General features: G+C 41.8%; 1 protein-coding gene across 1 annotated transcript; it reads left to right on the plus strand.

Annotated features, from left to right (window-relative positions):
* Window positions 1-9,635: 9,635 nt before the first annotated feature.
* Window positions 9,636-39,624, plus strand: LOC103011787 (aromatase-like). Its single transcript, XM_007170395.3, has 9 exons — window positions 9,636-9,780; window positions 11,786-11,936; window positions 19,697-19,851; window positions 22,095-22,271; window positions 25,049-25,163; window positions 28,817-28,931; window positions 29,373-29,535; window positions 37,912-38,153; window positions 39,376-39,624. Exons 1-9 carry the CDS (start codon window positions 9,636-9,638, stop codon window positions 39,622-39,624), a joined length of 1,512 nt encoding a protein of 503 aa, XP_007170457.2.
* Window positions 39,625-72,089: the final 32,465 nt, after the last annotated feature.

Consider the following 72,089-nt stretch of genomic DNA (forward strand, 5'->3'; position numbering starts at 1 on the left):
GACCAAGGCCCTCCTGTTAGCAGATATGGTTGGTATATTACATCAAGATTTCTGTAAGTAATCCCTTGAAATAAAGGAGATGATTTTGCTGGTAACTGCTTTCTGAGTTCACTTTAAACCTCAACAGTAAATTGATTGATGTTGGTGAAATAAAAATTCACCTTTTAAGGCAAGACTAGAAAAATTTAAACATAAAGCTTTTTCTCTGCCCTTTGGCCCCTTTCCTCCTCTCTCATGTTCACTGTGCATCTGCATTATGCATTAACCAGACCTCCCCAATGGCAAAAATACCTGCTTAACCATAAAGATCACTTTTTCTTCTTCTGACGTCAACCAGGTGAGTCCTTAGAAGATAACATTCCTTTCTCAACGCTGTAAGGTGTCACAATGACCCACTACTCACTTTTTACCTGTGGATATCTTGGTTATTTTTATGTACAATGACATTATATCATTTCCCTTAAAGACAGCAGTTGCTGATCACACTGGTCAGATGACCTGGGGCGACACTGAGCCATACCTAGCAGAAGTTCTTAGCTTAAATACTTATTGGGACCCTATTAATATTATTAGCTATATTACTTGTATTCTGCCTCTTTTAGAAGATGATTATTTCTCGCATTACCAAATGTGTGACTGAGCCTCAGATACAATCATTGATGATTAGATGACTTGAATCTATTGACCAAATATACAGTCCTATAAGATCAATGATTTTAATAGTGTAACTCTAGATATGAGAAGAAGCAACAAGAGGGAACCATTTCCTGGACCATAATGGACTAGTAAGACAGGCAGTCCAGAGGCTTTTGGCTACTGTTAAGAGGGCCTAGTCCAGTAATAAGTGGCCTATCAATGAAATCCTCACCTGACATGGGCATAAACATTCCTAGCCCCTTGGGAAAAATTGGTCATGAAATGCCTCCAAACCTTGGTTGAAATTAAAACCTAAACAAAGGGAAGGGACTGTAAAATAAAGAATGTTACCCACCATCCAGTTCTACAAGAATCAAATTATTAGCCACTGCCATCACAGACATGCAATGTACCCTGAAAGGAATTCAGGGTGAGGATCAGGGTGAGGCACTCTATGCTAAGGGAAAACTGGCAGAACAAGACTTTAGATAGTTGGATATTTTCAACAGAAATTTTTTATGAACTCAGTTTCTTTTATCTTCCCATAGTTAGAAAAGCACTGAAGCCATTAACTGTTTCTCATGAATACTAGCAATCCTGTACTGAAATGAGTGCTTCATTGCACGTACCCCTTCACCAAAATCACATATACGCTGACCTCCCCACCGTGACTCTTTGAAACAGTTCTCAGAACTTTTGCAGAGACTGTCTCCTTGGTTATAAACCTCAGTTGGCTCAAATAAAAGTTTCCATTTACTGCTTAGATTGATTATTGATTAATTTTTTCATTGGCCACATTGTAAGTAAATAGCGAGTCAAAATCGTGTCAGCCCAGCTGCTTGATGCCATGAAGAACATCCACTCAGCTTCCAGTCCCCGAGACCAGGAGGCCAGGCGATTTGATTACCTTCCAGATCCTGTCTTTGAAAAATGGAATTCTGGATGGACATTTCCTGTCTCTCACAATCTGGCGTTTCTTTGTGGGGAGAGGGGTATTCTCCAAGTCTCTGATTTTGAAAACTGACTTCAAAATGGAATTTAGGAAATCACTCTCATCTCTACACCACCTCTATCTCCTCCCTAATCTCTCTCCTCAACACCGCATTACATCCTGCTCCTATATGACATGTGGGTCCCCAGAGGTCTACTGGAGGAGAACATGTATGACCTCTGGTCATTTAGTCAGTTGAGGTGACTTTCTCCAGGACAGGTGTCTGTGTCAGGTGGACCTGGTGACATGACGGCAGAGGTGCCGGCAAGGCCTGTCTCAGAGTGGCAGTGCTGGTGGAGAGCTCCAACTATCTCCCCAAGCCCCTCTCTTGCTCCTTAGGCAAAGGAGGCTCAGGGAGTGTCGTGAGCAGAGCCCAGAACTGATTCTTAGACCAGGGCACCTTCCACCAGGACATCTGCTGAGCTGTTTCACTAACACACTAACCAATCACACATTTACACAACTACTTAGTCCACAAATGTTCACTAAGCCCCTACCATGGGAAAGCACAGAGCTTGGGTCACTAAACGGAGCGGGAAGAAGTGCGGGTGCTGGTGGGGGAAGCCATAGATGGGCACATGCAGAAGGACACGATATAGACCCTGGAGTAGTAGCCCGTGTCTGCAGGAGGCCTTAGCTCCAGGGGACAGAAGAGGATTCGAAAGGTCATATGAAGGGCCAGGGGAAACATCCCCACCTCACAACTTGGTAGAGGGCTCCAGGCCCTTGGAACAGAGGACAGCCACTGCCAGCCAGGACCGGCTTCACAATCTGTGGGACCCAGAGCAAAATTAAAATCTGAGGCCCTTTGCTCAAAAAAAAAAAAAAAAAGTATTAAAATCAAGACAGTAAGAGCAGAATATTAATCCAAGCATGGGGCTCTTCTAAGTACAGGACCCCATGTGACTGCACACTTCACATGCCCATGGAGCTGGCCCTGATGCTACTTATATTTACCATTTCATTCACAAAGCCAAGGAATGTCAGACCACCCAGTACCTAATCCAGGCAACTCCTGACCAAAAAAGGAAGCAGAGGCCCAGAGAAATGAAGTGACTTGTCCACAGTCTCACAGCTGGTTACTGGCAGCCAAGTCTCCTTAGAAAACAGCTACACCCTGCTTTTGCCAATCAGAATTATATCTTATAGATTTGTCTACTTGCTTGTTTACTTCCTACTGTAAAGCTGGCTAGGTGTAGGATAAAAAGAAGAAAATATGCTCCTTTGAACATAAAATAAGGCCCCCCAAACCTGAAGGCAGAACCCTTTATCTGCCCCAGATTCTCCAGTCACCACTGCTGGCTCCTCTTTCTGGGGAAGCAGCCCAGGTCCACCCAGGAAGTCTTTCCACTGTCCAAATGCTCAGGCATGGCTCATGGCACTCAACCATGTGACTGGCATCTTTTGAGGGTCTCCTGACCATCCTTGATGAGGGTGAGGGGGGGGGGCAGAGCACAAATCACGACCTGTCACTGCTGAAAGGACCATGGAGATGAGCAGAATAACACTTCCATTCTATAGATCAGAGACCTGAGGCCCAGAGAAGGGCTGTGGAGAGTTGGGAGAAGAACAAAGGTCTGCTGGTAGAGAGCTCCCCAAATGCCAGTCTTGGCTCAGAGACTGTGTGTGACCATATTGCCAGCTGTACTTCCTTCTCTACAACATTGGGAGGTAAGCGGAGAAGAATGACAAGAAGGTGTGATGGAAGGGGCTTCTGAGCCAGATAGACCTGGCCAGTTCTGCTGCTTTCCAGCTGTACAAGTTTTGCTATCATGGAAATACTGGTCTCAGTTTCCCCAGCTAGAAAATGAGGATAGAATGTACCCCACACATTGGATGCAATGAGATGAGATGCCTAAGAGGCCCTGATCCTGCCATTATAGCATGTGCTCAACCAAGGTTGTGTCATGCCCACCCTCCCTCTCTTCATCTGCATCAGGAGTTCCAGCTGGGGCTACAAGCAGATTTGGAAACCTTTCATGGGTGGTGTGAGGTGAAGCATCCCAGCATCTAGTTGCATCTCCTGAAAGACATGGACCCGAAGACCTTTTGAGAAAAGACTTTAACCATGTATACAACTGGGGTTCTGACTCACTGGCAAACTAGGGTTCAGTGGGAGGGGTAGGGAGAAGCAGGGGGAATCCTCATTATGGATCAGCAAAGGCCTGGCGTCACATCAGACACACCCAGAATGCCCAGAAATCTTTGAGGGAAGAGGGAACCTTGAAATAGCTGCTAAGACCCTGTGCGCCAGCAGGGGAAGTTAATAAGTAGTAAAATCCATGAGCTCCCATTAAGGGGGTCTCCTGGTTACTCAGGCTGCTGAGGCCTGCAATTGCCTCCACCCCACACAATGCCATGAAGAAGCCTACAGGGGCCCCTATGGGTGGGGGACTCCAAGGATTGCCCATTGGCCATTTCTGTCACCAAAGCTGCTCCTTTCCAGCTCACCACTCATGCGCCCTCCTCTATGTACCTTTCATCCCCTCCTGCTTTCACTCCTGCTGACTCTCAGCTTAAAAGCCCCTTTGTACCCAAAGAAGTCTTCTCCTGTCTCAGCGCCTCTCCTTGGGGAAGCTCTTCTCACCCCATCAGCAGGAATCTCGAACATATTTGTGGTCCTTCACACTGGCCTGGATCTCTCTCCCGTGGCAGCCTCTCCCTGGGGCTGGGACCCAGGCCTTTGTCCCCAGACACTGTGAACCTCCTGGGGCAAGAAACTTTAAACTGGTCACCTCTGTACACCCCTCAGTGCCTGACACAGTGTTGGTGAGTGTCTTTGGTTCAATAAAATGGGATAATTGGGTCACTAATTATTCCACACACATGCAAGTCTCTGCCCTCTACATTTCAGTCCCAGCGTTTGAGAAAAACAGAAAAGCGGGGCAAGAGGCCCAGATGCATCCCTTCCTGTGCTGACAGCAGCATTGGGGGAGTAAGCAGAAGCCCATGATACCCTTCCCCACCTCCTGCACCACACACACCAACCAGCACATGCACACTGCAGAGCCTTCACTGGTTTCTGGGCATTTCATTATCTTTGCCATTTTTCCGATGGCCTATGGGTCACAGAAAGGGGTCACACATGAGGTCACTGGGAGGGTTTACACCACAATCTCCCTGCAATTCACTGGGGAAATCCACCCCTGCAGACCCACCACTTACAGGTTTTCCACAGCCCTGGTCTCCCAAGTGCCAGCCCTCAAGACCCCTTGCTTCCGCATGTCCTCAGGCACTTGGAGCTCCCCAAGGCTTCCATGTCCTGAGCAACCCCTCCTACCCAGAAGCACCTGTCTCTGAACCTGTGTATCCAGCCTTGGCTCTCTCTGCAGTGCCATGGACTCTGATTACAGACACTCCCATCAGAGTTCCTGCAGGGGACGGGGGCACATTTAAAACCATGCACACAAGGATGGAGGGCTGAGTTCTGGAGCATAGGCACTTCTGCGGAGAGAAGAGGGGGTGAGGGCTTGGACTTAGTTGTACAGTTCTAGTTCTCTAAAGTGACGGGCAGGGGTTCTAAAGCCAATGTGGCAAATAGGAGGGGTGTCCATGGTTGGCAAAATACTCTGTGTGTTGTGTGCACGCATACTTCATAATTTAAATTTTATAAAAAGAACAAAAGCACTTGAGGATATAAGTACAACATACTTCAGAAACATATGACAGCAGTAGGACTCTCCTAGACTTTCTGTTCATTCTTAGGCATTGGAATAATTTTGGCCTCAGTCTGCTCCCCAAATCAGCTCTCCTGAGGGACCTTCCTCCCCTCCTCTTCCCTAGCCAACCCTGGGCCCCTGCTCCTTCTTCCCTCCTGCCTGTGGCTGGCCTGCACCCCTTTCTTCCTGGGGCCCAATCATCTCTGCTTCCGAGACCAAGCCTGGCCCAACCAGCCCCCAAATTCTCCCCCATCCTGCACATTCTTACCTTCTTCCCAGTGGCCCTCAGGCTGCTTAGGGCTGCCAGCCACAGAGCCCACATTGAAATTAACAAAAGGAATGCCTACAGAATCCTCACACATTCCTTCAATCTCATAGGAAGGAGGGTGTGGCCAAGAAGATCCTGAACTCCTTTCCCCCAGGGTCACACCAAAATTACGACTATTTACAGAGCAACTACTGATGAGAAAGGTCTGAAGGCTAGCAGAAAGGATCTTCTACAACTAAAGATATAAAAAAGGAACCACAACGAGACAGGTAGGAGGGACGGGAGACATGGTTAAGATCCCTACACCCCAGGTGGGCAACCCACTAATGGGCAGATAATTATGACTGCAGATGTCTTCCCCAATGAGTCAGGCGTCTGAACCCCACATTGGGCTCCCCAGTTGGACGTTCTACACCAAGAAGATGAGCACCCCCCCAGAACTTCTGTGTTTTTGTAATGGCTAAAATCAAACTTATTTATTTGTTTACTTAGTTTTTATTGAAATATAGTTGATTTATATGTATATACTTTTTTAGATTCTTTTCCATTAGCAGTTATTACATGATATTGAGTATAGTTCCCTGGGCTATACAGTAGGTCCTTGTTGGCTATCTATTTTATATATAGTAGTGTATATATTTTAATCCCAAACTCCCCTTTGGGATTGATCCCTCCCCCAACCTTGCCCCTTTGGTAACCACAGCTTGTTTTCTATGTCTGTCAGTCTGTTCCTGTTTTGTAAATAAGTTCACTTGTATCTTTTTCTTAGATTCCACATATAAAAGCAATATCATATGATATTTGTCTTTGATACTAACTTCACTTAGTATGTTAATCTCTAGGTCCATCCATGTTGCTGCAAATGACATTATTTCTTTCTTTTTTTTTTTTTTTTTTTACAGCTGAGTAAGATTCCATTGTATATATATACCACATCTTCTTTATCCATTCATCTGTCAACGGACACTTAGGATGCTTCCATGTCTTGGTTATTATAATAAATAGTGCTGCTATGAACATTGGGGTACATGTATCTTTCCAAATTACAGTTTTCTCTGGGCATATGCCCAGAAGTGGAATTGCTGAATCATATGTTAGCTCTATTTTTAGTTTTTTAAGGAAACTTCATACTGTTTTCTATAGTGGCTGCACCAATTTACACACCAACAGTGGTGTAGGAGGGTTCCTTTTTCCCCACAACCTCTTCAGCATTTATTATTTGTAGACTTTTTCATGATGGCTATTCTGAGCCATGTGAAGTGATACCTTACTATAGTTTTGATTTGCATTTCTCTAATAATTCGTGATACTGAGCATCTTTTCATGTGCCTGTTGGCCATCTGTATGTCTTCTCTGGAGAAATGTCTATTTAGATCTTCTGCCCATTTTTTTTATTGGGTTGTTTGTTTTTTTTTATATTGAGCTGCATGAGCTGTTTGTATATTATGGAAATTAATCCCTTGTGGGTCACATCGTTTGCAAATATTTTCTCCCATTCTCTAAGTGGGCTTTTTGCTTTGTTTATGGTTTCCTTTCCTGTGCAAAAGCTTTTAAGTTAAGTTAGATTCCATTTGTTTATTTTTGTTTGTATTTTCATTACTCTAGGAGACAGATCCAAAAAGATATTGCTGCGATTTATGTCAAAGAGTGTTCTGCCTATGTTTCCCTATAGGAGTTTTACAGTATCCGATCTTACATTAAGGTCTTTAATCTATTTTTAGTATATTTTTGTATATGGTGTTAGAGAATGTTCTAATTTCATTCTTTTACATGTAGCTGTCCAGTTTTACCACACTGTCCAGTTTTCCCAGCACCACTTTTGGAATAGACTGTCTTTTCTCCATCGTATTTTCTTGCTTCCTTTGTTGTAGATTAATTGGCCACAAGTGCATGGTCAATGCACTTTATTTCTGGGCTCTCTATCCTGCAGAACATTTGGCTTTAAGGCCACTAGGGCTACTTTTGGGAGAGCCAGAGGTCTGTGGAGAATAGAGAATCCAGTCCTAAAAGGTGCATATAAAATTTCACATGCTCCAAGTCCAAGGGCAGAAGAAGTAATTTGAAAGAAGCCTGGGTAAAACCCACTTGTTGATCTTAGAGAGCCTCCCAGAGAGGCAAGAGGCAACTGAAACTCAGCCTAGGAACTTAGATACTGGCAGCAGTCACTAATGAGAGCACATCCCACTAAGAGAACACTGGTGCTGGTAATCACCATTGTGGAATTCTCTGTCTAGATTATTAGTGCAGTGACCTGCCCTTGTCCACTTGCGAGTCTGCCTCAGTCCCGGGAAGCACCAGTCCAGGCAGTTAGCTGGGCAGGGATACTGCCCCACTCACCAGCAGGCCTGCTGCCGAAGGGCACCCTGCGTACCCAGTAGCTCCAGGACTGGCCCTACCCACCAATAGGCCAGCAAAGCCCCAGGGCCTCCAGGACCCTGACACTAGCCATCAGACCCAGGCCCACACACCAGAAGGCCTACATTAGCCCTAAATCCAGCCTCACCAACCATAGGTAGGCCCCAGCACTGGTCCCAGCCACCCTCAGGTTGACACCCACTCCTGAAACCCAGGGCACTGCAGCCAGAGACCCTGGGACCCAGCTCTGCCCACCAGAGGGTCAGCACTAGCCCTGAGGCCCCTCCTCAGCCCTGCCACTGCCCACCAGCCAGCTAACATCTACAACAGAAACTCAGGACCTTGAAGCCAGACACAGAGCCACCCACCAGTGAGTCACCCCTAGGCCTGGGACTGTCCTCACCCATGACTGGGGGGACAACAGCCCTGGGAAAACCATGGCACTGCAGCCAGTTGTGTCGGGGTCTGGTGCACTCACCAGTGGGCTATCACTAGCTCTGGGTCAGCTCAGAGCCCACGGCCACACAGGTCAGGAATTGGCCCTGCCCACCAGTGGGCGTACACCAGGCTCAGATACCCCTAAGCCATGGCTCCACCCATCAACAGGCTGATCCAACTCTGGGAGCCCTGAACCTACTGCTGGCCACCCCAAGACCAAGCTTTGCCCACCACTAGACCAGCATTAGCCCAAGGACCCCCTTTCCCAGGGCTCTGTAGCCAATCATTTCATGACACGGCCCTGCCCACCTACAGGTGGCAGCCTATGCACAAGGCAGGGCCTGGCAACCAACCTGACACAGGTGCAGCTACACCAACCACCACGCCTACAGTAGTCAGCCTGCCACAACAGACAGACCCACGCAGTTCACATAGAGGGCACCACTAAAGCTTACTGCTTGGGTGACCAGTGCGCTGCTGGGCCCCATAGGACATTTGCTCATAAGGCCACTTCTCCAAGATTGGAAACAAAACCAACCTACCAAACACATAGGAATAAAAATGGTGAATTAGGCAAAATCAGGGACCAGAGAAATATGTTCCAAATGAAGGAATAAGATAAAATCCCAAAAGAAGAACTAAGTGAAGTGGAGATAAGCAATCTACATGATAAAGAGTTTAAGGTTATGGTCATAAAGATGGTCAAAAGGTCAGAAGAAGAATGGATGAAGAGAGTGAGAAGTTAGAAGTTTTCCTTCTTACTGGAAAACCTTACTCTTTGGGGGAAGTAATTTTGAACAGGAAAGGGGTGAGGGATTGCTTTTTAAAAAAAAAAATTGATTTGGCCTCCAGGGGAAAAGATTGCCTAAACCAGATGCTGATGAAGTCACAGAATGACTCCACCTCTGTAATGAGCTTCATTTTCATGTATTTTGGTAAGAAATTTGGCTCTCAGTTGAGAATTCAGTCACTCTACCTGTTCAAGGGCAAGACGATAAGGTTCTATCAGACCAAGTGTCTAAACAAAACTGAGACTCTACCAAGGTCAGAAATGCTGCACTTCAAGCCAAAAGATACTGGCTTGGGCTTGCTTGTTTTGACTTGTAACTACAAATTTGTCTTGTCTAAATGTCCAATCATATTATAAAACAAAGCACCTATCTCTACAGTACAGCATCCTCTGAAGCAACAGGAGTCCTAGATGTACCTTTGGGGATTCTCTAATTTTTCTGCCACTCTGATTTCCACAGGACTTTAAATTGCTTCCCCTGAGATCAAGCAACACGAGATGGTTTTGGAAGTGCTGAACTCAGTGCATTATAACGTCACCAGCATGGTGTCCGAAGTTGCGCCTGTTGCCAGCATTGCAATCCTGCTGCTCACTGGCTTTCTTCTCTTGGTTTGGAATTATAAAAACACATCCTCAATACCAGGTAACACAGTCATTTAGTTCTGTATCTAAGGAGAGTGTTTCCTTGGGCTTTTGGTCCATGAGGGTAAAGATAATTTTGCAAGACAGCGAAGAGTAAACCTGAGGAGATGGCTGAAGCCCAAGGCATATTAGCAAATGAACTCAGGTGAACATTTTTCTACCAATTATCTGCATGTGTTAAATGAAAGCATTAAAAAATATCTTAGATAATCCCTTCCAGTCTGCATTTTGTTTCGGTAAAACAGACTTGGTAAAAGTATCCTTTAAAGTAAATTTAAGATGGGGTGGAACAAGGTAAAATTCCAGGTTTTGGATTTTTTTTAATTTAAATTCATTCCAATTTTGGTCTAAAGGTGAAAATGTCTCTGGAATGCCTTCTGTACGCCTTTCTGTCTCCCTCCCACTTTGCCTCATCCATGTCCTCTACCCTCTCCCTTCTTGAACTTATTCCTTCTCTTTATCCCACTCTTCATTTTCTTTTATTCTTGGGTGTGGAGGTGCTGTGAGTACCACCATAAGGGCTGGATGGGACCTGGACAGTGGAAGAAAAATGGGGAACACTATGGCTCCTTTGGAACCTCACACCCTGAAAGAATCTTCCACAAGCTCTGTGGATCAATCAAAAGTAGAGTATAATTATCCAGATAATTCCAGTAGAAACCACACCACTCTACACTATCAGATTAACTCAAAATTCCCAGAAATATCAGACGGTTTTGTAGTTTCTTGGAAAATTCCTCATGGCAGGCATGTGTCCCCAGTCCCATAAAAAATTCTGTAAGTCAATCATCTACATATAATGTTATTAGAACAATCCTAAGGTTAAGACCCTTTGACCCCAAGACTCCCAAACTTGTTTTGGTTATATAGACATTAACAAAGACTTTCCACTAAGGGCAAAAAGAATACCCTGATAATCTTTTCCACATTAACCCAGCTACTTCAAAGTTAAGGAATAAACCTTGTTTGCCAGATTTGGGCTTAGACATCCAATTTAAAATGATTCACTCAAAAACTTAGATTATCTAAATTATCAGCACTGTACTGTCTCAGACAGTTGTGTGAGTTTTGGCTGAACAACTATTTCACTGACAGAATGGAATTAAAGGACTAAGATACAGAAATGGTATAACTTTACAATAAAACTCCTAAAACCATTCCAACAAGCTTTTGACGAACTTTTCACCACCACCACCACTAAAATCAAGCTACCAAGTTCATTCTCTGACACAAGCAACAGCAACTCCCCTGGCTGCTCACCAGATTCACACTCTTCACAATTCTGTCATCGCCTGCGTCAGCAAGGTGTAAGGGCCACGGCTCTTCACTAAAACCACATCACTGGACTCAGACTCTGGTCTAGACACAGATCAGACCACTGCCTCATTCCTCAATGCTTAGCTTTATTTTGTCTAATGAGATTTAGCTTAATATTCTCTTCTTAAACCAAATCCTTTTTGAAGGAAATAAAAAAGGAATGCATGCTTTTTGGGACATTGTCTTTGCAGACCGTGTTTCTCAGTTAAAAAGATGACACCCAAACCACAGACTAATTCAAACCCCCCCATTCCATTGACTGGTGCTTTCAAACCCAAAGTTTTCAGACAAAACTAGGCAGCCAGACAGACCTGTCAGCTTGTCACTTGTCCTGGTTTTCGTGCCTGTTACCAGAGGGACTGATTGACTTGTATTTGAAACTCATTGACACCATTTAACACAGCAAGAATAGAGTAGACACCTATTTCAGTCCGTTCAGACGGAAATGCTTGAGACCAAATGGAACTGGAGTGGTGTAGACTCTGGACTACTTTTTACTCATGGAGCTGTGAAGAGCGTCATGTTAACTTGTGTTGTTGTTTTAATCATTTTATGTGTGTGATTCACCTACATACATCAGAAGATAAAAAAGAACATCCAGATCAAAAGAACAAGAATAGCAGTAATTTAAAGCAATTGCTCTTTTTGGTGTTGCGGAAATACTGATTGTGATCTGATGACTTTCCTAGGTCCTGGCTACTTTCTGGGAATTGGACCCCTCATTTCCTACTGCAGGTTCCTCTGGATGGGGATTGGCAGTGCCTGCAATTACTACAACAAGGAGTATGGTGAATTCGTGAGAGTCTGGATATATGGAGAGGAAACCCTCATTATTAGCAAGTGAGTCTGTTAATAATCGGGGACATATTTAAAAATCAAGGCTGGGATTTTCATATTAAAAACCAAACAAACTTATTTCGATATCTTGATGTCTGTTGCTAAAGATGTGTTTTTACTACTTTTTTTTTCTAATTTTATTTATTTATTTATTTATTTATTTATTCACGGCTGTGTTGGGTCTTCATTTCTGTGCGAGGGCTTTCTCCAGCTGCAGCAAGCGGGGGCCACTCTTTTACTACTTTTTAAATGAAGGATGATGCCTGCAGCTCAGGATCTAGGACAGTGCTTCTCACCCTGGCTGCATATTAAATAACCCAAGGAGTGTTCAAAACCCCACTGCCCTGGCCACAAACCCAACTTTTACAGTCTCCTGGGAAGGAGGGACCCGGGCATCAGTAGTGTTTAGAGCCCCCCAAATGATTGCAATGTGCTACAGAGCTTGAGGAGGAAAAAAGGTAAGAAGCTTCCAGAGCAGAGGGCCTTTCCCTGGGGTTGGGGAAACACCTAAGCAGGTTGGAGGGGTTCTAAGTTTCTTACCCTTAAGTGTAGTTCAGGTGGTAGGAGTGCAAGACTAGACCTGGAGGGAAGAATGAAGCACATGAGAAAGGACCAGAGGACCAGGACAGAAATTGCTCTTAGACACTAGATACTTAGATCACCAGATAAATTCCCAGGAACCCTGACCAGTTGCTGAAATAGGATCCTCGTTACAGTGCAGGTAGCATCTGGCAACACTGCTGTCTTAATTAGGAAAGTGACCTCAGCGACCCTGACAGGGTCAGGTGCTGATTCACGCTGAGAACATGACAAAAACTCACTCTGCCCTTCCCCCAGCTTTCCCAGTTCTTTCCCTTTCCTGTCCTCACTGGCTTTTCTCTGGTTGGAGTCTCTATGTTCTCCTTAATTGCCTCCCAGCTGCTCAATTTTCTTTTTTTTTTAAAATTAATTTATTTATTTTTGGCTGTGTTGGGTCTTCGTTTCTGTGCGAGGGCTTTCTCTAGTTGCGGCAAGCGGGGGCCACTCTTCATCGCGGTGCGCGGCCCTCTCACTATCGCGGCCTCTCTTGTTGCGGAGCACAGGCTCCAGACGCGCAGGCTCAGTAGTTGTGGCTCACAGGCCTAGTTGTGGCTCCGCGGCATGTGGGATCCTCCCAGACCAGGGCTCGAACCCGTGTCCCCTGCATTGGCAGGCGGACTCTCAACCACTGCGCCACCAGGGAAACCCCAGCTGTTCGGTTTTCTTAAGGGATGAGCTCCCCACAGGAATAGGACATGTTTGTCCCCATCTCCTTCCCTTGTCTGCTCTTCAGGTCCTTCCAGAACTTCCCATACCTCTTAAAAAGACCCCACTGGATGTCAGAAAGCTTTCTTTTTCTTTGAATAATATGCCAGGTTTTTTCTCTTTTGAAAATTTTGACGTCTGTAGTTATTACACCTGTGTAGAGATTATGGGCCAACTTTTCCAAGCAGCTTAGTTCTGAAGTGGGGGGCTGCAGAACTTTGGAGCAGGATGGGGTGGGGAGTCAGGCAACAGTGCTGCCAGGATTCTGCCTGAGCAACTGGGGGCTATGGGGAGAGGTCCATCTGATCATCTGTAGATAAACTATGCATGATTCCCCAGGCAGAGATGCTCTAAATTATTGAGGGTCTACAGAAGTTATGCATGACACTGTATGTCATGTGTATATGTTAGTGTTTGTCATGAATATCAAAAATAGAATGTGAATAGCATCCATAAAGAGGAACTGGCATTTAACATGATAATTAGGATGATATTTGGCCATATGTTAGCAATTAACATAACAATTAAGGTTACAGTATTTGTATATCTGTTTTAGTCATTTCTGAATTTATAGGAAATTTATTCTTTTATTCTGTAAACATACATTTATTAGAATTTACTCTATACTAAGCACTGGATGACCCTAAACTACCATAGAAATTATTGGCTCTCCATTCATTCATTAAATAAATATTTATTGAGAACTTATTATGTACAACAGGTATCATGAACAAATCACTCCCAAATCCCTACCCTTGTAGAGGAATATATTGTTACAGTATTAATATACCAACAATAAAAGGCTAAAACATAGTATTATCAGTAGGGTGAACAACTGTCTTGGTTTACGTGGAACCAGAGGATTTCCCACGCTGTGGGATTTTTAAGCTGGGCAAACCAGGATGGTTGTCCACACCATTATCAGGTAGATATGGGCTATACAGAAGATGAGGTGGGTGGAGCAACTCTGGGATGGGGAGAAATCAGGATTCCATTTCAGATATTCTGACTTGACTTGCCTAGTACCGCTGAATAGGATATTAAGAAAGAAGTTCTAACCATTCAGACCTTCGACTGTAGTCAGAAACTAGCAAAGGAGGCTGAGAAGGACAGCCACACAGAGAAGGGAAAACCAGGAGAGCGTGGTGGTCTGAAAGCCAGACGAGAATGCATGTAAGGGAGGATGGAATTGTCAACTATCCAGATAGTGCCACATGACTGGACAGAGATGTGAGCATTGCATTTAGCACCAGGGAGGTCATGGGTGACCTTGACAAGAGCAGCTTCAATGGAGTGCTGGGGGCAAAAGTCTGACCACTGTAGAGAATGGGGAGAGAAGAATTGGAGGCAGCAGGTATAGACACTCTTTCCAGGAGTTTGCCATAAAGGAGGCAGAGAAATGGAACAGAGCTGAAAGGGATGTTTGGTTCAAGGAGTTTTTACTTGTTAAGATACAAGATATTATGACATGTGTGTTTTGATGGAAATGATGAGTTACAGAGGAAAGTGTTGATGCAGCACACAGAAGGAGTGTGCCAGGTGAGATGACAAGGGGGTCCAGGTAACAAGTGGACGTGGCCTTGAAAAGGGACCTGGAAGTTCATCCACAGTAACAGGAGGGAAGGTTGAATATATGGGCACTGATCCTGGTGGTTGGACTTGCAGAGGTTCCAGTTGCTTCTGTTTTCTCAGTAAAATAGGACATAAAGTCTGTAGCTGAAATTAAAGGTGAGGAAGTACAACACTGGGGGACACAGGAGACAGGATATAATAGTCATCCAGGAAAGCGAGAGAACGACTGGACTTGGGAAATGTAGCAGAATTGCCAGCTGCACTAAGGGCCCACTTGAAATTTAACTGAGACCTGCCAGTGTGTGTGTGTGCGTGTGTGTGTGTCCATGTGCATGTATGGTTTTTTCCCCGGCCCCATTCAGCTGCCAGGTGCAAGCACAGAGTAAGCTAAACTGAGAGTTGGATTTAGCCAGGGTTTAGGTTTTACCAGGCAACTAGGACAAAGTAAGCAGAGGGTCAAGGGACATGAGGATGCATGAAAAGGAGAGACTCTAGAGATCGACAAGAAAATATTTTTCCAACTTTCTAGTAAGAAAAGTTCAAATGAACAGGAAAAGTTAGAAGAGCAGTCCTCCGCCTTTTTTCCCCATGACCTTGACCTTCTGAAGAGACCACATCAGTTGTCTTACAGGATGTCCCACATTTCAAATTTCTTTCATTGTCTCATTATGGTGTCACTGAACATATTCTTCTACTCCTGGTATTGCTTATAAACTGAACACTAGGTCTATAGGCTCTATTCGATTCAGGTTAATTGTTGTGTAATAATACGTTCCCGTTAGTCCTAGGCACTTCACATTGCATCACATCAAGAGACCAGGGAAGGTGGTCCCATATCAGTGATACTAAATTTGATCAGCTTAGGGTGGTTACAGTCAGATCTCTTTGTTACAAAGTCTCTTTTTCTCTTGCAGTGACCTCAGTATCAAACCTGGGTAAGGATATTAGAGGGCAAAGGACAGGGAAAACGTGGTAGAATTGATGGAGTGTAAGTCACAGGCACAGAACAGGTCTACACAAGGCACGTGTTTTTTTTTTTTTTAAACATCTTTATTGAAGTATAATTGCTTTACAATGGTGTGTTAGTTTCTGCTGTATAACAAAGTGAATCAGTTATACATATACATATGTTCCCATATCTCTTCCCTCTTGCATCTCCCTCCCTCCCACCCTTCCTATCCCACCCCTCTAGGTGGTCACAAAGCACCGAGCTGATCTCCCTGTGCTATGCAGCTGCTTCCCATTAGCTATCTATTTTACATTTGGTAGCGTATATATGTCCATGACACTCTCTCACCCTGTCACATCTCACCCCTCCCCCTCCCCATATCCTCAAGTCCATTCTCTAGTAGGTCTGTGTCTTTATTCCCGTCTTGCCACTAGGCTCTTCATGGCTTTTTTTTTTCCCTTAGATTCCATATATATGTGTTAGCATACTGTATTTGTTTTTCTCTTTCTGACTTACTTCACTCTGTATGACAGACTCTAACTCCATCCACCTCATTACAAATACCTCCATTTCATTTCTTTTTATGGCTGAGTAATATTCCATTGTATATATGTGCCACATCTTCTTTATCCATTCATCTGTCGATGGACATTTAGGTTGCTTCCATGTCCTGGCTATTGTAAATAGAGCTGCAATGAACATTTTGGTACATGCCTCTTTTTGAACTATGGTTTTCTCAGGGTATATGCCCAGTACTGGGATTGCTGGGTCATATGGTAGTTCTATTTGTAGTTTTTTAAGGAACCTCCATACTGTTCTCCATAGTGGCTGTATCAATTTACATTCCCACCAACAGTGCAAGAGTGTTCCCTTTCCTCCACACCCTCTCCAGCATTTATTGTTTCTAGATTTTTTGATGATGGCCATTCTGACCGGTGTGAGATGATATCTCATTGTAGTTTTGATTTGCATTTCTCTAATGATTAATGATGTTGAGCACTCTTTCATGTGTCTGTTGGCCATCTGTATATCTTCTTTGGAGAAATGTCTATTTAGGTCTTCTGCCCATTTTTGGATTGGGTTGTTCGTTTTTTTGTTATTGAGCTGCATAAGCTGCTTGTAAATCTTGGAGATTAATCCTTTGTCAGTTGCTTCATTTGCAAATATTTTCTCCCATTCTGATGGTTGTCTTTTGATCTTGTTTATGGTTTCCTTTGCTGTGCAAAAGCTTTTAAGTTTCATTAGGTCCCATTTGTTTATTTGTGTTCTTATTTCCATTTCTCTAGGAGCTGGGTCAAAAAGAATCTTGCTGTGATGTATGTCATAGAGTGTTCTGCCTATGTTTTCCTCTAAGAGTTTGATAGTGTCTGGCCTTACATTTAGGTCTTTAATCCATTTTGAGTTTATTTTTGTGCATGGTGTCAGGGAGTGTTCTAATTTCATACTTTTACATGTATCTGTCCAATTTTCCCAGCACCACTTATTGAAGAGGCTGTCTTTTCTCCACTGTATATGCTTGCCTCCTTTATCAAAGATAAAGTGACCATATGTGCGTGGGTTTATCTCTGGGCTTTCTATCCTGTTCCATTGATCTATATTTCTGTTTTTGAAGGCACGTGTTTTTAAATGTTTGGTACCAAATATTCCTTTGATTGTCTCCCCCCTGTTTCTAGTACTCATCAGTCTTGAACCTGACCACAGGTGTGTGAGTTCTTTAAACTCAGAACGGGAGGGTGGCTTTTTCTTTACCACCTAAGGACTTACTTCCTGGCTACTTTTCATTTTGAAGAGATGTTAGGTTTGCCATCTTTGGGGATGTCTTTTGACTTCAGTCACGTTTCAAGAAGAATAATGACCCCAGGGATCAGGCATCTTACACTGCCCACTGTCCCTTCTGAGCTTGGGGACTCACTCTGTCTCTCCTCAGTGGTGAGAACTCCTCACTCTCCCAGCCAGTCAGTCAGTCAGTCAGTCAGTCAGTCAGTCAATGTAACATCTCCCTCACCTGGTGTTACAGGCCAGCCCACACTGTGGGAAGATCTCTAGTGTTCTCCTGAATATCAGGGGAGCTCTGGGCTGACATCCCTAGTTCGTCACCAACCTTCCCTTCTTCACTTTCCTGATTTACTCCAGTTAGATAAAGCCAGCCTACTTTTGATAAGTGACCTTATTTTAAACTGCTCATCCTTGGTGACACTTTGCTTGCTGTGTGTATGACTTCTGTCTTGCCTACTTTGTTCTTTGCCAAGTCAGAGCCTCTGTCTCAGGATAACTGAGATATTGGCGCCCCCTACAGGACAATTGATTTATTCGTTCGCTCTTTATTAATTAACATTTAATTGGGTTGAAGTTTTTAATTGACCAGTAATTCCTCAAAACATATGGACAAACCAATGTGTTTTATGATATACTCAAAAGCTCTAAAGGTCAGAGCAGAAAAATAATATTCTGCTTGTCACCTAATCACTTAAAATTTGTAGATCCGAGTTTGTGAGTAAAGAGTATACAAATTACTTACTTGCTGCTTTGATTATAGAGTGATTTAGGGGATGGTACGAATAGCTAAAATTCTGAAGTCTATTAATTAATAAGAATTTCAGTCCTTTCTATAGCATGATGTCATATACAGGACAAAATTTTATCTATGTATCAGTCAAATTAATTCCCTGGAATACAAATTGAAGTATCTGGATTTGCATATTGAAAATACAATAGAAGAAATAAAGCCACCCCACCTTTTATCCTGAAGAGATTAACTATCCATTTATCCTTTATGCTCTCAAATGTTAAATTATTTAAATGATTGATTTATACTTCCAATGCCATAGCCTAATTTATAATCAATCTTAATAAAACGTCTTCTCAACAAAGTGAGTCTCTCTGCAGAAGAATTCTGTACCACTGTCCTAAGAAGACAATATTCTCTTCACACATGGAGGCCACATGACGTCTTCAGCTAGGATTTTACATGTTGTAATGCTCATTGCCTTATCGTGCCCCAACTAGAGTAGGATTTGGGGCAGGAAGCAAGTCCTGAAGGAGGACATGGGTGGGGAGGGGTTGCCTGCTCCTTCCTAGTTGCTCTGAAGGCCCAGCTCAGGCCTTAACAGCCGGGCCTAGGGGTGGGAATAGAGGGCAGAGCAGTGGAAGAGGAACCAGGAAGTTCAAGGAAGGCTGGGTTCCTGGCAAGGTCCCAGGGTTGCCACAGCAAGGGCTATCTAATGGCTCAGCGTGTCCTATGTCCTGGGAGAACTCTGTGACCCTGGAGACCTTGATGAATCATGATGGATGCAGAGCCCCAAGACAGCTGCTGTCACCACCACAGAGAGCCTTCCAGCCCAGCCCAGCCAGCCAAGTCCAGGGCCAGAGGTGCCCAGGAGATGTCCTTCAGTCCTAGAATGATACACCCCTGGAGGGGCCAGGCCTGATTAGAGCCTCTGGGGGATGGGTGGTACAAGGCAGAACTGTTGCTTCCAAACTAAAGAGATAAGACTTCAGTATTCCAGCAACTTCTGATTATGAGGCTCACTTCTACATAGGGAGCACTGTCTGGAGAGGGGTTGCTTGGGGGCTGGAGGCTCTCAGGAATATGGTGGTGTGGAGGGTTCAGTTTCTTACAGGCTTGCAGCTCTGACAACAGTAGTGGGGAGTATTTTTGTGACTTGGAGTTAGGTACGGGGAAATAACGAATAACTCTGTGTGTGTGTGTGTGTGTGTGTGTGTGTGTGTGTGTTGATCTTTAGTGATGCTCAAACAGAGAGCTAGCAGGTAGAAATGTTTCAACTGGAGAAGGAGGTTCTTGTGCTAACACAAGTGCTTATTTAATCTGAATACTAGAAATTATGCACTGCATTTAGATCAACAGGCGTTTGGTATGAGAGCCACCTGGTAGGCAAATTCATCACACTGAGTTCTCCTGACCCTCAACAAGTAACCCCAAGGTTTGCTTTCTCTGCAGGTCCTCAAGTGTGTTCCACGTAATGAAGCACAATCACTACACATCCCGATTCGGCAGCAAACTTGGGTTGCAGTGCATTGGCATGCATGAGAAAGGCATCATATTTAATAATAATCCAGTCCTCTGGAAAGCTGCTAGAACTTACTTTATGAAAGGTATTCAGATGTCTGGCTACTTTCTGCTCTTTTGTCTATGAATATGCCTTCTTGAAATCATTTTTGACTTCTGCTGCTTCACAGTTTTGAAATAGTAAGAGCTAACATTCATTATACATGTACTATGTAGTAGGCACTGTTTAAGCCCTTGATAACTTTAATCCCACAGCAACCCCATGTGTTAAATACCCTTATCACCTCCATTTTACAACTGAGAAAACTGAGGCATAAAGAGTTTAAATAACTTGCCCAAGTTTCCACCAATAGCAAATGGTAGCACAGGATACAACCCCAGAGCCTACGTATTCACCCAACACAAACTCTGTCCTTCTTGTTGACCCACAAACAATTTCATGAATGTGAAGGAGAATTGGCACCCTATATACTTAAGATTACTTCAGTTAAGAGCTTAGTATGTCAGCCATATAGTTGATTTAGCATAACCAACATGTTTGCTGAATCATTGGCTGACATCCCAGATGTCTTAAGATAGCAATTTACAAATAAATTACAGAATTTTAGAACTGAGAAGAGTTGTATATGTCATTTCATCCAGCCTCTGAGTTTTATACTTAAGGAGTACATTTCTAGAGAGCTTGTGATTTTTCCTCCAGGCAACATAGCCAGGTATGGAGGAGCAGAGACTGGATTACAAACCTCCTTATCTAGTGATTTCCCCCTTTACTATATGCTGCTGGAATGGAAGCCTTTGGCTTCAAACCACACATTCATTATCTTACAGTTTTATGGCTCAAAAGTCTGACATGGGTCTCAGGGGGCTAAAATCAAGGCACTGGCAAGGCTGTGTTCCTTTCTGCAGCCTCTAGGGAGAAAGTGTTTCCTTGCCTTTTCCAGGTTCTAGAGGCTCCCCATTCCTTTTATACGTTTGAAATGTGGTTTATACATTTGAAATGTGGTTTCAAGCTCTTGAACGTAGAGGCAAATCATACATCAGTCTGGGAGTGGCAAATCATGCATCAGTCTGGGAGTGATAAACAAAACCAACCCTTCCATGCAAAGGATTGATTCACTGAGGAATCATTTATCTCACTTGTGAATGTGACAGTCACCCAGGAAACAGCATCCTGACCTTACATATCTCCAGGTCCCTCCTAAAGTCAGAAAGTATGCTGCCAACCCAAACTTCCTTTTTATACATGGGTGGAAATGCTTAGACTCTAGGACCACTCACCAGGTTTCCTTTCTTATTTGCAAAGTGTGCCTTCAGGGGCTTCTGCAGCACAGCTGATTTGTTTTGTTTGAGGGCTCTGACTTTAACAGCAAGTCTGAATAAAAAAGACACACAAAAAAGAGATTACTCCTAAAGAAAGCTTAGAGCAACCTTGAACGAACAGTGAAAGGAGGACTTTAAGAGTTAAACTCATGTTAGACCATCTACCATTAGGACCACTAGATGCTCAGATGGTCAGGAGCCAAGAAAGAGAGAGATCAGAGCCAGTTCACTCTATCTGGTTTCATTCATTCATTCATCTATTCATTCACTCATTCATTCATTCCTCCTTCTGACAAATATATATCGAGGGCCACCCTGTACTATGGACTTGAAGTACAGTGCTAATAGGTTATCACTGTCCCCAGTGTTCCCAGTCCTGTGAAGAAGACTGCTCAACCAACAAAGTTTTGTTTTGTTGTTATGACACTGATTGAGTACAATAAATCTAGATGTAGTTTGAAGAGAAACCAAAATTAAGAGAAGGGTACATTTGGTAATTTATAAGACTAGGACTTTACACGTATGAACTACAATTAAACAGGAAGCACCTTAGATCTAAAAGGTAAGATCCAATTTGAATAGTTCTGTAGCAATATTCTGCCACCCATTGAAACATAAAATATCACCCAAGTGAAATCCAAACCTTCTTTAGAGAGAAATGTACATAATATAGAAAATTACTGATTTGTAATTTATGATCACAAATACTAAATGTTTCATTTGCAATCTCACAAATGATTTGTCATAGGTAGAATAAAAGTTTAATTTTGAATCATTTGTTTTAAAAAGATTTTTCATTCATTCATTCATTCATTTTTAATCATAAAAGTGATACTTTCTAGTAGACAATTAGTAGAATATAGAAAAATGTAAAGAATATGAAAATTTCCACCCATATATTGAATAAAAATTTGTGGTCAGTTAAGCTCCAAACACAAAACACCAAAATTGCCTGATAGTTTGTGTGCCCTGGAGTTGGAGGCGGCTCACTCTGACGTGTACCCTTCAGCTTTGTCTGGCCCCGGCCTGGTGCGCATGGTGACCGTCTGTGCTGATTCCATCACCAAGCATCTGGACAGGCTGGAGGAGGTCCGCAACGAGTTGGGCTACGTGGACGTGTTGACCCTCATGCGGCGCATCATGCTGGACACCTCTAACAAGCTCTTCCTGGGGATCCCCTTGGACGGTACTGAAATTTTCACTTTTTAAAAAACATGTATTTATTTATTTATTTATTTAGGCTGTGTTGGGTCTTCGTTGCTGTGCACGGGCTTCCTCTAGCCGTGGCGAGCAGGGGCCACTCTTCGTTGCAGTGCACAGGCTACTCTTCATTGCGGTGTACAGGCTTCCCATTGCTGTGGCCTCTCCTACTGCAGAGCACGGGCCCCAGGCACGCAAGCTTCAGCAGCCGCGGCAGGCGGGCTTCAGCAGTTGTGGCCCGCGGACTCCAGAGCGCAGGCTCAGCAGCTGCGGCGCACGGGCCCAGCCGCTCAGCGACACTTGGGATTCTCCCGGACCAGGGCTCAAACCCGCGTCCCCTGCACCGGCAGGCGGACTCCCAACCACTGCGCCACCAGGGAAGCCCTGAAATTTTCATTCTTATGACTTGACATTCAGCCCTGTATTAAACAGGGCATGAGAACGATAACGGACTCAAGCAAAGATATGCTCTTTTGCATACTGCTCTTCTTTAAACCCTTCTAAGTATTCCCAAATATTTTTCCTGGTATGTCTGCCTTGTTCACTTATAAGGTCATAAATATCCACAGCAGGGGCCATCTTCTATTTCTTTTGTATCTCTCTTCATTGCTCTAGGAAATAGGATTCTACCCACAGCTGAAATTTAATAGATGTGATCATTTGATTTGGTCATAAATATATCCTACCACCAAACCTATGTATTTAACCATTACCAACCATTCTTTTGGGCATGATATATACATATAAATGTGTATATATGTATGTATATTTATATATATACACACACATACAAACACATATACACATTCCATCTATCTACACACACACATAAATGTACATACACACCTCTCTCTCAAAGTCACTAAGTATGAAAATTTTGACTCTATATGATGATAAGGGTACTGAGGCTGCTGGAAATGATGATAACTAACATTAATTTAGTGTCTACTATGTGCCAAGCAGTATAAAAAGTTGCTTCACATAAACTTTGTCACTTAGCATTTATAACAATCCTGGCAAGATGTCTCACTCAAGAAACTGCTTTCCTCACTATATTACAGAAACAAATATTAAACACATACATGCAACTCTACCGCCAACAAAAGAACAAACATTATTCATGTGGATTCATTCCATTCTGCTGCTGTCAGCTTAATGTAATGTCTCCTGACTTGATTTCTAGCAGTGTTCATTGATTCATACATTCATTCAACTAATATTTATTGATTGCCTATTTTATGCCAGGCTTAGGTTCTGGGGATAGACCAGTGGACAAGACAAAGTCCTTGCCTTCAAACAGTTTACATCCTAGTGGGTATATGGACAGTAAACAACTAACTATCTAGTAATATATTAGGCTACAATAAGTACCTTAAAAAAAACAAAGCAGGGCAAAGGGCTAGAAAGTGAAGGGGGAGGTCAGTGTGAGGCTGAAGCTCTTGTGGAGAGAAAGGGTGGTCAGGAAGGCCTCTGTGGAGAGGATGTCTGAAAATAGCCCCAAATGAAGTGTGACGATGAGCCACGTGCAGATCTGAGGGAAGAACATCACAGGCATAAGAACAAGGCACGATTTTCACACTTGCCCAGACCAACTGAGCTATCACACCTGCTCCCTGATTGACCACATTTGGACAAGCAGACAAGCGATAAGCCCTCCCTTTCTCTGCTCCACTCTCCCCGCCTCATCTCCCCGGCTCTTTAATGATTCCTTACCAGAGTCATAGGAACCCCAGCTGATTGACATTAGGATGGGAGCCCCATTCACTCTGAGGACATTAGTCACAGCCTCTTGCCTCATCCCCTTTCACACAGGGACTCAAAGTCCTGTTTGCCTGTTCCACGCACATCTCTCCTAAGGTATGACAGGTACCTATTTTAGAAGTCCCTGCTCCTTGGTTCCCCACTGGCCTTGATTCTTAGGAGGGATCAAGCAAAGGGAATTGTACAGCTCTCTGTTAACTTATGGATGCAGACTGTGGTCTAAGAACCTGCATAACCCATACAGACTTATGTGTATTTCCCTCTGCTCACCGGGTCCTTCTTAAACTCTCAATTGGCCTGAGGGACCCAGTGCACCAAAGAGGAAAGGACATGGCCCTGAAGTCAGATAGAACTGAGCTCCAGCCTAGGGACTTCCTGCCACTCTGGCTGTATGGTGTTGGGCAAGCTTCTTCATTTCTGTGAACTGCAGTTTCTGCATCTTCATGTCTCTTGCCTTCTCTTGTATATAATTTGAAAAAAGCAGGGGTTTTCTTTTCTCTAGTATTCAATTTAATTCAAGAACATCCGTTAAGATCTGACTGTGCACAAGACTCAGGACAAGGCATTGAAGATCCCAAGATGAATTCCACACTCTGAACCGAAATATAAACAACAGAGTGGGGAGGCTTTTTGCCTTTCCAGGTGCCAGAATTGAGGCCATAACAGCATTAATTACTTCTCATTTCCCACGGTCAGGAAAACAGAAGGTGTTGGTGGCTCAGCCAAGGAGAAGGATGTGACATTCTAGGTTGTGTCTCTGACGCAAACATGAAAACTGGCAAATCTCTGGTTAACGTGGTCAATTTAGATGCCAAGCAGAATAAATTACTGTTGATTTGTTTAGTGGCATTCATGTGGCTGAAACACCCAGTGAAAGTGGCACCTTGCCCTGCTTAGAGTCCCAGATGGTAGGAGAGTCTACAGGGGATCTTCTCTGAGCAGTGTACCATTCTTGGGCTCACATTTTTGCTCATCTGTTCTGATCTTTTTCTGTTTTTCCAGAAAGGGCCATCGTGGTTAAAATCCAGGGTTATTTTGATGCATGGCAAGCTCTCCTTCTCAAACCAGACATCTTCTTTAAGATTTCTTGGCTATGCAGAAAGTATGAAAAGTCTGTGTAAGTAACATATTTTGGAATATTTATTGCTGAGATTGCATTGATCTGTGTTGTGTCTTAGTTATTGCTGGCCTCTTCGGCAAGCTTTCTCCTCTCCAGAACCGCAAGGGAGCTCTTAAGCTGCTGGTGAAGCACTTCTTACAGTAATTTGGCAGCATGTGGCCAGACCACAGAGAAAAGGAAGACTTTGGCCCAGGGCAGTTTTCCCCTAGGAGGCTGAGAGCTCCATCTCTGGAACTAGGACACTGCTGTGTATTTTGAGTTGAAGAGAAGGGTTGGCTGAACCTATCCTTATCATTAGTCAAAATTCTCTTTGCATGTCTGGAAAAATGGAAACATAATTCATTTTATTGTTGTGTTGCTTCTGAATGAATTTAACTTAATTCAACTTGTAAGAATTGACAGTAGTTGCAAGAGAATTTTTTCATGATGAACTTTTATAAGATGTTTGTTTAGTTATGCATTTAATATCTTGGGGGATCCTAAATCTGTCATTAAATGGCTTTGCTTTGATCTCAGACTAGTCTAGCAGAGGACTAGACAAATGCCCAATGACCTATTGGATAATCAATGAGTTTTTAGAGTGTAAGTAGCCAGCCACTATGCATGCCACCTCTAACCACCAGTGGAAAGCACAGGGGATCTAGAGATAGACAGACCTGGTTTGTATCCTATCTCTAGCACTTAGTAACCAAATGTCCTTGGGAAGTTCTTTAAAGTAAAATATAACATACCCTCCATGGTGGCAATACAGGTTAATGAGATCCTCTATGTAGGGCAATCAGCACAGAGCATGACACATAGTAGGCAGTAAACATGTTAGCTTTCCCCATCCCTCTGTTCATATCCTTCCCAGATGTCCCTGACTATATTAAATTCTCCATCTCTACAATTTCCCAAACTTGTTTGAAGAGCTAACTTCATCCTGTTTGCGTGTTTTGAAATTCAGTAATATTAGTCTCCAGGAAGTCAGCTTGATGTTGCTTTATATATTTCAAGTGGATGATGAGTATCAGGTGGATGATTTGGACAGTTGGTCCTTCAAACATTTCTCTTTGTTTCTACCGGAGCTTATTGTGACTTGAATCGATAAGATAAATGGTTCATCTCTTCACTGCTCTCAGAATTTGTGGTTGTCTAAAGAGTCTTATTGGTCCGCAGTTAAACTTGGTCATTAGTTTAGCTTCAGTATGGTCAGCAGGCCCATAGAAACTTATAACATGAAACTGTATAACAGTTTCTCTTTGGTTTCTTTAAAATTATCTCAACAATATTCCCTCTCTATATAAATTTGCCAATGGTTAGTGAACTATGTAATATCTCCTCTGATCTAGAGCAGTAAAGACCTAGAGAAACCTTTTAATCTCCTTCCCCTGCATGCCTTTGCAATAATGCCAATACTTTTTTTATTGAGGCATAATTGACATATAACATTACGTTAGTTTCAGGTGTACAGCCTGATTCAATATCTGAATATATTGAGAAATGTTCATCACAATTAATCTAGTTAACATCTTTCACCATACATAGTTACAAAACTTTTTTCTTGTGATGAGAACTTTTAAGATCTACTCTCTTAGCAACTTTTAAATATGTAATACTGTATATTAACTGTAGTCACCATGCTGTACATTACATCCCCATGATTTATTGATCATATAACTGGAAGGAAGTTTGTACCTTTGATCCCCTTCACCCATTTCACACCCAACCTACCCCCAGCACCCATGGCAATCACCAATCTCTTCTTGTAAAACTGAGGTTGGGATTTCTCCTTTTGTCATTGTTTTTTTAAGATCCCACATATAAGAGAGATCATATAGAATTTGTCTTTCATGCCAATATTTTAAAAAATATATTTATGTAAAGGTTTCTGGGACATCTACTTCCATCCCTATTTATTCAATTTTACATTTTTCCCTCTTTGAATTCCCAGTATTAGAGCAGTATTGTTTTCTACTTTTTGTTTTGTCAAATGTAGGCTTTTCAGTCTCAGAATACATTAAATAAGTGTCTGAGGCCTGGACTAGGAACCTAGCCACCATTATTTTGGTACAAACAGAGGAATTCTTGCAATATAATTTGTAAGTCAGAGACTTCCTATTTCCTGGAAACTGACATTTAACTCAATTCTCTTAGTTTTTAATGACATACAAATTCAAATACATACATTTAAGCAGAAGCAAATTTTAACCTGAATAGGGGGAATCCCAGTGGATATTCAGAGGCCCCTGACTCTGGCCCAGGGAGGAAGGAGATGCTTAGAAGTGGATGCAGCTCCATCAAGAAATTCTCTAGGAATTCAAAGTCTAGGGGCATTTCAATACAACCCAGGCCATTTGGGGGCCATTGTTTAGGTAGGAATGCTATGAGCATTCTAGCCCATTATTGAATAAATGTAGGAGATACTCAACAAATATTTGCTGAACAAATGGATGGGTAGATAAATGAATAAATGTGAATATATCCCTGCTGTATATTTGGAATGGTGTGTGTGTGTGTGTGTGTGTTTGTGCACGTGCCTATAAAGCATACTCACAGATATACACAATAGTAGGCATCCTTATTTAGAATGACACAATGAAAATACTACCCTGAAGAATATCTCTCAGAATGTTTAAACATTTTCCTTGAGATGCCCCCCCAAAAAACTTTCAAAGATAGGAGGTATCTTAAAGAATCCTCCGTTACTTTTCCTGCTGAACTGGAGTAAACATAGAGGCTATTTAGGTCAACAGAGTATTTAAGTGTGTAGGCAACTGTGTCAACAAGAATTTGAAAGGAAGATTTATTGTACATTTAACATAATACAGAATACTGTTCCCTGAGATTGGGGAACAATACAATTATACATGAATGCATACACTTAAAGACAAAGTCAAAGATAACAGAATTGAGATCTCAAGGTGGCCTTATTGTTCATCTAGCCTGATCCCTTCACTTTAAAAGAGACATAAGACTCAGAGACTTAAACTAGGTTATGTGGAACGACAACAACCTGGACCAGAACCTGACCCTTTGTCCAAGGTGTTTTTCCCTCCTCCACACTGTCAAAATGCATATGCACACTGATGCAGCCAGTCATTCGTTCAACAAAGATTTACTTAGTGTTACTGTGAGGCAGAAACTGCAAGGGATGAGATAAGTATCAGGAAAAATACTTCCTGTGTAGAAGAGGAACCTCAAACTCAATAGTCTTCCAGACTATGCAGATAAAAGTGGGCTGGGTGGATGTAAGACACAGGAAAATGCAGGTGCCCATGGCAGACTGGAGAGTGCATGCTCCCACTAAAGGCATTCACTGGCTTTGGTTTTTGATGTTTAACTTAAGCACTGTGCTGTCCCAATCAAATAGCAGAAAACATAATTGGACTTAGCCATTTGGTACCAGTTTTCAACCCTTAACTACAGTTACAGCCTTGATTTTGCTACCACTGCTGAGATATCTGGGCTAACTTTGGTTCCTTAACATGATATAATGTGTATGTAATTTAAGGATATTTGTGAAGAATTAAGTATAAATTCAGTTATTCATGAGCACTAATGGCTTCCACTAAAGCAGATCATTTTATTTTTAAACATGGCAAACAAATCCATTTATCTAGATGTCATATCTGTGTACAAGTAGATAATATTTACACTGCTTTTTCCAGCAAGGAGCTGAAAGACGAAATGGAAATTCTGGTAGAAAAAAAAAGACGCAGGATTTTCATAGCAGAGAAACTGGAAGACTCTATGGATTTCGCCACTGAGTTGATTTTGGCTGAGGTACAGACCTGAACTACCCATAATTCCCATACAACATATGTGTATGACTGTTTGTATCAGTGTCTAAAAATTCTCTCCTGTTAATTGTTGCATGTTTCTGCTTTTGACTATATACTCCAGTATTTCTATAATGCCCAATCCAATAGCCCCCTATTAGACAATCAGGTAAGATTGACCTTTCATACTGAAACTTCTGTGTTTCTGCACAATAAAAATATGAAAACTGGGGAGTCTAAAGACACTAAACACATAGGTATTTGGTTAAGTTCTTCAGCTTTGAGCTGAAGATTGTTAATGCAAATGTCCATCATCCGTCCCAGAGACACATAGTTTCTATGATTTCATTTTGTTGAGGTTATTAATCCTTGAGTGCCACCTGCCCTCCTGTTCTGAACCGTTCATTCACGTTGCCAATGTTTCTCCCTGCTTTCAATTGTTCAGAAACGTGGTGACCTGACAAGAGAGAATGTGAACCAGTGCGTATTGGAAATGCTGATCGCAGCGCCGGACACCATGTCTGTCTCTGTGTTTTTCATGCTGCTTCTCATTGCAAAGCACCCCCAAGTTGAAGAGGCAATAATGAAGGAAATCCAGACTGTTGTTGGTAAGAATTTATCAAGCAAACAATAGAGATTAGAAAACAATTCCTTCTGAATATCAGCTTCTAGGTCCTAAGAATCTTATGTCAAAATCTTTATTAGAATCCACCCAGAGAACAATAGAGCAAGTCAATGTGTCATATTTTCATTATGCCGGACAGGTTTCTGTGTTTTTCTGATATAAAAAAAAATACATGCTCGTTGGGAAAAAATCCAAATAATAGAGACATGTATAAAGCAGAAAGTAATATTTCCTGATCCCTTCCACTCTCCTTCCCATTCCCCAGGGGGAATCACTGTTAATATTTTGATGTGTATTCTTCAAGGTCTTTTTTGATGGGCACATAAACACATATATGCAGTTCTATTTGTCTGTGTTTAAAAAAACATGGGATCATCCACAAGGATTTGCTACCTTATCAGTGACAAAAGGCTTTTGAGGGTCCACCCAGGGAAATGGCTATCATTTATTGCAGTGTTTCTGGGTTTCAAGCAGCCCGTTCTTCCAGGTGGTGGCAGAGGGAGGAGGAAAGGGTGATGATAGCAGAGGCAGGGGAGCGATCAGTTTCCCTCCCCCACCCTCTCCTCCTCCTCTGCAGGAGAGCCTCCAGGTCCCTGCTCAGCTCTTCCCAACTCCACCCCCTCCCTCCTCTGCCTCTGCTTCAGCATCACTCTGCCACTGCTTCTGATATCCCCACCCTTCCCTGGAGACACTGCCACGTTCAGAAGAAGTCAGAATTGCTTTCTGGAGAAAACAGAATGCCTTATTTGGAATGTGCTTCACATAAGTAATCTCTTTAGGAACACATTTCAGACACATGCGAAGGGGTATCAGTAATGATATAGATTTTTCTATCTTGACTTTACAGGTCTCTGTGAAACAACCTATTTTGTTGTTAAAAGGCACCATGTATTTCTTAAACTTTTTATCTTATTTATCTTTAAAACCATTTGAGTCCTGCTTGAAATAGATGACATTGGGAAATTTCATACATGGATTAAATATGTGAAAGGGTTCTGCAGACACGTTGCCATAGGAGGGCCACTGCCTGGGAAGGTAGATAGCAAGGAGCCAGAATGACATCCAGGTTTCAAATTCTGGAATGTTTTCCTGAAAGCACCCTTTTCAGGTTATGGGTTCTGTGCCAGGCGCAAGGGCACCGCGGTGAACAAGCCAGTGCCATCCCTGCAGTCCTGGGGCTCTCAGTCTCGTGAGAAAAAGAGAATTCAAGAAACAAGCTCAGTGGAGTGAGAGAGAGAGAGTCACAGAATGATGGGGATACAGGCAACACAGGGGAAATTGCTCTTGAGATCATAAACCTTTAATACAATTTCCTTGAGAGGTGAAAAGTGCTTGTGCCCCATGATATCCCCCTGACACGACAGTCCTCTTGAAAGATAAAACTGGGACAACCGGGGCTTCCCTGGTGGCGCAGTGGTTGAGAATCTGCCTGCTAATGCAGGGGACACGGGTTCGAGCCCTGGTCTGGGAAGATCCCACATGCCGCAGAGCAGCTAGGCCCGTGAGCCACAATTACTGAGCCTGCGTGTCTGGAGCCTGTGCTCCGCAACAAGAGAGGTCGCGATAGTGAGAGGCCCGTGCAACACGATGAAGAACGGCCCCCACTTGCCACAACTAGAGAAAGCCCTCGCACAGAAACGAAGACCCAACACAGCCATAAATAAATAAATAAAAATTAAAAAAAAAAACAAAAAAAAAACCTGGGACAACCACTAGTACCTGTATACTTGTTCCCCCTAGACCCACAAGACTAGTAATTACTTCTAAAAGTATGCCTTTTGTTACCTTCTCCATCATCTGCCTTCTAACTCCCCACCACAGATAAATACACCCATTAGACTCTTACTGTGTTCAAAAAGCAGTACGTGAGGGGCTGTGTTGTTAAAGTTCTCTAACCAAGTGACACCACTCCTGAATAACCTAACTGTACAGGAGACAGAACTGCCTGAGGACCCTGGGTTGACTTTCATTCTGCAAAAACAGTACCCCATTTCAGGATGCTTTGAAGCTTTGCCAATTCTGAGAGTAATCCAAGCCTCTTTGACAAGTGTCGAGCCAAGCTGAGACAATGGAGGTGTCCATCAATCCCCAGCTCACCTGGAGCTGATGAGGCACCCCATTTGTTTTGGTGGAGAGACGGCATTCTTGCCACTCTACGACCCCAGGTTGTCCTTGATGAGATGAGAAGGAGAGACTAACAGTGATATTTTCTCTTTTTTTTTAAATTTTCTTTACTTTTTTATACAAAAGTTTTTTATTAGTCATCCATTTCATACACATCAACGTATACATGTCAATCCCAATCTCCCAATCCATCACACCACCACCCGCACCCCCTGCTGCTTTCCCCCCTTGGTGTCCATACATTTGTTCTCTACATCTGTGTCTCAATTTCTGCCCTGCACACCAGTTCATCTGTAGCATTTTTCTAGGTTCCAAATATAGGTGTTAATATACGATATTGGTTTTTCTCTTTCTTACTTCACTCTGTATGACAGTCTCTAGATCCATCCATGTCTCTACAAATGACCCAATATCGTTCCTTTTCATGGCTGGGTAATATTCCATTGTATAATTGTACCACATCTTCTTTATCCATTCATCTGTCGATGGGCATTTAGGTTGCTTCCATGACCTGGCTATTGTAAATAGTGCTGCAATGAACATTGGGGTGCATGTGCCTTTTTGAATTATGGTTTTCTGTGGGTATATGCCCGGTAGTGGGATTGCTGGGTCATATGGGAATTCTACTTTTAGTTTTTTAAGGAACCTCCATACTGTTCTCCATAGTGGCTGTATCAATTTACATTCCCACCAACAGTGCAAGAGGGTTCCATTTTCTCCAAACCCTCTCCAGCATTTGGTGTTTGCAGATTTTCTGATGATGCCCATTCTAACTGATGTGAGGTGATACCTCATTGTAGTTTTGATTTGCATTTCTCTAATAATTAGTGATGTTGAGCAGCTTTTCATGTTCTTCCTAGCCATCTGTATGTCTTCTTTGGAGAAATGTCTGTTTAGGTCTTCTGCCCATTTTTGGATTGGGTTGTTTTTTTCTTTAATATTGAGCTTCATCAGCTGTTTATACATTTTGGAGATTAATCCTTTGTCCAATGACTCATTTGCAAATATTTTCTCCAATTCTGAGGGTTGTGTTTTTGTCTTGTTTATGGTTTCCTTTGCTGTGCAAAAGCTTTGAAGTTTCATTAGGTCCCATTTGTTTATTTTTGTTTTTATTTCCATTACTCAAGGAAGTGAATCAAAAAATATCTTGCTGTGATTTATGTCAAAGAGTGTTCTTCCTATGTTTTCCTCTAAGAGTTTGATAGTGTCCAGTCTTATATTTAGGACTCTAATCCATTTTGAGTTTATTTTTGTGTATGGTGTTAAGGAGTGTTCTAATTTCATTCATTTACATGTAGCTGTCCAGTTGTCCCAGCACCACTTATTGAAGAGACGGTCTTTTCTCCATTGTATATCCTAGCCTCCTTTGTCATAGATTACTTGACCATAGGTGTATGGGTTTATCTCTGGGCTTTCTATCTTGTTCCATTGATCTATATTTCGGTTTTTGTGCCAGTACCATATTGTCTTGATCACTATAGCTGTGTAGTATAGTCTGAAGTCAGGGAGTCTGATTCCTCCAGCTCTGTTCTTTTCCCTCAAGACTGCTTTGGCTATTCAGGGTCTTTTGTGTCTCCATACAAATTTTAAGATTTTTTTGTTCTAGTTCTGTAAAAAATGCCATTGGTAATTTGATAGGGATTGCACTGAATCTGTAGATTGCTTTGGGCAGTATAGCCATTTTCACAATATTGATTCTTTTTTTTTTTTTGCAGTTGACAAGAAAATTAGTTATTTCTGAGATATACATTTTAAAGTAACAACTAGGATTATGACTTATAACATTATACCAGAACATATAAGATTTTTAGAAATTTCATGTGTTAATGTAAATGTTTCAGACATTACATGAAATTTACAATATTGATTCTTCAAATCCAAGACCATGGTATATCTCTCCATCTGTTGGTATCATCTTTAATTTCTTTCATCAGTGTCTTATAGTTTTCTGCATACAGGTCTTTTGTCTCCCTAGGTAGGTTTATTCCTAGGTATTTTATTCTTCGTGTTGCAATGGTAAATGGGAGTGTTTCCTTCATTTCTCTTTCAGATTTTTCATCATTAGTGTATAGGAATGCAAGAGATTTCTGTGCATTAATTTTGTATCCTCCAACTTTACCAAATTCATTGATTACCTCTAGTAGTTTTCTGGTGGCATCTTTAGGATTCTCTATATATAGTATCATATCATCTGCAAACAGTGACAGTTTTACTTCTTCTTTTCCAATTTGTATTCCTTTTATTTTCTTCTCTGATTGCTGTGGCTAGGACTTCCAAAACTATCTTGAATAATAGTGGTGAGAGTGGACATCCTTGTCTTGTTCCTGATCTTCGAGGAAATGCTTTCAGTTTCTCACCATTGAGAATGATGTTAGCTGTGGGTTTGTCGTAGATGGCCTTTATTATGTTGAGGTAGGTGCCCTCTATGCCCACTTTCTGGAGAGTTTTTATCATAACTGGGTGTTGAGTTTTGTCCAAAGCTTTTTCTGCATCTATTGAGATGATCATATGGTTTTTACTCTTCAGTGTGTTAATATGGTGTATCACCTTGATTGATTTGCATGTATTGAAGAATCCTTGCATCCCTGGGATAAATCCCACTTGATCATGGTGTATGATCCTTTTAATGTGTTGTTGGATTCTGTTTGCTATTATTTTGTTGAGGATTTTTGCATCTATATTCATCAGTGATATTGGCCTGTAATTTTCTTTTTTTGTAGTCTCTTTGTCTGGTTCTGGTATCAGGGTGATGGTGGCCTCATAGAATGGGTTTGGGAGTGTTCCTTCCTCTGCAATTTTTTGGAACAGTTTGAGAAGGATGAGTGTTAGCTCTTCTCTAAATGTTTGATAGAATTCACCTGTGAAGCCATCTGGTCCTGGACTTTTGTTTGTTGGAAGATGTTTAATCACAGTTTCAATTTCATTACTTGTGATTGGTCTGTTCATATTTTCTATTTCTTCCTGGTTCAGTCTTGGAAGGTTATACCTTTCTAACAATTTGTCCGTTTCTTCCAGGTTGTCCATTTTATTGGCATAGAGTTGCTTGTAGTAGTCTCCTAGGATGCGTTGTATTTCTGCAGTGTCTGTTGTAACTTCTCCTTTTTCATTTCTAATTTTATTGATTTGAGTCCTCTCCCTCTTTTTCTTGATGAGTCTGGCTAATGGTTTGTCAATTTTGGTGTCTTCTCAAAGAAACAGCTTTTAGTTTTATTGATCTTTGCTACTGTTTTCTTTGTTTCTATTTCATTTATTTCTGCTCTGATCTTTACGATTTCTTTCCTTCTGCTAACTTTGGGTTTTGTTTATTCTTCTTTCTCTAGTTCCTTTATGTGTAAGGTTAAATTGTTTGCTTGAGATTTTTCTTGTTTCTTGACGTAGGCTTATATTGCTATAAAATTCCGTCTTAGAACTGCTTTGCTGCATCCCATGGGTTTTGGATTATCGTGTTTTCAATTTCATTTGTCTCTAGGTATTTTTTGATTTCCTCTTTGATTTCTTCAGTGATCTCTTGGTTATTTAGTAACGTATTGTAGAGCCTCCATATGTTTGTGTTTTTTACCTTTTTTTTCCCTGTAATTGATTTCTAATCTCATAGTGTTGTGGTCAGAAAAGATGCTTGATATGATTTCAATTTTGTTAAATGTACTGAGGCTTGATTTGTGACCCAAGATGTGATCTATCCTGGAGAATGTTCTGTGTGCACTTGAGGAGAAAGTGTAATCTGCTGTTTTTGGATGGAATGTCCTATAGATATCAATTAAATCTATCTGGTCTGTTGTATCAATTAACACTTCTGTTTCCTTATTAATTTTCTTTTTGGATGATCTGTCCACTGGTGTAAGTGAGGTGTTAAAGTCCCCCACTCTTATTGTGTTACTGTCGATTTCCTCTTTTATATCTGTTAGCAGTTGCCTTATGTATTGAGGTGCTCCTATGTTGGGTGCATATATATTTATAATTGTTATATCTTCTTCTTGGATTGTCTCCTTGATCATTATGTAGTGTCCTTCCTTGCCTCTTGTAACATTCTTTATTTTAAAGTGTATTTTATCTGATATGAGTATTGCTCCTGCAGCTTTATTTGATTTCCATTTGCATGGAATATCTTTTTCCATCCCCTCACTTTCAGTCTGTATATGTCCCTAGGTCTGAAGTGGGTCTCTTGTAGGCAGCATATATATGGGTCTTGTTTTTTGTATCCATTCAGCGAGCCTGTGTCTTTTGGTTGGAGCATTTAATCCATTCACGTTTAAGGTAATTATCGATATGTATATTACTATTACCATTTTCTTAATGGTTTTGGGTTTGTTTTTGTAGGTTTTTCTTCTCTTGTGTTTCCAACGTAGAGAAGCTCCTTTAGAATTTGTTGTTCAGCTGGTTTGGTGGTGCTGAATTCTCTTACCTTTCGCTTGTCTGTGAAGCTTTTGATTTCTCCATCGAATCTGAATGAGATCCTTGTTGGGTCGAGTAATCTTGGCTGTAGGTTCTTCCCTTTCATCACTTTAAGTATATCATGCCACTCCCTTCTGGCTTGTAAAGTTTCTCCTGAGAAATAAGCTGTTAACCTTATGGGGGTTTCCTTGTATGTTATTTGTCGATTTTCCCTTGCTGCTTTCAATAATTTGTTTTTAATTTTTGCCAATTTATTATGTGTCTTGGCATGTTTCTCCTTGGGTTTATCCTGTATGGGACTCTCTGCGCTTCCTGGACTTGGGTGGCTATTTCCTTTCCCATGTTAGGGAAGTTTTCGACTATAATCTCTTCAAATATTTTCTCAGGTCCTTTCCCTCTCTCTCCTCCTTCTGGGACCCGTATAATGCGAATGTTGTTGCGTTTAATGTTGTCTCAGAGGTTTCTTATGCTGTCTTCATTTCTTTTCATTCATTTTCTTTATTCTGTTCCACACCAGTGAATTCCACCATTTTGTCTTCCAGGTCACTTATCCGTTCGTCTGCCTCACTTATTCTGCTATTGATACCTTCTAGTGTACTTTTCATTTCAGTTATTGTATTGTTCATCTCTGTTTGTTCTTTAATTCTTCCAGATCTTTGTTAAACATTTCTTGCATCTTCTCGATCGTTGCCTCCATTCTTTTTCCGAGGTCCTGGATCATCTTCACTATCATTATTGTGAATTCTTTTTCTGGAAGGTTGCCTATCTCCACTTCATTTAGTTGTTTTTCTGGGGTTTTATCTTGTTCCTTCATCTGGTACATAGTCCTCTGCCTTTTCATCTTTTCTATCTTTCTGTGAATGTGGTTTTTGTTCCACAGGCTGCAGGATTGTAGTTCTTCTTGCTTCTGCTGTCTGCCCTCTGGTGGATGAGGCTATCTAAGAGGCTTCTGCAAGTTTCCTGATTGGAGGGACTGGTGGTGGGTAGCTATCAGTGATATTTTCTGACAGATGACTGCATAGGATACCAGAAGAGAAAATTTCTGTGAACATCATTAATCTCACCATGTCACTTGACTAGAGGAGGAATGAATGTCTTCTATAATTTAGAGTAGGGGACAAAACTCAAGAAACACACAGGTGGGCTTCCCTGGTGGCGCAGTGGTTAAGAATCTGCCTGCCAATGCAGGGGACATGGGTTCGTGCCCCAGTCCGGGAAGATCCCACATGCCGCGGAGCGGCTAGGCCCGTGAGCCACAACTACTGAGCCTGCGCATCTGGAGCCTGTGCTCTGCAATGGGAGAGGCAGCAACAATGAGAGGCCCATGCACCACGATGAAGAGTAGCCCCCGCTCGCCGCAACTGGAGAAAGCCCTCGCACAGAAACGAAGACCCAACACAGCCAAAAATAAATAAATAAATAAATAATAATTAAAAAAAAAAAAAGAACCGCACAGGTGGCAATAAATGTTTGAAGCAGATTAGATAGGTCTACGTGATGCTGCAGAGAGGAAGTCCCTCTAAAGGGGGCATCAGCCACACACCCTCAGCCAACTATTGCCATGTGGGGATGTGAGTCCAATGTTACCTGTTTTTTTATTTTTCTACAAGTCCAGACATTTCTATGAAATCCCTCAGATGTTAAGATAATTGACTTCAAATCTAAACTTTCATAAGATACTCTGTGGACCAAACATAAAGTATTTTAGAATTATATATACATAAATTTTTTCAACCAAGACCGAACTGACCTATAACTATACTGATCTGAAACTAAGAGTTTCATGCCCACCACATGTTGAAACTAACATGACCTCCTTTGTCCTTTTTATCTGATCCCACAGGTGAAAGAGACATAAGGATTGATGATATACAAACACTAAAAGTGGTAGAAAACTTTATTTATGAGAGCATGCGGTACCAGCCTGTTGTGGACCTGGTCATGCGCAAAGCCTTAGAGGATGATGTCATCGATGGCTACCCAGTGAAAAGGGGGACTAACATTATCCTGAATATTGGAAGAATGCATAGACTCGAGTTTTTCCCCAAGCCCAATGAATTTACTCTTGAAAACTTTGCCAAGAATGTAAGAGCCCTTCCTTAAAACTGAGTGCGCCACTCTTGAAAATGTCAACTGTTAAGTCCTCTCTGTTTCTGTGTTTTCACCGTGTATATTTCATTCTATTTACTCATTCTCTTCACACCTCACCAGGAAAACACATTTTGCCTAGCTTGGAAAAAGGCCACCATGTCTGTCCTCAAGCCAAGGAGGCTGGCTCTCCAGCTCTCAGAAATGTCTTCATGGAGGCCACAAAATAGGTCAAACGGTGAACAATTCAGGCCCTTAATTTGCTTAAAATGAGGCAAACTTTCTTTAACCAACCTATTTAAACTTAACTTTTCCATTTAAACTTATCACGCTGTCACCATGTAGATTCAGCCATAGCATCATCTAAGTCAAGGAAATCCACTTCTGCTTCAGATGCAAATCAAGTGAGAAGAAAAGATTTGGTTTTTGCAGTGGGTCTTTGGTTTCCCAAATGGCCCCACAAGCACTAGGCCTCATTCTATATAAGACTTTGTAATTAGAAGAGCCTCAGCTTGTTCTTTTTCTGTAATTGAGGTGTACTGGAGATTCTGCCTCCATTATGTCAATTCTAGGCAAAGATTTTTTTAACCTGAATTATCCAGATAGTTCCCTCTGTGCCCCCTTTTTCCATTTGCATATGGAAATATGATCTCAGTTAAACCAGTTGTCTAATTCATTCCATTTCTATATAAGCAACCCATGCCATGTTGGCAATTGGTCAAAAATAACTTACTGAGTGTGTATTAAGTGTCAGGCACTATGTGAGTCCAAATGGGGACAAGACAGGCAGAGGTGTCCCATTAAATATTTGTATAACTAAAAATATTTAGATCCTTGGCACTAATAGACAGGGAATCCACACCTTTGCCTAAATTTGTCCTTGTCATCATGTTATATGGCCTGGCACAAAAAAAATCTTTGCCTCAATGACTGGCAGAATAGCAGTAAAGCCGTGGTCTTCCCACAGAGCTAGTTGAGTATTTACATGAAAAGCAAAACTGGGGATTGTTTGAAGTTGTGTCCGTATCACAAAGGGTGAATCAAACTGGAGGGAGAAAGAGGCTTATCTGAGTTACAGTCATTTCTCTCCATGAAGGAGCAGTATGGCCAAGTCGCCGAAACCGAGCATTCTGACTCACAGTGTTTTCAGGATGAATCAAATAGATATGCATGACTCTAGCCTTTACTTCTCTGGCTAATTGTCTGATCATTTTCCTAGGTTCCTTACAGGTACTTTCAGCCATTTGGCTTTGGGCCCCGGGCCTGTGCGGGAAAATACATTGCCATGGTGATGATGAAGGTCACCCTGGTCACACTTCTGAGACGCTTCCACGTGCAGACATTGCAAGGTCGATGTGTTGAAAAGATGCAGAAGAAAAATGACTTATCCTTGCACCCAGATGAGACCAGCGACCTGCTGGGAATGATTTTCATCCCAAGAAATTCAGACAAGTGCCTCGACCACTAAAAGAGTTTGGTCAGTCCCTGCCCTGGAGCACTTCTCAACAGTATTCCACATGGAAACCACCCACCTTTGCCAGGTAGTCCTCTTCCCATGAACAACCGTGGCCTCTGGCCTTTTATACACTTACTTCCTGTGGGGTGTCAGTGAGCTGGGAGACACCGGTCATCTGGGCGCATCCAAACCAGAAACCAGAGTGCAGGAGAAAATACGGAGGCCAAGATTTGTGCAGGAAACTGCAGCTCTAAAGGCCCAATTCCACAAAACATGCTTTGGAAAAGACAAGCCATCAGCAAGACTCATGCCCAACTCCTCACTGTCCTGCCCTGAGATGGGAGCTTTGTAATGACTGGGGCAGAAGCACTCAAGTCAATTACAAAGGCCAGGCTGACATTGGGTACCTAGGGCTAAACACACCCACTAGTATGAATAAAGGGCTTTTGATTGTGTTTTCGGTGGGTTGGGGACTGCAATATTCACACCCTTGGAGAAATGCTTACAAATTCAGCACTTGACTTTTCCTATGAATTATGTTAAATTAACTCTTGCTTAACCACATGTGATTTAACTGTGGCAAAAGTTAAATGGAAGACTGTCCTTTCCCAGTCTCTCAATTTATGCCTCAACCAGATTATATATGTGTTCTAGGCAAGAAATTCATACAATGGGTTTGAAATTAAAATAAAATTCCTTTTTTCATGTCTGCATTGTTGTTCAGCTCCATGAGTGCACTAAGAAAGAGAATACCCTAGGTGGTAGCACCTATTAACTCTTACCACAGGTCCATGATTTGGGGGAGGAGAAGTCTCTGAATCTGTATCTAATTCTACAACCCAGTGAGTTCAAACTTCTAAGGAGTGCTCCTCATATACCATTATCCTTCTCCCTCAACATTTCTCCCCATCTTACTTTCCATGGCCCCAAAAGAAAAGAGCAACAGATCAGTAGAGAACATGGCCAGGGTAGATCCCCTACAATCACATTTTATCCTAGCTCCGATTTAACAGTTACCTTAGAGATTTAACAGTTATCTAGTTTATCTAATCACTACATGTAGCCAGGGGTAAAAATGCAAACCTCGGAATTAACTCTTGAGAGAGAACAAAATAGATGAGTGAATTTTCCAAATACCAGTTTCTTTCTGTTATATCACCAATATGGATGTGTATACTGAAGGCCACTTAAAAACTGAAAAATTAAACTCATTTAAACACTTGTAAATCTTGGCCATTGAGTCAACCTGAATATTCTTCTCATCCTGCTATTTGGCAGAGCTCTTTTCTTTTGGAATCCATGCCGGTCCCCCATTCGTTTTTTTTTTTTTTTTTTTGGCCATGCCTGGGGACATGCAGCTTCCTACTGTCCTCCATTCTTACTCTCAAGATCAGTACTGAATCAACACTCTGGCTCAGAGACATTCTAATTGACCCAGAATCCAGGTAAAAGGGAGAGGTATCCAGAGTGGTCAGGGATGGGCATTAGTAAAGCAGGAAATATTTGCACTTTGCTGTATACCTGAAACTAACACAATGTTGTAAATCAACTATACTTCAATTTTAAAAAGTAGGAAATACTTGAACTTAGAATTATCTGGACCATCTACATGGCCTAAACATATGTTGAAATAGGCCTGTGCACCTGGATATGTCTGTAGTCAAGTCTAGACAAGCATCCAAATAATCCAGATCTCCAAAAGACAGTCCAGGATTTTAGAGTTAATGTCTAAATTCATTAATTCGCATTAACTCACTACATGACTGTAAACACACAGTTTACTGTGACTAGAGTTGTACAGTAGAGGAAAACAGATTTTGGACCAGTGCACTTCACCCATCCAATTCCCTTGAACATCTACTGTATTTAATGTGTATATACGTAGCCAAGGCCATCATCTATACAGTCAAAGTGAAATGGAGGTGGATATAGTTGTCTATAGATAATGCAGATACAAAAATATGCTAGGGGAAAACAGGACTAGGAGGTGGAGACCAGAGGAGGACAGGAAGAAGGGAACTGCTGGTTTGCATGATGAAAGCAAACTCTCCCAGAATCAAATTATCTGGGTAATTACTCAACTTGAAATTCTCTTTCTCCTGTACTGACAAACCCCATATGTTTGTACAGGCTTGGTCTAAGAATTTTGAGTGTCATTGACTCTTCACTGGGCTGATGGGCATATGTTTGAAAATCCTGTTTTCTCTTCAGAATTTTACCTCATTATTAAGTACTTAATGTACTTAACATAGCACTCTGAATGTGTTGTGGATTCTGTTTTCATTAACTCTCAGAAAACTGGGATGTACCAAAATGAAAACAAATAAGGAAACACAAGCTTTAAATGACACATTAAACAAGATGGACTTAATTGATATTTACAGGACATTCCATCCAAAAACAACAGAATAAACTTTCTTCTCAAGTGCTCATGGAACGAACAATCTCTAGGATAGATCATATCTTGGGTCAAAAATCAAGCCTTGGTAAATTTCGGAAAATTGAAATCATATCAAGTATCTTTCCCAACCACAATGCTATGAGACTAGATATCAATTACAGGAAAAAAATCTGTGAAAAATACAGACACATGGAGGCTAAATAATAAATAACTAATACTTAATAACCAAGAGATCACTTAAGAAATCAAAGAGGAAATCAAAAAAATCTAGAAACAAATGAAAATGAAAACACAACGAGGAGATTAGTTCAAGATGGCAGAGTAGAAGGACATGCACTCACTCCCTCTTGCGAGAGCACTGGAATCACAACTAACTGCTGAACAATCATCAACAGAAAGACACTGGAACTCACCAGAAAAGATACCCAACATCCAAAGACAAAGGAGAAGCCACAATGAGATGACAGGAGGGGCGCAATCACAATAAAATCAAAACCCGTAACTGCTGGGTGGGTGACTCACAAACTGGACAACACTTATTCCACAGAAGTCCACCCACTGGAGTGAAGGTTATGAGCCACACGTCAGGCTTCCCAAACAGGGGTCCAGCAATAGGAGGAGGAATTCCTAGAGAATCAGACTTTGAAGGCTAGCAGGATTTGATTGCAGGACTGTGACAGGACTGGGGGAAAAAGAGACTCCACTCTTGGAGGGCACACACAAAGTAGTCTGCGCATTGGGACCCAGGGGAAGGAGCAGTGACCGTGGGGGAGACTGAACCAGACCTACCTGCTAGTGTTGGAGGGTCTCCAGCAGAGGTAGGGGGTAGCTATGGCTCAACATGAGGACAAGAACACTGGCAGCAGAAGTTCTGGGAGGTACTCCTTGGTGTGAGCCCTCCCAGAGTCCGCCATTAGCCCTACCAAAGAGCTGGGTAGGCACCAGTGTTGGGTCGCCTCAGGCCAAACAACCAACAGGGAGGGAACCCAGGCCCACTCAACATCAGAAAAGTGGATTTAAGTTTTACTAAGCTCTGCCCAACAGAGGAACACCCAGCTCTACACACCATCAGTCCCTCCCATCAGGAAACTTTCACAAGCCTCTTAGATAGCCTCATCCACCAGAGGGCAGACAGCACAAGCAAGAAGAACTAAAATCCTGCAGCCTGTGGAAGAAAAACCACATTCACAGAAAGACAGAAAAGATGAAAAGGCAGAGTGCTGTGAACCAGATGAAGGAACAAGATAAAACCCCAGAAAAACAACTAAATGCAGTGGAGATAGGAAACCTTCCAGAAAAAGAATTCAGAATAGCGATAGGGAAGATGATCCAGGACCACAGGAAAAGAATGGAGGCAAAGATCAAGAAGATGTAAGAAATGTTTAACAAAGAACTAGAAGAATTAAAGAACAAAGACCTAGAAGAATTAAAGAACAAACAAACAGAGATGAACAATACAATAACTGAAATGAAAAATACACTAGAAGGAATCAATAGCAGAATAAGTGAGGCAGAAGAACGGATAAGTAACCTGGAAGACAGATGGTGGAATTCACTGCTGCGGAACAGAATAAAGAAAAAAGAATGAAAAGAAATGAAGACAGCATAAAAGACCTCTGAGACAACATTAAACGCAACAACATTCACATTACAGGGGTCCCAGAAGGAGAAGAGAGCAAGGCTCTAAGAAGATATTTGAAGAGATTGTAGTCAAAAACCTCCGTAACATGGGAAAGGATAGTGACCCAGGTCCAGGAAGCGCAGACAGAACCAGGCAGGATACACCCAAGGAGAAACATGCCGAGACACACAGTAATCAAATTCACAAAAATTAAAGACAAAGAAAAATTATTGAAAGCAATAAGGCAAAAACGACAAATAACAAACAAGGGAACTCCATTAAGGTTAACAACTGATTTCTCAGCAGAAACTCTACAAGCCAGAAGGGAGTGACAGGATATATTTAAACTGATGAAAGGGAAGAACCTATAACCAAGATTACTCAACCCAACAAGGATCTCATTCAGATTCGATGGAGAAATCAAAATCTTCACAGACAAGCGAAAGGTAAGAGAATTCAGCACCACCAAACCAGCTCTACAACAAATGCTAAAGGAACTTCTCTACATTGGAAACACAAGAGAAGAAAAACCTACAAAAACAAACCCAAAACCATTAAGAAAATGGTAATAGGAATATACATATCGATAATTACCTTAAACGTGAATGGATTAAATGCTGCAACCAAAAGACACAGGCTCGCTGAATGGATACAAAAAACAAGACCCATATATATGCTGCCTACAAGAGACCCACTTCAGACCTAGGGACATATACAGACTGAAAGTGAGGGGATGGAAAAAGATATTCCATGCAAATGGAAATCAAATAAAGCTGCAGGAGCAATACTCGTATCAGATAAAATACACTTTAAAATAAAGAATGTTACAAGAGGCAAGGAAGGACACTACATAATGATCAAGGAAACAATCCAAGAAGAAGATATAACAATTATAAATATATATGCACCCAACATAGGAGCACCTCAATACATAAGGCAACTGCTAACAGATATAAAAGAGGAAATCGACAGTAACACAATAAGAGTGGGGGACTTTAACACCTCACTTACACCAGTGGACAGATCATCCAAAAAGAAAATTAATAAGGAAACAGAAGTGTTAATTGATACAACAGACCAGATAGATTTAATTGATATCTATAGGACATTCCATCCAAAAACAGCAGATTACACTTTCTCCTCAAGTGCACATGGAACATTCTCCAGGATAGATCACATCTTGGGTCACAAATCAAGCCTCAGTACATTTAACAAAATTGTAGTCATATCAATCATCTTTTCTGACCACAACACTATGAGATTGGAAATCAATTACAGGGAAAAAAAGGTAAAAAACACAAACACATGGAGGCTAAACAATACGTTACTAACTAACCAGGAGATCACTGAAGAAATCAAAGAGGAAATCAAAAAATATCTACAGATAAGTCACAACGAAAAAACGACCATCCAAAACCTATGGGATGAAGCAAAAGCAGTTGTAAGAGGGAATTTTATAGCAATACAAGCCTACCTCAAGAAACAAAAAAAATCTTAAGTAAACAATCTAACCTTACACATAAAGGAACTAGAGAAAGAAGAACAAACAAAACCCAAAGTTAGCAGAGGGAAAGAAATCATAAAGATCAGAGCAGAAATAAATGAAATAGAGACAAAGAAAACAATAGCAAAGATCAATAAAACTAAAAGCTGGTTCTTTGAGAAGATACCAAAATTGACAAACCATTAGCCAGACTCATCAATAAAAAGAGGGAGAGGACTCAAATCAATAAAATTAGAAATGAAAAAGGAGAAGTTGCAACAGACACTGCAGAAATACAACGCATCCTAGGAGACTACTACAAGCAACTCTATGCCAATAAAATGGACAACCTGGAAGAAACGGACAAATTGTTAGAAAGATATAACCTTCCAAGACTGAACCAGGAAGAAATAGAAAATATGAACAGACCAATCACAAGTACTGAAATTGAAACTGTGATTAAACATCTTCCAACAAACAAAAGTCCAGGACCAGATGGCTTCACAGGTGAATTCTATGAAACATTTAGAGAAGAGCTAACACTCATCCTTCTCAAACTCTTTCCAAAAACTGCAGAGGAAGGAACACTCCCAAACCCATTCCGTGAAGCTACCATCACCCTGATACCAGAACCAGACAAAGAGACTACAAAAAAAGAAAATTACAGACCAATATCTCTGATGAATATAGGAGCAAAAATCTTCAACAAAATACTAGCAAACACAATCCAACAACACATTAAAAGGATCATACACCATGATCAAGTGGGATTTATCCCAGGGATGCAAGGATTCTTCAATACATGCAAATCAATCAAGGTGATACACCATATTAACACACTGAAGAGTAAAAACCATATGATCATCTCAATAGATGCAGAAAAAGCTTTGGACAAAACTCAACACCCAGTTATGATAAAAACTCTCCAGAAAGTGGGCATAGAGGGCACCTACCTCAACATAATAAAGGCTATCTACGACAAAACCAAAGCAAACATCATTCCCAATGGTGAGAAACTGAAAGCATTTCCTCGAAGATCAGGAACAAGACAAGGATGTCCACTCTCACCACTATTATTCAACATAGTTTTGGTAGTCCTAGCCATGGCAATCAGAGAAGAAAAAGAAATAAAAGGAATACAAATTGGAAAAGAAGAAGTAAAACTGTCACTGTTTGCAGATGATATGATACTATATATAGAGAATCCTAAAGATGCCACCAGAAAACTACTAGAGGTAATCAATGAATTTGGTAAAGTTGGAGGATACAAAATTAATGCACAGAAATCTCTTGCATTCCTATACACTAATGATGAAAAATCTGAAAGAGAAATGAAGGAAACACTCCCATTTACCATTGCAACACGAAGAATAAAATACCTAGGAATAAACGTACCTAGGGAGTCAAAAGACCTGTATGCAGAAAACTATAAGACACTGATGAAAGAAATTAAAGATGATACCAACAGATGGAGAGATATACCATGTTCTTGGATTGGAAGAATCAATATTGTGAAAATGACTATACTGCCCAAAGCAATCTACAGATTCAGTGCAATCCCTATCAACTTATCAATGGCATTTTTTACGGAACTAGAACAAAATATCTTAAAATTTGTATGGAGACACAAAAGACACTGAATAGCCAAAGCAGTCTTGAGGGAAAAAAATGGAGCTGGAGGAATCAGACTCCCTGACTTCAGACCAGACTACAAAGCTACAGTAATCAAGACAATATGGTACTTGCACAAAAACAGAAACATAGATCAATGGAACAAGACAGAAAGCCCAGAGATACACCCATGCACCTATGGTCAACTAATCTATGACAAAGGGGCACAGATATACAATGGAGAAAAGACAATCTCTTCAGTAAGTGGGGCTGGGACAACTGGACAGCTACATGTAAAGGAATGAAATAAGAACACTCCCTAACACCATACACAAAAATAAATTCAAAATGGATTCGAGACCTAAATGTAAGACCGGACACTATAAAACTCTTAGAGGAAAGCATAGGAAGAACACTCTTTGACATAAGTCACAGCAAGATCTTTTTTGATCAACCTCCTAGAGTAATGGAAATAAAAACAAAAATAAACAAATGGGACCTAATGAAACTTAAAAGCTTTTGCAAAGCAAAGGAAACTACAAACAAGACGAAAAGACAACCCTCAGAATGGGAGAAAATATTTGCAAACGAATCAACGGACAAAGGATTAATCTCCAAAATATATAAACAGCTCATGCAGCTCAATATTAAAAAAACAAACAACCCAATCCAAAAATGGGCAGAAGACCTAAATAGACATTTCTCCAAAGAGGACATACTGGTGGCCAAGAAGCACATGGAAAGCTGCTCAACATCACTAATTATTAGAGAAATGCAAATCAAAACTACAATGAGGTATCACCTCACACCAGTTAGAATGGGCATCATCAGAAAATCTACAAACAACAAATGCTGGAGAGGGTGTGGAGAAAAGGGAACCCTCTTGCATTGTTGGTGGGAATGTAAATTGATACAGCCACTATGGAGAACAGTATGGAGGTTCCTTAAAAAACTAAAAGTAGAATTACCATATGACCCAGCAATCCCACTACTGGGCATATACCCAGAGAAAACCATAATTCAAAAAGGCACATGCACCTCAATGTTCATTGCAGCAGTATTTACAATAGCCAGGTCATGGAAGCAACCTAATTGCCCATCGACAGACAAATGGATAAAGAAGATGTGGTACATGTATACAATGGAATATTACTCTGCCATAAAAAGGAACAAAATTGGGTCATTTGTAGAGACATGGACCGATCTAGAGACTGTCATACAGAATGTAGTAAGTCAGAAAGAGAAAAACAAATATCGTATATTAACGCATATATATGGAACCTAGAAAATGGTACAGATGAACCAGTTTGCAGAGCAGAAAGTGAGACACAGAAGTAGAGAAAAAACGTATGGACACCAATGGGAAAGCAGTGGGGGGATGGTGGTGGTGGTGGGATGCATTGGGAGATTGGGATTGACATGTATACACTGATGTGTGTAAAATGGATGACTAATAAGAAAAATAAATAACTAAATAATAAACATTAAAAGAATATAAATAAATAAATAAATAAAAATTTTAACAAAGATGTGGTACATATATACATTGGACTATTACTCAGCCATAAAAAGGAACGAAATTGGGTCACCTGTAGAGACGTGGATGGACCTAGAGACTGTCATACAGAGTGAAGTAAGTCAGAAAGAGAAAAACAAATATCGTATATTAACGCATTTTTGTGGAACCTAGAAAAATGGTACAGATGAACCGGTTTGCAGGGCAGAAATAGAGACACAGATGTAGAGAACAAATGTACAGACACCAACGGGGGAAAGGGGAGGGGGGGTGGTGGTGGTGTGATGAATTGTGAGATTGGTATTGACATATATACAATAATATATATACAATGGGTAACTAATGAGAACCTGCTGTATAAAAAAATAAATAAAATTCTAAAATTCAAAAAAAAATTTGGTTATTCAATGTCAAAAAAAAAAAAAACCACAACTACCCAAAACCTATGGGATGCAGCAAAAGCAGTTCTAACAGGGAAGTTTACAGCAATAAACTCTACCTCAAGAAACAAGAAACATCTCAAATAAACAACCTAACCTTACACTTAAAGCAACTGGAGAAAGAAGAACAAAAAACCTCAAAGTTAGCAGAAGGAAAGAAATCATAAAGATCAGATCAGAAATAAATGAAAAAGAAATGAAGGAAATGATAGCAAAGATCAATAAAACTAAAAGCTGGTTCTGTGAGAAAATAAAATTGATAATCCATTAGCAAGACTCATCAAGAAAAAAAGGGTGAAGACTCTTGTCAATAGAATTAGAAATGAAAAAGTACAAGTAACAGCTGACACTGCAGAAATACAAAGGATCATGAGGGATTACTGCAAGCAACTATATGCCAATAAAATGAACAACCTGGAAGAAACAGAAAAATTCTTAGAAAAGCACAACCTTCCTAGACTGAATCAGGAAGAAACAGAAAATATGAACAGACCAATGACAAGCACTGAAACTGAAAATGTGATTAAAAATCTTCCAGCAAACAAAAGCCCAGGATCAGGTGGATTCACAGGTGAATCCTATCAAACATTTAGAGAAGAGCTAACACCTATCCTTCTCAAACTCTTCCAAAATATAGCAGAGGGAGGAACACTCCCAAACTCATTCTGCGAAGCCACCATCACCCTAATACCAAAACCAGACAAAGATGTCACAAAAAAAGAAAACTACAGGCCAGTATCAGTGACGAACATAGATGCAAAAATCCACAACAAAATACTAGCAAACAGAATACAACAGAACATTAAAAAGACCATACACCATGATCAAGTGGGGTTTAGCCCAGGAATGCAAGGATTCTTCAATATATGCAAATCAATCAATGTGATACACCATATTAACAAACAGAAGGAGAAAAACCATACGAGGATCTCAATAGATGCAGAAAAATCTTTGGACAAAATTCAACACCTATTTATGATAAAAAAAAAACCCTCCAGAAAGCAGGCATAGAGGGAACTTACCTCAACATAATAAAGGCCATATATAACAAACCCACAGCCAACATCGTTGTCAATAATGAAAAACTGAAACCATTTCCACTAAGATCAGGAAAAAGAGAAGGTTGCCCACTGTCACCACTATTATTCAACATAGTTTTGGAAGTTTTAGCTTCAGCAATCAGAGAAGAAAAAGAAATAAAAGGAATACAAATCAGAGAAGAAGAAGTAAAACTGTCACTGTATGCAGATGACATGATACTGTACATAGAGAATCCTAAAGATGCTACCAGAAAACTACTAGAGCTAATCAATGCATTTGGTAAAGTAGCAGGATACAAAATTAATGCACAGAAATCTCTTGCACTCCTATACACTAATGATGAAAAATCTGAAAGAGAAATGAAGGAAACACTCCAATTTACCACTGCAACAAAAAGAATAAAATACCTAGGAATAAAGTTACCTAAGGAGACAAAAGACTTGTATGCAGAAAACTATAAGACACTGATGAAAGAAATTAAACACAATACAAACAGATTGAGAGATATACCATGTTCTTGGATTGGAAGAATCAACATTGTGAAAATGACTATACCACCCAAAGCAATCTAGAGATTAAATGCAATCCCTATCAAACTACCAATGGCATTTTTCACAGAACTAACACAAAAAATTTCACAATTTGTATGGAAACACAAAGACTCTGAATACCAAAGTAATCTTGAGAATGTAAAACGGAGCTGGAGGAATCAGGCTCCTGGCCTTCAGACTATTCTACAAAGCTACAGTAATCAAGGCAGTCTGGTACTGGCACAAAAACAGAAATATAGATCAATGGAACAGGACAGAAAACCCATAGATAAACCCATGCACATATGGTCACCTTATCTTGGGTAAAGGAGGCAATAATATACAATGGGGAAAAGACAGTCTCTTCAATAAGTGGTGCTGGGAAAACTAGACAGCTACATGTAAAAGAATGAAATTAGAACACTCCCTAACACCATACACAAAAATAAACTCAAAATGGATTAAAGACCTAAATGTAAGCCCAGACACTATAAAACTCTTAGAGGAAAACAAAGGCAGAACACTTTATGACATAAATCACAGCAAGATCCTTTTTGACTCACCTCCTAGAGAAATGGAATTAAAAATAAACAAATGGCACCTAATGAAACTTAAAAGCTTTGCACAGCAAAGGAAACCATAAACAAGACGAAAAGACAACCCTCAGAATGGCAGAAAATATTTGCAAATGAAACAACAGACAGAGGATTAATCTCCAAAATATACAAGCAGCTCATGCAGCTCAATATCAAAAAAATAAACAACCCAATCCAAAACTGGGCATAAGATCTAAACAGACATTTCTCCAAAGAATATATACAGATTGCCAACAAACACATGAAAGGATGATCAACATCACTAATCTTTAGAGAAATGCAAATCAAAACTACAATGAGGTATCACCTCACACTGGTCAGAATGGCCATCATCAAAAACTCTACAAACAATAAATGATGGAGAGGGTGTGGAGAAAAGGGAACCCTCTTGACTGTTGGTGGAAATGTAAGTTGATACAGCCATTATGGAGAACCTTATGGAGGTTCCTTTAAAAACTTAAAATAGAACTACCATATGACCCAGCAATCTCACTGCTGGGCATATACCTGGAGAAAACCATAATTCAAAAAGAGTCAGGTACCACAATGTTCACTGCAGCTCTATTTACAATAGCCAGGACAGGGAAACAACCAAAGTGTCTATCGACAGATGAATGGATAAAGAAGATGTGGCACATACATACAGTGGAATATTACTCAGCCATAAAAAGAAAAGGAATTATTTGTAGTGAAGTGGATGGACCTAGAATCTGTCATACAGAGTGAAGTAAGTCCAAAAGAGAAAAACAAATACCATATGCTAACACATACATACAGAATCTAAAAAAAAAAAAAAAAAAGGTCTGAAGAACATAGGGGCAGGACAGGAATAAAGACACAGATGTAGAGAATGGACTTGAGGACATGGAGATGGGGAAGGGTAAGCTGGGATGAAGTGAGAGAGTGGCATGGACATATATACACTACCAAATGTAAAATAGACAGCTAGTGGGAAGTAGCCACATAGCAACAGGAAGATCAGCTCAGTGATTTGTGTCCACCTAGAGGGGTGAGATAGGGAGGGTGGGAGGGAGACGCAAAAGGGAGGAGATATGGGGATATATGTATACATATAGCTGATTCACTTTGTTATACAGCAGTAACTAACACAACATTGTAAAGCAATTATACTCCAATAAAGATGTTTAAAAAAAACAAACTGGGATGTATAGACTATTAGTGAAATGCATGCATATAAGGTTTCTATCATTTTCAAATTGTGAGGAAAACTGTAGTCTCCTGTCTTTGGATGTTCCAGACACCTGCCCCTGCCTTCACTGACATCTTACTCTTCCCTCCCCAAAATGGAAAATCATATCATTCAGAAAGGCCCCACGTATTCAGAAATGCCAGCTGGGAGTTGTCACTTTTTATTTCTAAGCAGCACCCGTCACCATTCATGGTGCTAATATTCCACAGAAGTGTGTGGCATTGGCCCATGGAAAGAATGTTAGCTGGGCCCTCCTCAATCTCCTGTATTAGTTGGTCTCTGGGACTGAAACTCTTACCTGTACTTGTAGAAAGTCAGGCTAAATCAAACTTTTTCAAACTGACGAGTCGAATGGAATTTGTGTACTTTCAGATGGATATGTCAAAGTCTTAAGTTCTTAAGTTATGAGACATGGAAGTTGAGCCTGTGGCCCAGGTGATTTTTAAAGTTCCTTTCAGCTCTACGAATCTATAAAAAAGGAGGCAATGAAGCCCTGAACCTGGGCTCAGCCATTTCTTAAATGTATGCTTTGGTCAAACTGTTTAATCTTCCCATACCTTAGTTTTCTCATCAATCCAGTGAGGATAATAAATTCCTCATAAGGTTGATGTGGCGATTAAAGGGATAATTTATGTGAAGCTCTCAGCACAGTGTCTGCTATAGGGCAACCTCTCAGTGAGGCTTGGGCCTGATAATGATGATGCTCAGTAATTAGGCTGATCATGACACCCTGAAACCTCTTTTCGTGCAGTGGAGGGGGCAGAAGATGTGCCAGATGCTTCAACATTACGATCTCATTTTAAGCTTCATGACAACTCTCACATTAGTATGATCGCCCCAAGAAGCCCCACATTATTGATGACAAGACAGAGGCCCAGGGATCTGGGGAGACTTGCCCTCAAGGACCCAGCCAGTAAAGGAGTTGGATTCTAGTCCATTTCTCACCCCAAAGTCTTGGCCCCTCCATCATGCCACCTCTTTGCAGCAGGACTCACTGCTGGAAGGCTGAGGAGTCTAGTCCCAGGTTCCTGGCTCTCCCCCATGTGGTGTTGGGTAAACCCCTTTCAAGCCTTGCTCATTCCCTGCCTCATTACCCAAGGAATCTAAGTCAGGAAATACTTTAGTTTCTTCATCCAGAAAATCTGGATGATTCTACCTGCCTTACCCACTTCCATGCATGTTTGGAGGCTCTTTCTCAAGAGAGGTAGTGCATGGGAAAGTGCTGTAAAACTTCACTTAGTATAAGGTGGTAGTATTAACGTGTGGATTCTATCAGCTGCCTCAACTGGAAATTATCAGATTCCATTAAGCTATTACCTAACCACTAGGAACACTTCTAGTTTTGCACAATTTCAATTCATTTCAGATGTGGTACTACATGAAAAAAAACAGACAGTGGAGAAAAAAGTAGTAATTTACTATAAACACACAGGGGGCAAACTAGACCTCATGATGGCCATAAAATTCTCTCCATTTAGGCCAAACTGACAAGTGCTAAGAAGCCCATTATGATGGAGACAGCTGTTAGGCAATCTCTTCTTTTGGCAAGGATGTCAGCTATGAATGAAACAGTCACTCATCTGGTTAATTTCCAAATGGCCAGGTGTTTGGCATGGAGGAAACCCAGGCAGACTCAGGCACGGAGGCTTCCTCTTCTAGCCTAGTGCAGCTTGGATGGATGAGGAGCTGAGAACACTTCACTCTTCTGCCTCTTTCCCATTCCAGTTTATTGTGACAGGTGTTCATTCTTTCAGACCAAGAAAAACAAGAGTAACTGTACTTACTTTCTTATTATATTAAGTCCTTTACATAATCATTTCATTTAATTCTCCCAACAATACTGTGAGGGAGGTACATCCTCATTTTACACATAAATTCTGCCCTTCCATCCATTTATATTCCTTTGCTACCTGCTTCATAGAGTTTCTCAAACCTACCCACACAAACCCCAACACACAGCCTCAGTGTCTCAAGTTCTCTTATCAAAACCTGCCCACCCCTCCGATTTTTTTCTTGATCTGCTAAACTTAACTACTCACGTTATAAAGCATAGCTAATATTCAAAATGTTTTCCTTCCTTCCAACGTAGGTTTTTGTTTTTCTAAGGAACTGTCTAAAAGAATTATAAGCATCAGCAAGCAGGGTTCGTGGAAGTAAAGGAGGGAAGAAAGGAGGTGCTGCCTTCCAGATACCCCTAAAATAACAGCACCTACTTTACCTACACATGAAGCTGGTCCTACCTATGGAGTGGTGGCTAGCTAGTAAGGGTTCCACAATCAGAATGTCTAGAGGAGTGAGACACCTATGATCAGGCAAACTGTAAGGAGAGCTTGTGGAAGAAAAGGAGCACGTCTCACCTACAGGCATTGAACGTAGGTTCAGTGTTCTAAAATTCAGTGTCAGAAAAACCGAAGTCATCCATGAGCTGGATCAGGCTCACTAGTACCTCCCTCCCCAGGGGAAAATAACCCATTGCCTGGCCACCAAAACTTTCCCTCAGGCAAGTTTACAACCTTCCCCAAATGCAGCTTGCTACTTTTACTACTCACAGAGATTTAGAAACAACCAAAAACTGGAAAAGAGAAATCAGTTGTCACTTTGGAGAGATCCCCGCCTGTGATATAGCACGTGTGGATGACATTTCTTTGTGTGTTGTCCTTGAGGCAAGTGGAAGACGAAAGAATTGTTATAAATTGTTAATGAGCCACACTAACAGCTCTCCATCTCCAAGTGCTTACCATGGACCAGGTTATCTCATTTAAACCTCACAACAATCATGCAAGGTAGAAATTATCCCACATTTTACAAATGACAAAACTGATTCTCAAAGAGTAACTTGCCCATATCTCTTAGCTAGAAAGTTGAATCCCTGACTTATGCAAAGTCTATGATCTTTCCTGAAAGCTACAACAACTAAAAGTGGGATTTGGTCCTTTGTAAAATCAAATACAGTATAAATATATATGCCTGTAGTTTTTCATTGGTAGAGATGTTAAAATTGTGGTATGGGGTGGCAGAAATTCACGTATTGAGAAAGTGATACATTTTTGCTCCTATTTTAGCTCTGATTAGCCACTCCACCACGGGAATGAGCCCAACAACAATGACCTGGGACTCTGGCCTGTCTCTCCAACCACCAGCCAAGGGTGGGTCAAACCAGTTATATCAATTTGTCTATATTAAGGAATCAAAGGCAATTAATTGATATATTTTCTCTAGTCATTTATGTATTATTCATCTCACTATCTGACACAAAGCCTGAACTCAGTACATTTTTGGTGGATGAATGAGGAAAGAATCTTTTAGCCAACAGGAAAACCAAGTTCTATTAGATTCACAAAAATAATTGGTGTCACATGTACATATTCTAAACTGTGTCCTTTGCATGTAAGGCCACTAAATGCCAATGAACCAGCCTGACATGGACAGTGAACAAGACCTGGCTACACATTTAAAACAAGAGAAACATGGCCAAGCAGGGGGAGCTGGATACCTCTCCGTCAGGGCTACTAGGGAAGGGGTTCCTGCTCATTAGGGAGTTACACTACATGAACCTTAGGATCTCCTCTGCCACTGAGATTCCTCAAGTCTGTGAGTTGGTACCAGTTCTAAAACAAAGTGGTCAGCACTTGAACATTTTCTAAAGGAAGCCAAAGAACTGGTCCTGTGGAATATACAGTCTCAAGAGGCCATCTTCCAGAAGAACCTCTCTTAGCTTCATCATCAGTCCTGACCACAAGGATCCCAAGTATGTGGTATTTTGTGCACAACGATCATATTTGATCACACTGGTTACCAGGAGAGGGAACACTATGTGTATTTGTAAGTATAACTCATTTGCAAATCAACCAGAAGAACACATTTTGTCATATTTCAATGCAATTATTGCTGGTTCTCCTTCTTAGATCTCATTCTATTCTCTCCAGTAACCTGTGCTCCTACTTCTGGTAGATCTTTTGTGGCTACTTCCACAGGGGTTCTCTTGGTAGCCCCTGCCTTCTGTAGTGCCCCTCAGCCTGTCTCAGGTCAGGGAACCCCTGCCCTGGCTGCTGCTCCCAGGCCTGCTCTCCTCTCCCCTCAGACATGCCCTGTGTTTGTATTTGCTTTCTGTCCTTCTCTTTCTTCTTCCACTGCAAATCCACCTCCCACATTTCACTCATCTTCCAGAACCTCTGTTATCTCCTTTTTCTTTCGTTTACACCCCAGCCACCTTCCTGAATTGCTCTGGGCAGGGGTTCACCGGTTCACTGGCTTCATGGGCCTTTTATTGTGAGCTGTGAAGCTGAGGCACCCAACCCCCTTTTACCACAACAAGCTCTTGCCTACGTGAGGTGTGGCTTTTCCTCCCTGAATCAATTTCCTGGACCATCCCTAACAAACTACCAAAAACTGGGAGGCTTAAAACATCAGAAATGTGTTCTCTCACAGTTCTGGAGGCCAGAGTCTGAAATCAGGATGTAGGCAGGGCTGCTCTTCCTGGGAGCCTCCATGGGATAATCCTTCCTATCTCACCAGTTTCTTCTCGGCCTGCTGAGCTTGTGGCTACATCACTCTAATCTCGGCCTCTGTGGTCACGTCGCCTCCTCCACTTTGGGTTTGTCTCACATCTCTCTCTGCCTTTCTCTCCTAGGCACACTCATCATTTGATTGGGCTCAGGCAGGTAATCCAGAATGATCTCATAACAAGATCCTTAGCTACATCTGCAAAGATTCTTTTTCCAAATAAGGTCACATTCACAGGTTCTACGGATTTGGATGTGGACATATTTGGGGCGGGCGGGGGTGGAATCATTATTTACACTCCCCCACTATACCCCCTCCCAGGACATGGCTGGCAGTTCTCACTTTCTAGAGCAATGTTTCCAAAACGTAAACTCTCAGTCACCTGGGGAATTTGTTACTAACTCAGTAGGTGTGTGTGGAGCCTGAGATTCTGTACCTCTATCAGGCTCCCAGGTCATGCTGATGCAGACCTAGGTGGTCCACGGTGACCAAATAGTGTAACAGTGAGGTCCACAGAGCAGCAGGAGCAACACCTGGGAGCCTGTTAGGATGGAGACTCTCAGGACCAACCCAGACCTGCCAAGCCCAAATCTGCATTACAACATGATCCCCAAGCAATTTAGTTGCAAGTTAAAGTTCTAGAAATATTGATCAAAGGAAGTTTTCACATTCCTACGTCACAGCCAAGACCCACTCACCATACTCACACCTGTGCTTATTGAATCTTCATCCCTGTTTGGTCAGGTTTTCAGTTCCCTGCGTGGCTGTAACTCCCTTGGGACCCTGAGGGGAAGGCCCTGGAAGGAAATGCACCCCGTCCTTCAGTTCTGTTGCACAAACAGCCCATCTTGAGATCCAATGCAAGCAGCCACTTGCCCCAAGACTGTGAATATCACACTGTATGATTCCAAAGAGCCACAGCTCACAGAAGCTACCAAATGGCATCTTGTCCTTCTCAGAGAAAGTGCTACAAAACTCTCCTGGGAATCCTGGACTTTCTTCCTGATATAGGATCAATTCCATGTGCTTTCTCCACCCTTCTGATGCTCACAACAAACTGTTACAAGGAGTCAGACAATGCAGGTATGTCCCTTCATGCCTCCCAATATACTAAGAAAAAGGATCCCACAACAAAAATCTTCTCTCAGGCATCTTCCATCATCACTTCTGTGGTTTCTTTGCTCAGAGAGTTTACCCTGAAAAAGAGCCCACTCCCTTTACTGCCACATGCTGCCTCCACTAGACGTGCACAGTCAGGCAAAGGCTGAAACTAGCTGAACCTAGGATTAAATTCTAGCTCTGCTGTTTACCACTATGTGTCAGGGGGCAAGTTGCATAACTTCCCAGAGCCTAGTTTGACCCATCTGAAAAAGTGGGTATAACACGTGCCCCCCAGGATCCTTTGATTAGACAGAGACTGGAGTACTGGATAGAACCACACATGGAAGGGGCAGCGAAGGGGTTGAGAGAGTGTCCATGTTCTTTCTTTGCTCTTCCTCTGGTCCTCTCTTCCCGTGGCCCTTAGGAAAATAGATGGTCCAGTGCATCTTTCCGTTTTCTTCCTCCACCTGTCTCTTCCTGGCTCAGTGGTCTTTCATATAGTTCACTTTGAAGAAAAGATGGGTCCTAATCTTGTCTTAAGAGGTCTATCTACACTCATTTCTAGATCAAAATTAAATTATGTGAACGCTAAATAAGAAACACTCTGAATTTTGTAAATGTCCATAATTGAATTGCTTTTCCTAATGCTTAAGTAACTTCCATCTTACAATAAAAATAATGCATTCTTGCCCTATTACTCACTTATTTCTTCAACAAACATATATTAGCACATCTATGTAGCCAGGCCCTGTTCTAAGTGCCTGTTCCCTTGCAGTTTATATGTTGAAACAGAAAATAAATAAGCTAACAGATAATGAGCAATATCATTTCAGATAGTGGTAAGGGCTGTGAAGGAATTAAACTGGGCGATGAGATATGATGGGGTTAGAGGCTCTATTTTAATGTTAGATGGTCAGGTAAGGCAACTCTGAGATATTGAATATAACACCATATTGACATTAATTTAACATCTGGAGAAAAAATTTTCTAGATAGAGGAAGAGCAAGTAAGAAGGCCTTGGGTTTGATGAAGCTTGAAGTACTCCTGGACTCACAGGCGGTCTAGCTGCAGTGTCATGATCAGAGGGGAGCATGAAACAAGGTGAAAATGATGAGGTAGGCAGATGTTATGGACTGAATTGTGTTCCTCTTAAATTCATGTGTTGAAGCCCCAAACACCAATGTGACTATATCTGGAGATAGGATCTTTACAGAAGTAATTAAGGTTAAGTGAGTCTTCCCCAAAGGTTGGGAAGAGTAGGATCTAATAGGATTAGTGTCCTTTCCAGAAGAGGTACTAGAGAGTACTTTAATCACATGAGGACACAGTTGGAAGGCAGGTGTCTGTAAGCCAAGAAGAGATTCCTCACCAAGAACTGAACTGGCCAGACCTTTATCTGAGACTTCTAGTCTCCATAACTATAAGAAAATTAATTTCTGTGTTTAAGCTACCCAGGCTGTAGTATTTGGTTATGGCAGATTGACCTAAGACAGCAGACCATGCTGGGCCACAAGGGCCACAGTAAGAAGCTGGCTTTTAAGAGGGTTATGCTGAGTCCACCTCTTCGCAGCTCACACAAGTCAACTGTTTGGGTTTCAGGAATTCTGTGAGCTGTTAACTGTCAAGTTGGCAGCTAGAAGTCGTCCATAATGGGAGTATTTACACCATGAAAACAGGCAAATACTACTAATCAAGTCTCTTCTCTCTCCTCCCAGAAGCCCCTTCCAAGAGAACCAGTTGTCAAATATTTACCAGCACACTAATGAGGCATGTGCAATTTAAGTTCAATCAGATGTCTCTGGAAGGTTTAAGCAGGATGATGAGTTGACCTAATTTATATTTTGAAATAATCACTCTGGCTGCTGTGTGGAGAACGGTTCCTGGGGGATGAGAGCGGAAGCCAGAGAACCCAAGAAGAGAGGCTTGAATCCAGATATTATGACCCAAAGTCCAGTGATCATTTTACTGTCACAACTGAGGACTGCCCTTAGTAGTCCCTTCCCGAGCCTATAGAATCTCTGCTCCTTTAATCTTTTGCTCAGGTGCCCAATTTCCTAAACCTTCAATCAGAGACCAGCTCTCCTCTGCACCCAAAATTACCATTAGGGTCAGGCTTCACATTTGAGACCCTCAAATAAATCGGAGCCTCAAAGACCCTCGGAGAGGCAGGGCCTTTAAGAGCATATGGCTCAGACCTGGTCTCCACCCCCAACTCTACTCTATGTGGAAACTGAGCCCTGGAGAAGCTTAATGGCTTCCCCATGATAGACAGATGGGTAGGGGAAGAGCACAAGGGACACTGGCTGCTTGTCCAGTGTTGTTTCTGCTACATGGAAAGGCTGAGAGACACTGAATGCAGAAATCTGTCCTGCTATTCTTACTGCAGGTGAGAGCAACAATAAATGACAATGGCAGGAAACTTTTACAAACTGTAAACTAAAAAAAAAATTTGTAACTTAGGATTAACATTGCTTACTCCTACCCTGGAGAGCACTAAGATTGAACTTTGGCTGCTTCATTTGTACAGATCAGCCCTTGCCCTGCTCCTCTTGGCCTCGTTTGCCTCCTTGGATGAATCATCTGTGACTTGGTCTATGTGACCAGAGATGGGACATTTCCAAGAGAATTGCTGGATGCAGGTACCTACAAACAGGATCATCTTAATCCTTCTGAGTCCAATGCTGCCCCAGCTTTTACATTCCCTTCATCACAACCTGTCAAGTCATTTTCGGTTTTCCGGTTGGCTACGCATGTTTCCAACGATACGCATTCTGATCAGCACTCTCTGAGGCCTTTATGAGCATGTTTCCTGTCAGGCCACTTGGAACACATTTAACAACAGCATGGGGAGAAACAGCTCCTATGAAACAACCTGCTTTATACTCAATCTCAAGAAGATGTACCCTCAATGCTGATACTTTCTCAAAGCTTCTAGTTGTTTATGATATGAATGCCAGTAATTTAAAGGTGGCCATAAAGGCAATCAAAGAAGCTTTCATCTTTTAATCACAAGAAAACAAAAGAGAGAAGTTAATCAACCCACCCCTTTCAAAAGACCTTGCAATTACAGACCATGGAAATAAAAGTAACAAGTTCATTAGGATGAAACAATTGCATATTTTCTCATTAGGAATTAATCATATCTTAGGGGTTCAGGAGAAATTCTTTACAGGTTTTTTACTCTTTTCATAGATTTATGGAATGTTATTGCTGGAGCAAAAAGATCTACCATCTACAAACCCTGAAGGTTAGATGTTAAGAATTCTGCCTAAGGCCACACAGCTCATGAACACCAAAACAAAGAAGAAACTCAGTCTCCTGTTTCTCAGCCCAGTGCATGCCCACTCAACTCTCATTTTCCCCTCCAGAAAGCTCAGGCTACACCCAGCCCGGTATGTCAGGCTGTTCGCTGCCTCGATGGTGGTACTACCAGCCCAGGGATGGGGTCGAAATTTCAGTTCAGCACTGCATTCACCTCCTGGACTCACATGGCTGTCCTCTGTTCCTGGCCGGACCCTGGCCCTCCCTTCCCAAAGCATAAAGCAAGGCAGTGTCTCAGAAAGTCTGTGCTAAGTGAGGCAGAAATGGCAAAAGACATTCTGCCCATTGATGAATGCAGCTGACTGCTTCAACACTTCACTCCAAAAACATCTGGATGTGGGCCAGACGTGGTCTACTTGGCCTGTATTCATATTGCTTTTCTTGTGCCCATGAACCTTGGTTCTATTGATTACAGGGGAAATTGGAGGAAATGAATAGACATATAAAATATTCAGGTCATCCTTGCATTTCTAAGGATTGGCATCAAGCTCATGGTAACAACACAGGCATGAGATGCTCAGGTGGGAGATGTGAACTGAAAACTCACTTTTTTACCTTTTTCTTTTATAAAATTTTTTTATTCTGGTAAAATAAACATAACACAAAATTTACCACTTTAACCATCTTTAAGTATACAATACAGTGATATTAAGCACAGTCCCATGGTTGCACAACCATCACCAACATACATCTCCAGAACACTTTTCATCTTCCAAACCTGAAACTCTATACCCATTTAACAATAACTTCCCAATCCCTCCACCCTCCAGCCCCTGGCAATCATTATTCTACTTTCTGTCTCTATGAATTTAACTACTCTGGGTATCTCATATAAGTGGAGTCATACAGTATTTGTCCTTCTACAACTGGCTTATTTCACTTAGCATAATGTCCTCAAGGTTCATTCAAGTTGTAGCATGTGTCAGGATTTTCTTCATTTTAAGGCTGAATAATATTCCACTGTATGTATATACCACATTTTGTTTATCTATTCATCTATTCATAGGCACTTGGGCTGCTTCCACATTTTGAGTAGTATGAATATGCTTTTTTGGTTATGTACCAGAAGAGGAATAGCTAGATTATACGGTAATTCTATTTTTAATTTTTGGAGGGACAGCCATACTATTTTCCATAGTGGCTGCACTATTTTACATTCCCACCAGCAGCGCACCAGTTTCCAATTTCTACACGTCCTCATCAACACTTGTTAATTCCCATTTTTTAATAGTAGCCATTGTAATTAGCTGAGGTGGTTGAAACCCCACTTTTAGTCCATATTCTTCTATTGGATTCTTCCTTCTGGCTCTGCTTAGAGACTTGGCCTTCTAGAGAAGGGATTCAGGTGGGGAATTCTTTCAATGCTGGTATCTGGTCTACAGAGTTCAAGAAAAACAAACATCAGCTTTTCTTCCTTAGTAAAGGCTTTACCTGTCTGATTTGAATACTTGCCTCAGGGCAGAAGATGTTGAAGGACCACGGTGGAGAAAGTAGCCTATGAAGATGGAGAGTGTGGGATGAAGAACCTAGAGAACACACTGAGTATGGGGAGGCTGGTGAGAGGACCAGGGTGGGTCATGGGATGGGACAGAAGGGCCAGGAGGTGCTGGCTAAAGGTTGTTATCCCAGACCCTCAGAAGCAGAGTGTGCTGAGAACCTGGTGCTGACCCAACTTCTGCACGCAATGAACAAGCATAGGGAAGTTAAATCATAAACCACAGGACTGACCGAGTATAAAACAGTAAATGGAATTATTTGGGAACCGAGTTATCCTCAGAAGCCTTGGGCAGACTTTAAAATTTATATATTTTTTAATGACTTATCACCCAGGGATGCAGCAGAGGGAAAGGGTAAGGACTGTGATCCATAGATAAATGTCAAATATAAAACGCCAATATAAACCTGCCTTTAAATCAACCCATGTTTTCAGACTGTGGAAAGCTACACTATTTAAATGCAGGCTGCCTCCCCAATGCCCCTTCTGCCTGCAATGGAAGTAAAATAAGCTGACTCCATGAAGTTCTGTTCAAGTACTTCCCTCTCTAACAACTACATGCTTCCCTCTAAACATTCTGCTCATTGCTTGGTTAATGGCTTAGAAACCATCTAAGTTTCCATTTTCACTTGGTTAAAAGCAATCCATGTATCTGTAGGTAAGGAAGAAAGAGACAAAGGAAAGAGAAATTACCAGTGCTCCCTTTTACAACAACTCAAAAAGGTGATGAAGTCAGCTCAAAAGAAACATGATGGAAGGGTAAGCTGGGAAGAAGTGAGAGAGTAGCACTGACATATACACACTACCAAATGTAAAATAGATAGCTAGTGGGAAGCAGCTGCATAGCACAGGGAGATCAGCTCGGTGCTTTGTGACCACCTAGAGGGGCGAAATAGGGAGGTTGGGAGGGAGACACAAGAGGGAGGAGATATGGGGATATATGTATACATAGAGCTGATTCACTTCGTTATACAGCAGAAACTAACGCAACATTGTAAAGCAATTATACTCCAATAAAGATGTTAAAAAAAAAATAAAAAAAAAAAATAAAAAAAAAATTTATATATTTTTCCAACTATTTGCTCCACATAATTTTCAAGTGATTCTCTTACTTCTGCCTGGTTTGACATAGCCTGAGGGTGACTCTAAAATTATATTGTCAGTTAATGCTTTCCTAGAAGATTCCATCTGAATTATTTCCCTAAATCTGAAGTTACTAGAGGATATAATGAAAAAGTTCGGGGGTTTTCTGTGGGCGCCCGTCATGTTCTGTTTCTTAATCTGCTGCTTACATGCATATACGTTCACTTCGTGAAAATCCACTGAGCTGTGCATTTTTCTACAAGTTTTATATTAGATTTCAATAAAAATAAAAACAAACAACAAAACAAGCAGATCCACGGGTCTTCACACAGCAGGTTCCAGAGAGAGCAGTGCACCATGTGGCACCCATCCCAGTGCCAAACAGGGGTAGAAGAGTGACCAGGGAGTGCAGTGTAACCACCAACTCCGTAGCTGGCTTCCTAGGGTAGTCAGCCAACTCACTCATGTCAAGACTTGGTTGGATTAAAGAAACGAAGCAGTGCTGTGGCACCTTCATTTCCAGAGTGCAGGCTGAGTGTCGCAGCAGAACCACCTGGCCTGGGTTTGAATTTCGGCTCCACTGCATGGCCCAACAGCATGACCCTGGGTCAGTGCCTTAAACACCTGGTGCCTCAGTTTCCACATCTCTAAAATAGGGGTGGTGATAGGTTTGACTACATTAAATTTGGATCCATGTCCCACACAGTATAAGTAACAAGTAAGGGTTTGGTTCTGTTATAGCTGTGTACCAGGCACTTTAATCCTCACATCCACCGAAAGAGGTAGACTCAGGGAAGAAGTGATTTCAATGAGGCCACATGCCTAGTAAATGCAGAATTGAGATCTGAACCCCAGGTTTGCCTGGTTCCAGAGCCCGCAATCTAAGGCTTCCTGAAAAAGAGAGGGAAAACTCTCTCCCAGAAACCAGGAAATAGAGAAGATGACCAAGAAAATCATTCAAGTGCGAGGAAACATGTTAGACTTTGGAATAAGCAAAGGAGATTACTGGATAGCCTTTCAATGGGATGCTGGAGTCTTCTCTGATTCTGTGAGGGCTCCATGACTTTCATTGCCTTTGAGGTATTTTACAACTCTGAGAATTGTAAATAAGGGATGGCAATACAAAGAATTCTTGCCTAAAGACATACAAATAAATTCTGGAACCCCCTAAAAATAATTTAAAAGCCAGTTTCAAATCCATACACAAAGTTACTTCAACATTCCTTTACCCCATACAAACTTGTGGTCTTTTGACTTCTCCTTTGAAACAGTTACATCTTACCAGTGCCCTCATTCAATTAGTGAGTTAAATGAAATCTTTGACAAGTGCTCACTTCATGTTTGCGTGAGAATGATGATTTTACTTTTTTTTTTAATCCCCTAACACACGGGAAGAAGACATGTTCAGATCTGTGGCCCTGGGGTTTCCTGAGGAAGGTCTTGTCTTTGCTCTACTGAAATCTGTTGGCAGGAGCCCAGGTGGCCCTCATGCTGCAGGCATGAGGCCAGAGCCCCAGGTTTGGCCTGTACTCTGCTTCCTGCCCAGGACTGGCAAGGACAGCGAAGGCTGGCTGGACCTTGGAAGGAACTCTGGCCAACCAGAAAGCAATTAATGAGTAGGGAGGGATTCTAGCAAAGCCAGGGCTGTGGGCACCCTCTCAGTTTGCCTAGTGGCCCAGGGGCCTGCAAAAAAGAAAAAAAAAATTCTAAGCCAGAGATTTTAACACTAGATCTTGAAGGATTGGGGTTTAATTCCTTTCTCTGACCATTTCTCTTGATGAGTTATAATTCCCCAAGTTTCATTTCTTCTTCTTTAAAATGTGGATAATACCAAAGTACCTAACTTTCTGGTGGGGAGAAGGATGTGAAAATTAAGGTGATATATGTTGAACTCTTAGCACCATCTCTGCCCTTAGCATGTGATAAATGGCAGCTATTTTATTGTTATCATCAGTGGGAGACCCTGCAGCTCCTGATGGAGGATGCAGTGAGGAAATGCTTGTGACTCTTGGGTTTTTTGATCAATGGAGCACTATTTATTACTGTTGTTTCCCCTTGACATAAGAGAGGATTGTAACCTGCACTAGGTGAAATATAACCCAGTCTAAAAGCAGGTCAAGTTCTTGTTAATTTATCAAAGCAAAAGTAAATATTTTACAATTCTTAACCACATGAACAAAGGTGAATTAAGGTATTCTTTTAAGAGGAAAGAGTAGCTCAGGATGGGGATAATAATGGCTGGCATTTGCTTTCTGCCCAACATAATCCCTAGGGCTTAGCATTTTCTCCCTTCAAGACAACCTCATGAGGTGGGAAGGGTTATCTGCCCTTTCTGTTGGAAAGTGAAGTGAAGCTGGTATTTAAACCTGCGCTAAGACACTCACCCCCACCATACACAGATCACCCTGGGAGGGCCTGATCCTAGACCTAGGCTGCGAGGATGTGCATCTAGAATGGTGGGTCTGAGGTTCTGGCAGGACCTTCAGGTGGTGTTGTCCAGCCAGAAGTTGGAAAATGTAGGACTGATGCTAAGGAGAGGTCAGATAATTTATCCATTCAACAAGTATTTATTGTGGGTCTATTATGTGTCAGGCACTGTTTCAGGCTGACTAAAACAGGCAAAAATCACTATTCTCATACAGCTAAAATTCCAGTGGGGGCAGTTAGATACTAGACATAAGTGAAATACATAGTAATGTTAGATATGGATAAGTTTTATAGGGTAAATCAAAGAAGAGAAAAAGGATTTGGAGAATTAGGGAGGGGGGGTGGGGGTGGTGATGCAAATATACTTAGTGTGGCCAGAGAAGTCCTCAGTCAGAGGGCATTTGTGTAAAACCTGAAGTTAGGTGAGGTAGTAAGCCATGCAGCTATCTGGGGGAAGAACATTCTAGATGAAGGGAAAAGTGGTGCAAAGGCCCTGTGGTAAGAGGGTACTTAGCATATTTGAGGAACAACAGGAGGCCATGTGGCTGTACCAGAGTGCACAGAGGACAAGCATGTCAAAGACGAAGCTGGAGAGTGACAGGAGGTGTAGATTAAATAGAGCCTTTTATGCTCAGGGAGATGGGGAAGGTTCTGAGCAGACCAGTTACATGACCTGACATATTTGAAAAGAACCACTTCATGGATGATGAGCTGTAGTGGGGCAGAGGAGAAGCAGGGAGCCAATTGTAGTAGTTCAGATAAGAAATGACTGGAACAGATTGGTCACTGGACATGGTGAGAGGTGGTCAGATTCTGGATACATTTTGAGCGTAAAGCGAGAGAGATCTGGGAGTGTTCAGAAACCTTTGAGACCATCCTTTAAGGATCTTCTAATGAGGCCCAATCCCAAAAACCTTTCTTGGAAAGCCCTCTCTTGGTGTCTCCAAGATAATAGATCCTATCACCCTTGGAAAGAAAGCTTCCTGGCCTTTGCCAAGTGCCAGGGCACTGTGCCAGCCTTTCCTCTCCCCTGTGGATTCTGGGCCCCTCTCTAAGATGTGGAGGGCATCAAATAATAAGCAATGCAAGCTCCTCTCATTCCCCTCAGATTTCCCTCATGATTGATGCAAATACCACCAGGAACGATGTTCCAGTTTTTATTACTGCATTGAAAACCACCCCAAAACTTAGTGACATAAAAAAATATTATGCTCTTGGATTCTGTGGGTCAATAACTCAGACAAGGTAACAGCTGATGGCTTGTCTCTGCCCCACTGTGTCTACAGCGTTGGCTGGGAAAACTCAACAAGGGGGCCTGGAATCATCTGGAGGTGTCCTTACTCACATTCTGGCTATTGGTGCTGGTTGATGGCTGGGTGTTGGCCAGAACATCTCCACAGGGCCTCTCCCTGTGGTGTCTCTCTATGTCATGGTTTGGACTTCCACATCTTGGTGGCAGGTTACAATGGCGTGTATGTTTGTACATAAGACCTAGACCTGCAGCAGCCAACTTATAAGGAAGGGAGATACCCCAAAACAAGATCAGCACACAGAAGATGGCACAGCAGGGAGATGTAAAGAACCAGAACCACTGAATTTAGCCCGGAGCACTCTACCTCAAACTCCCTATTCAGTGAAATAAGTTTTCTGTTTGTTTGAACCAGTTTGAACTGGGGTTTTCTGTTACTACTACATACTGTGCTGGGAATTAACACACCCAGGAAGTGCTGGGAATTAACACACCCAGGAAGCAGCCCACAACCCATGCTCCTTGAATTTGGTACATCAATGCCCCAGCTCTCTCACCCTTGGTGGAAGCATTCTGAGGGATGTGTCTGATACTCTTTTCCAGAGCTCCCCCCAGGACTGAGCTCTGTTTGCCTGCTGTGATAGCTGTGGTATTAATGAGCCCTTCGTTGACTGCTTTCCTTCCCTGTATCACTTTCCTACTGGGGTTTTTGACCCCTCCCAAATCAATTACCTGTGCTCAAATCTTTGCCTCAGCATCTGCTTTTGGGGGAGCCCAAATTAAGGCAGTGATCATAGGGCAGTGGTTGGGGAATGTAGGAAAGGTGGTGAACAGGGAAGTCCCTGAGGGATGAAATGACAATCTAGCTACAGTCTTCTCTGTATTGGGAAGTGCTAGAGGCATGAAACCAAGGCTTTTGGGAATTGCCAACTGGGAGATGAGCCTCCAAAGTTTTCAAGGCCCACAGTTGAGCATGAATGCCCAGTTGGTGAGGCCTTCAGTACAAATGGGTGTCAGGACACTATTCATATGCTCTGACTGGATTCCAAACCCAGCAGCACCTTTGGGTTGTGTTTCACTCTGAGGATCGACTCATCCACTCAGCCCCCATCTTCAGGCAGCTGAGGGAACCTCTCAGCAGTGATCAGCATTGAGAATGGATCTTCTTTTGTTCTTATCCATTCAATGTGTTTATTTTCAAGAATGCATTTGTGGAAAGCATTTAAACAGCACCATTTAGAAGAAAACAAAAGTCACCAGATGGAAAAACAGAATAAAAGACATGCACACACACAAAATTCACCAAGCAATACAGTCAGGGCAGTGGGAGTTATTGTGGTCCTGCTGTTGTGAATAATGCAGCTGTGTTGGAAAAGCTGCCTGCTCTTGACAGCCTAGAATTTTCAAAAGAGAACTGAACACAGGTCAACAGAATTCCATGCTGTAATTTATATCTTGAGAAAGTCTGACAAACCTTCCTTCTTCTTCCCTCTAGTAAAGACAGAAGAACAGTTGCTAGGACTACCATATATATTGAATTATAAAATACGGGCAACTTTTTCTTGGAATAATGCCTTCTGGTTGGCCCATATCTTATTTTGACAGGCTTCGTTCTCAAATGCCTAAGCACCATCCTTAGCCACAGGCTGGCTGCAAAGCCAGATGGACAGGAAAGCAAGAGAGATGGTAGCTGCTTCTGAGGCTGAGACAGACATCCCCTCCCATCCCTTCAAGAAATCATGAGAACCAAACTGCTTTCCCTCTCTTTCCCACACCACCACCATACACAACACAATTTTGCTTCCAGGAGGAGTTGAAAAACTTCAGCAATATGCCAAGGGTGGCAGAATGACCAACTTTCATTCACAAGTAGGCCCTAGTCATTGCTTCTTCCCTGCCTTTCTTTCTCCCAGTGGCCAACACAGGGAGGAGAAAGATGGCAATGAGAAAAGGTGCTCCAGTCAGGATGGTGCTCTGGGTGCTATGAGGAGGAATCTTAACATTCCCTGACCTTAACTGGGCTCACAGCTCCCACACACAGCCATGCTGGATATAAAGTGTCTAGGGCATTCCCCCATCTGCCCAGAAGAGGGAATCTGGTCACAGACAGCAGCAGCGGAAATTATGTAGCATGATGGCCCCGGCAGTGGGAGGGGAATATTGGCCACATAGTCAGGCACTCTCTGCCCTGCCATTTATCAACTGTGTGACACTCAATAGTTTGTTTAACCTCTCTGTGCCTCATCTCTCCATCTGTAAATAGTAGCTCGTACCTCATATACTTAACATGAGGATTAAAAGAATATAAAATGTTAGTGCCTAACACATCATAAGCTCTCTATAAATGGCAATTCCTATTACTACTGTGGGAATATGGCTGTGGCTTCTAACACTGTGAGCAAGTATGGGCTAATAACAGCTGTTTCCACAACTGTCATTTTTAGGGCTGTTAACATGGTTGTAACTGTGGATCTGAGAGCAATAATGACTATGAAAAAACCCAACTGGGATTTCACATTAAGAAATCAATCACATTAAGGAAAGAATGGCATATTGGGCACCGGGTGAATAGTTAGGACAGCCAGAGAACATGTAGAAAGTTACCAGAAGGTCCAGCTGCCATCAAGAGGGCTTCCCAGGGGGAGAGCTCAACAAGGACACAGGAGCCAGAGGAAAAGGCAGGCTCTGACAGACGGAACTCTGTGAGCCCTGGAGCAGAACCCACACACGTAGGCTTCATTAACCACAAAGTCATGAGAAAGAGATTTTATGGAGGCTGAGGCTCTCTGAGGAAAAAAGAGGTTAAAGACCACAGGCAGGGCTTCCCTGGTGGCGCAGTGGTTGAGAATCTGCCTGCCAATGCAGGGGACATGGGTTCGAGCCCTGGTCTGGGAAGATCCCACATGCCGCGGAGCAACTAGGCCCGTGAGCCACAACTACTGAGCCTGCGCGTCTGGAGCCTGTGCTCCGCAACAAGAGAGGCCAGCGCACCGCAATGAAGAGTAGCCCCCGCTCGCCGCAACTAGAGAAAGCCCTCTCACAGAAACAAAGACCCAACACCGCTAAAAAATAAATAAATAAATAAATAAATTTATTAAAAAAAAAAAAAAAAAAAAGACCACAGGCAAAGCCATCTCTGTTTCATAGGAGTGTCCTCACCAGGCCGGGCCTCCCTGAGCTCAGCCATGATGGAGAATACAATGCACCCTGGGAACTGGTCCCAAGCCCACCTCCATAACTCATGTTTCTAAAGCATTAATCTGAATCTCATTCAATAATATCAAGCACTTTCCTTTCCACCCTTTCAGATACACAGGATAGTGATACATGGCTGGGAAATGCCAAAAGTGCCTTAGTGAGAAAACTCCAGAAACGAAGAGGATGGATTCTTTGAGGAAAGGGGTAAAATAAACAAGAGATTCTGGTGGGGCTAAAGATGATGTATGAAGAGGTGCATAGCAGAATACCCTGGTGTGATACTGTAATTTATAATAAAGTGGCACAGAGTTCCAAAAACCCGTGGAATTTCCTAAGTGATAAAAGCGATAAAGGTGTAACGATATTTGTAACAAACCCTTTTCAACCACACCTGAGTTTATGTTTATGAGGTGCCTTTTGGAAAGCACCTAAGGATGGGGGCTTGTTGCCTGGAGAATCAGCCATATGATAAGAGGATTAGAATTTTCAGTCCCACCCCTGACCTTCAGGGAGGGACGAGGGGCTGCAGATTGAGTTCAGTTGCCAATGGCCATTGATTTATTTAATCAATCAGGCCTATGTAATGAAGCCTCCATAAAAACCCAAAAGGACTTGGTTCTGAGAGCCTCCAGGTTGGTGAACACGTGGAGATTTGGGGAGAGTGGCGAGCTCAGACAGCATGGAAGCTCTGTGCCCTTTCCTCATACATTGCCCGATGCATCTCTTCCATTTGGCTGTTCCCGAATTATACCCTTTTATCATAAACTGGTAATCTAATAAGTAAAATGTTTCTCTGATTTTTGTGAGCCTCTCTAGCAAATTAATCAAACCTTAGGTAGGGTCATGGGAACCTGAGATCTACTGCCTATTAGTCAGAAACACAAGTGACAACCTGGACTCATGATTGGCATCTGAAAGGGGTGAGGGCAGTCTTGTGGAACTGAGACCTTAAACTGTGGGATCTGATGTTATCTCCAGGTAGATAGTGTCAGAATTGAGTTAAAGTGTAAGACACCCAGCTGGTGTCAGAGAATTGCTTGGTGCAAGGGGAAAAATCCCCACACATTGGAATTGGTGTCACAATCCTACCTGAGGAAATTTTTCATAACACAGCAAATGGCAATGAGCTCCAAAGAGCATCAGACTGGGGTGGGGTGGGAGGGGGTCCTGAAAAAATTTTGAAAAATATCCTCCAGCAGAGAATATTCTGATATACACCCCTCAGGAGCTAGAAAGCAATGAGAGAGGGGCCTGGTCTACTAGAGGGAACTCCAGGAGGTGGGAAAGGGGTCACTGTGAATGCCTTGAGGCCTAGAATCACTTCTAATTAGATATAATTCATTTATTTCAGTTAAATAAAAGACATTAATTTTGCATTCATTTATTTCAGAAATACTTCATTTTCCTCCCATCCTAACACCTCTTCCTCCACACCCCATGCACACAACACACACAGCAAATTCCACATCTTAGTAAATAAAGCAGTGCTGGCTCTTGCCCAGAAGCCACTGCCCAACAAGAGCAAGGCTGCCTCCCAAATCCATCAATCACATCATCATGACTATGTCATCATGGTCAGTGTTCAGTCCATTTCATGAGTCTCTGCCTTTTTCTATAAGCCTATGGCACAATCAGGTCTGACCAGCAGATT

Source organism: Balaenoptera acutorostrata, chromosome 3 (assembly GCF_949987535.1).
Source record: "Balaenoptera acutorostrata chromosome 3, mBalAcu1.1, whole genome shotgun sequence".
NCBI lineage: Eukaryota > Metazoa > Chordata > Mammalia > Artiodactyla > Balaenopteridae > Balaenoptera > Balaenoptera acutorostrata.

Coding starts and splice junctions, on each gene's coding strand:
- LOC103011787 (XM_007170395.3), top strand. CDS start 9,636: ATGGTTTTGGAAGTGCTGAACTCAGTGCATTATAACGTCACCAGCATG. Junction 9,781..11,785: donor AAACACATCCTCAATACCAG/GTAACACAGTCA, acceptor TGACTTTCCTAG/GTCCTGGCTACTTTCTGGGA. Junction 19,852..22,094: donor TAGAACTTACTTTATGAAAG/GTATTCAGATGT, acceptor TGTACCCTTCAG/CTTTGTCTGGCCCCGGCCTG.